Source organism: Zingiber officinale, chromosome 10B (genome assembly GCF_018446385.1).
Source record: "Zingiber officinale cultivar Zhangliang chromosome 10B, Zo_v1.1, whole genome shotgun sequence".
NCBI lineage: Eukaryota > Viridiplantae > Streptophyta > Magnoliopsida > Zingiberales > Zingiberaceae > Zingiber > Zingiber officinale.
This window is the reverse complement of record NC_056005.1, coordinates 58,764,959-58,837,047: the sequence shown is the minus strand read 5'-3', so window position 1 is coordinate 58,837,047 and position 72,089 is coordinate 58,764,959.

The window sequence follows — 72,089 nt, the reverse complement described above, 5'->3', positions numbered from 1 at the left end:
GACATTTGACCAATGTAATTCTCATTTCAAAATAAATGTTTATACAAAAAGCTAGGCTTTTAGTATACATTCTAATAATCTCCCACTTATACTAAAAGACTATGATACCATAAATGATGTCATACATCTGATCCTCATCCCCTCAACATGCTCATCAAAAGCTCTCGCCGGAAGGGCCTTAGTGAAAGGATCTGCCAGGTTATCTGTAACGCCCGCCCTCCCTGCTACTAAAGGGACGGGGCTACTTACTTACTTAACTATTCCAGGATACACATGCATATTTAAAATTTCATTCTAGTAACATAAAGCAGCGGAAATGTCATAAAGTTATACTGGAATGTATCATAATACACTTGGTTCATGTCAGACATAACAAAAATAACATAGCAGGTCTTTATTTGTCTTAGCCGAGCCACTGCCACACACATCTCCTTGCCTCTCCTGCAGCTTCCTTAGGTCATCCATTCCTTGCCTCTATCTGTGGTACAAGGAAAGTAAGCTATGAGCACACAGGCTTAGTAAGATCCTTTTCCTACTCACAAAAACCGTATCTCATAGCATAGTCATATAAGCATATAATCAATGGAGACATAATCATCTAACATTATATCATGTGAACATACCCTCCTATCATATCATATTATTAAGAAACATCATACTCTAACATATCATAAATAAAGGAATCATGTGATGTGAATCATAGGAGCATAACATATCATCAGGTCATATGAATCATAAACGAAACATCTCATAACATCATGTCCTATAAGTCATAAGAGTATGACATAACATTATGTCATATAATTCAAAAAAAAAAACCTATCATATCATGAATGGGTGCATCATGCAGAATGTCTTTTAAAACATATGCCATGTCAAGTGCAAGATGTCTTTAAACATATCTTTTGATACTTAAACATAATATCATCATCATGAGGGTCCGGCTTGTACCACATACATATATAAATGCGCGCAATCCCTAGGACAGGGTAGCTAGCCCCAAACCTACTAGGGATCTTGTAACGCTCGGAAATTTTCAAAATTATTTTAGAAATATTCTATGATTTTTCTGGAATTTTAGGATATTTTTATAGAATTTTTAGAGCAGCGGAAGTAGCAAAAATAAATAGGACCGTAAAATAGCCTACGCGGGAATCGAACCCGAGACCTATTGGGTCCTATGACTTATGGTGAACCATGGTAACCAAGTGAACCCAGTAGGGCTGTGCTGAAAGGAAAGGGAGACAATAATATTTATGTTAGATTTGGGCGGAAATTACCACTTAATATAAATAGGAAATAATTAAGTGAAGGGTTATTTGGATCGTGATTTTTTCCTCTCCTCAAACCCTCACCGCCGAACCTTCCTTCTCCCTCATCTCTCGGCGCCAACCACAAGCAGGGCTAGGGTTCCCCTCCTAGGGCTTCAAGGGCACTTTCCGGCGATGACTTCGAAACGAGGACGCTCCCCTCCGCGAGAGGAACGCGTAGACGCGAGAAGATCGTCAAAAGGATCGTCTCCTCCGGAAATATAGCGATTAGAATCGTAAGAAAATCCGAACAGGAGGTAAGAAACCCCTCACCTGCAGTATAAGTAGCTTTCGTGTGAATGTCATGTCATAGCTTAGTAATACGTATACCTTTGACACAAAGGATGTGAATTAGCGCATACCAAGTGTTCGATTAAATAGTTAGCACAGAAAAATACAACTTAGGCATTTTAGTAACTTAGATAAATGCAATAGAAGCATTTTATAGCTTATTTAGTCTTGCTCCAGCTTTTACAGGACTAGATGCCCAATGGGTGGGCTCCCACAGTCGCCTCTAGGTTTAGATAACCTAGTTCTGGGTTTAGACAACCTAGTAAAAGCAAGACAAGAATTTATTAGCTTATGTTCAGTATTTTACTTTCTCAGTGGCACTGTACTGGATTAGATATCCATTGGGTTCGACTTCCACAGTCGTCCCTAGGTTCAGATAACCTAGTAGCCCTACTAAATTCGGGACTTGCAAACCCGGGTCTAGTTAGGGATGCACGCATAGCACGTACAGTTGCCGAGCCCATTAGCAGCATGATTATATATTTTCATCTATTATATGTATAGTTTTTAAACTCTCATGAATCAATTGTGTATACAGTTTAAATTCAGTATTAGCTTAGTTTAGTTTAGTTCAGTTCATGCTTCAGTTCAGCTCGCTCTTATAATTGTGTATGATCGCTCTATGTTCAATTCATGTTACACATGCCTTAGATGATAGTATGCCATGACTATCTTTTGATTTCTATGTATCGTATGATAGCATGCCATGTTTTAGTTCAATCAGTACATGTTTTAAATAGCATTTTTATAAGCATATTGCATCGAATGCATGTTTTTGTGAGGTAGATGGTTTCTTACTAAGCGAAAGCTTACAGATACTTTTTCCTTATACTGCAGATAAAGGTAAAGGAAAGATGGACTAGCGGAGGCTGGAGGGCAATGCGATGAAGATGTGTGTGGATGGAACTTGGAATAAAGATCTTAGAGAATTACAGCAAGCTTGTTTAAGCATTAGAACTTTTTAGCGTTTTGGTTATTTTGCACCTTAGTAAGTTAAATGTTATGAACTAGTTAATCATGCATTCTATCATGTTAGTACACTATTTTACGATGTTAGAATGTTTTGAATATGGTTAAGAATAGTTATAAGTAACTTTGGCACGAACAAGTGCTGAAATCAGGCCTTTAGCACGAAATCAGAAACTCGAATCGATCAGCTGATCGATTCGAGAGTTTCCAATCGATCGAAGGATCGACTGGGCAATTGGACTCGCGAATAGTACACCTCTGGATCGATCAGCTGATCGATCCAGCAAGTTCTGTTGCGAACAGAAGGCTCTGGGATCGATCACTGGATCGATTGGCCAGTCTGGATCGATCAACCGATCGATCCAGAATATTGCCCCGAGCACAGTAGCGTGCTGGATCGATCACTGGATCGATCCAACCCACGTCCCGGATATAGTAGTCCTCTGAATCGATCTCCGGATCGATTCGACCATTCCAATCGATCCATGGATCGATTGGGAGGCCTAATATTAGCTAGAAACCCTTAGTTAAGTTCCTCGACCGTAAGGGGAGGTAATAATGACATGAATAGCTTAGATTACACCCCTTAGCACATCTAGAACCAAGAAATAATAATAGTTTAGTAAAAATTTTTATTAGTACATCTTCCGCAATTAGACTTAATGATGGTCATGGATTAGTTAGCACAGCATAATGTGACGATCAGCCTTACAGCTTAGTTAGTAGAAGGCGGGTCGTTACAGATCTAGACCCGTTCGTAGTCCATCGGCCTAGGGGCGTACTAAGGAGCCCATCCCTTCTTACTAGACCCGTTCATAGTCCGTCGGCCTAGGGGCGCTTATGGAGCCCACCCTTGGTACAAGCCATACAAAGTAAAATACATGTCATGCATATCATACCATCATAACTGTCATATCATATCAACATAAATGTCATGCTCTTGTCTTAACATGAAGAGTGCTCTTAATCCCAACTTAAGGGAAGCAACTCTTAGCCATTTTCTTATCATATCATAAGGCATGCATACTTGGGCACATATCCATCATAAAAATCATTTTCATGCCTAGTTCATAAGCTTACATAAATGAGCATGCAACATATTTGAAATCATACATACTTGGGTACATAGCCATCATAAGAATCATTTCATGCATGGTTCATAAGCATACATAAATAGGCATGTTACTTGTATTATCATAAAGCATGCATACTTAAGCATAAAACACATCATAAAAGTCATCATCATGCATAGTTCATAAGCATACTTAAATGAGCATATAACGCATCATAGAAACATAATCATACATGCAAAAACATTTACTAGCATCTCCTAATTCATATCCTAGTATGTGAGACACCTAGCAAACATCATAATTGGGTCTCTAACCCTAATTCCATATGGTGGCCGAAAGTCACCATGCTTGGTTCTAGATTACAACATCATATAAGCTTGTGAACCTTAGATAAATTTAAGATCATAAACTACAAAATATCATGAGCATAAGAAGTTTAGGTTCTAAGCTTCCTCGGCCTTTATATTTAGTTGTGGCCGAACCCTTTAAGAGTATGAAACTAAGTTCTATACAAGCATAAAAATACCAAACTAACTCCATATCATATCATAAGGGGATCCATGAGCTTTCTAAGTTTAAATTTAAACTTCCTTGAACACTAGAATATAGTCATGGCCGAAAGTTCATGAAAGGGAAAAGTAAGCTCTAACAACATACAAGCATGAATATTGAATTGCATTCATATCATATCATGAGAAGATTCATGTGCATGCTAGGCTTTTAAAGTTAAACTTCTTGGAATCCTAAAATCTATCATGGCCGAAACTTCAAGAAAAAGAAATAAACTTCTAAGCAACATACAAACATGAATACCTAGCCAAGTGCATATCATATCATGAAGAAGTCTATGAGCATGTTACATTAGGTTTTAAGCATCTTGAAACCCTAAAATCTATCATGGCCGAAACTTCAAGGAAAGGAAAGTAAATTCCAAGCACATACCAACATGAATACCTAGCCAAGTTCTTATCATATCATAAGGGAGTCTATAAGCATGTTAGGTTAGGTTTTAAGCTTCTTGAAACCCTATACCCTATCATGGCCGAAACTTCAAGGAAAGGAAATTAAATCCAAGCAACATACAAACATGAATACCTAGCCAAGTTCTTATCATATCATAAAGGAATCTATAAGCAAGTTAAATTAGATTTTTAGCTTCTTGAAACCCTAGATCCATCATGGCCGAACCTTTACAATAAAGGAAATAAAACTTCCAAGAAACATACAAACATGAATACTTAGTCAAGTTCATATCTTATCATAAAGGAGTCTATAAGCAAGTTAAATTAGGTTTTGAGCTTCTTGAAACCCTAGATCCATCATAGCTGAACCTTTACATTAAAGGAAATAAAACTTCCAAGCAACATACATGTAACACCCACAAAATTATAGGATAAGTATATGGGTATTATTTTCTTTAGAGCATAGAAATAAAAAGAATAAGAGAAAAGGGAAAATAGAAACCAAAATAGAATAAGAAGAGGTGAAGTCAAGAATTGAACCTTGAACCTCCCACAAATAATGGAGATAAATTGATGTATGATAACCACTAGAATGATGAATAATATTTGGATAGAAAGGAGTGAAAATTTAGTTAAAGATGAGAAGAAAACAAAAGAAAACTAAGCAAGAGAAAACCAAGTGGCTTACCTCCTCTTCCTCTTGGTTAAGAGAAGAAACAAGAAAAAGGTAAATTGCCTACCTCCCTCCCTCTCTCTATCTTTTCATGGGAATTAAAGGAGTGGGGGAAAAGAGGAGTTGAGGGAATGAATGAAGACATGTTTCATTGGAAAAGGAATAAATAGATTGGGAGAAGAAAAACAATAGATTAAATCTTTTCTTCCTCCTTCCTTCTTCTTCTTCATTCCTCACCGAAACCAAGAGCCCTTCCCTCTCCTTATTCCAAAAGCTAAGCTAAGTTCCTCTCCAAGAAAACTAAATTTCGAGAAGAAGCCTTCAAGATCCATCCCTTCCAAGAAAGAGAAGCAAAAAGAGGTACAAGAAGAAGAAGCTTTCTCCTTCCTTGGAACTTAGGACACCTTCTTCCTTATGAAAAACCACAAGCGAAAGGATGTAAGTTTCCCTCACCTGTGGTACAATAGCTTTTGTGTTTTCTATGAGTTTTGGTTGCCTAAAAACCTAGGATACCTTCATGGAATTTTCGGCCAAGACAAGACTAAAAAGAAGGACCTAGGAAATGTAAACACCTAAATTTTGACATGCTCAATATGCTTCTTGTAATATGTATCTTATGGTAGGGATTTATCTAAAGTTCATATACTATAATTTTTGGTTAGAACTTAGAATCATATCCCTAGACTCTCGGCCAAACATGAATAAAGGAAATAGGTAAGTTGAGACTCAAACCAAGCATGCTCCTTTTTGTTTTATGATATGTATTTCATGATGAGAAAGTTGTTAGCATGATTTGCTCATGTCTATATGATGATTGAACTTTATACCATGCTCCTAAGTATTTGGCCATGATAGGATTAGGGGCCTAGAAAATTGTTAAACCTAAACTAATCATGCCATGATCCTCCTTAAGACATAACATGAAAATTAATATGACATGCTCATGTTGTAGTGTGGTTAGAACTTGTTTTCATGCCCATGAACATTCAGCCACAACAAGTTTAAGGGCCTAGGAAACTTGGAACCCAACCTAATTATGCTTATGTTGTTCCTTGTAATGATTTCTATGAAATTTGTTTAAGGTTTCCATGCTTTCATGACACTTGTAACCTAGTTTCCAAGCCTTAATGTTTCGGCCACATCAAGTTTAAGGGCCAAGAAAACTTGGAACCTAACCTAAATTATGCTCATGTGGTTCCTTGTAATAATTGCTATGAAATTTGGTTAGGGATTCCATGCTTTTATGACACTTGAAACCTAGTTCCAAGATTTAAGGGTTTCGGCCACAACAAGTTTAAAGGCCTAGGAAACTTGGAACCCAACTATGATATTGGTATAGGGTTTCCATGCTTTTATGACACTTGAAACCTAGTTCCAAGCCTTAAGGGTTTCGGCCACAACAAGTTTAAAGGCCTAGGAAACTTGGAATCCAACCTAGTTATGCTTATGTTGTTCCTTGTAATAAATGCTATGATATTGGTCTAGGGTTTCCATGCTTTTATGACACTTGAAACCTAGTTCCAAGCCTTAAGGGTTTCGACGACAACAAGTTTACAGGCTTAGAAAATTTGGAACCTAACTCATTTATGCTCATGATGTTCCTTGAGATATTTTCTATGAAATTGGTTTAGGGTTCACATGCTTGAATGTTGATTTTTAACCCGATGTAATGCTTGATAAGATTCGGCCATGATAGGTTTATAAGCTTAAGAAACCTAGAACCCTACCTAAACATGCTCATGATGTTTCCCTATGGTATATGATATGATATTGGTTTAGGGTTCACATGCTTGTATGTAGTTTTTTTACCTAAATCCCAACTATATAATTCGGCCACTATATGACAATTGGGTTAGAAAGCTAAATATGATTCCCATGTATCTCACATGAAATGTTTTATGATGTGGTAAGAGCTTGCTATGCTTCTATGTTTAATTATGTACACTTATGATCTATGTATGATGGTAACCCTTATGCTATGCTGTGTGTTATGATGATGTGCTGTGTGCCCAAATTATGCATGCTATTTATGATGAGTTGTGTGCCCAAATTATGCATGCTATTTATGATGAGCTGTGTACCCAAACTATGCATGTATTTATGATGTGCTGTGTGCCCAAATTTTACAAGCCATTATGATGAGCAGTGTGCCCAAATTCTGTATGGTATGATATGATAAGAAATACGATGTGCATGAAATATTAAGAACCATGATATGTATGACATGCTACTTTACTTTATATGGCTTGTACCAAGGGTGGGCTCCATAAGCGCACCGGGGTCGATGGACTAAGAAACGGGCCTCGTTAGGGATGGGCTCCTAAGTGCCCCTAGGTTGATGGACTAAGAAACGGGCCTAGTATGTATGCCTTATAGGGTTCAAGACTTGCTACCTTGGATCTACATTGGATGCGCGCATTTATGTATGTGGTACAAGCCGGAGCCCTAATCATGTTATGTTTATGTTTAAGTATGTATGTATAAGTTTTCAAAAGGACATGTTGCATATATTATTGTATGAATCATGTTTTTGAAAGTCATCTCGCATAACACTTTATGATTATGTTACGATATATCATGATGCTTATGATTATGACATGTTATGTAGGATGAACTTTATGATTATGTTATGATATGCCATGATTATGATTATGATATGCTAGGATGTACTTTATGATTATATCATGATATGCTATAATGCTTATGATTATGTTATGTTATGTTAGGATGAACTTTCTAATTATGTTATGATATGTCATGATCATGATTATGATATGCTAGGATGTACACTATGATTATATCATGATATGCTATAATGCTTATGACTATGTTATGTTATGCTAGGACGCATGCTATGATAGGCCATGATACCTTACGATTATGTTATGATATGATGCTTCTATACATGATATGATGAGTTGACTTTATGCTTTATGCCTTGGAGATTTAGTTATGCTATACGTTTTTTTTTGTGAGTAGGAAAGGATCTTACTGAGCCTTGTGTGCTCACAGCTTACTTTCCTTGTACCACAGATAAGGGCAAAGAATGGATGCACTAAGGGAGTAGTAGGAGGGGGCAAGAAGAACGTGTGTAGTAGTGACTCGGCTAAGGAGAAAGACCTGCTTCTAGTTAATAAGAATTATGTTTTTGTCGGGCTTTTATGACCCCATGACATTTCATCATGCTCTTTGGTATTATGGTTTGAATTTATGTTAAGCATGTTATGTGACTCATATGATAGGTAGTTAGTGATGATGATTTGAAAAGTAAAGAAAAAGTTTTTTTAAAAAAATTATACTATAGATAAGACTTCTGCTGTTTTAAGAAGAAAAGATAAGTAACCCCCGTCAGCTTAAGCAGGAAGGGGCGGGGCATTACAGTTTGGTATCAGAGCCAGGTTTAGCCTTTTCACTACCCACATGTCATGCCTCCATTCTGTCGCTCCAAGTAAGAATCTATATACTGAAATTAATTCTTCTATGATGCTTTAATGTTATGCATGTTTACTTATTTTTCTTTTATGTTGATAAGTCACAGTTCTAGTTTAGGTATGAATGATGGTTGGATAAGAATAATAACGATCTTATGTTAGCCTGGATAGAAATAACGATAATCTATTGTCATTTAATGAAGATAAGCATGGCTAGGAGACGTACTACCCGAGCAGACGAGACAGCAACTCCACCAGATCTGACTCATGTAGTTACCGACCTCTAGCGTCAGATCACGGAACAACAACAGCTGATCACGACTTTGATGGGTCAGCAAGGAAATCCTGCTACCCCACCAGTAAATCAGAATGCTGCGCCCATCATCCCAATAGTTGCACCAGTACCACCGATAGCCCCTGTCCCAGTGGTCCGACAGGAGACTTACTTGATACAGTGGCTAAGGCTGAAGCCAGAAAACTTCTCAGGTACTTGCGAGCCATGGGACGCTCAGGCCTGGTTCAAGACATTGGAAAGCATATGGAATTACTGGACTGGCCCGTATCGGAAAAGATCAAATGCGTATCATTCTATTTTTCCGGACACGCAAGAATGTGGTGGGAAAGAGTGAAGGCAAAGAGACAGATTAATCTGATGAACTGGACGGACTACAAGACAGAGTTCTTCGAAGAGTTCTTCCATATGCAAGTAACGAACCGACATTACGACGAGTTCACCGAGTTTCAGCAAAGTGACCTATCAGTGAACGAAGCAGTAAAACGCTTCAACCGTCTGGCACGCCTATGTCCAGAGTTAGTTCGCACAAAAAGAGAAAGAGTCAGACTGATGTTGAAGATGCTTTGACCCGAGATAGCACTGAATGTGGCCAGCGAAATTAATAGACCACAGACTACAGAGGAATTGATCAGCAGTGCCCTGACTACGGAACATTATCAGAAAGCGATGAACGAGAATAAGAATCAGTCCCGAACAGAAGGACAGAGACCTTCAGGTACCAAAACAAGCTGGAAAGGGACCCCTACGGGAAAAAGGAAACAATGGGAAAATGCTAAAGGTGGCTCAGTGAATGAGCAACCGAAATACCCCCAGTGCACTATTTGCGGAAAGCTACATTTCGGAGTATGTCACAAGGGTACAAGAAGATGCTATAATTGTGGAGGGGAAGGACATCTGGCCAGAGATTGCATTAACCGGGTTCAGGCACCACCCCAGCAGAACAACCAGAACAAGGGTACCCTCTCACAACTACATCAGATGCAAGCTACTATTGAAGGAACACCGATTAGCCAAGGGAGATTGGAAGCCCCACCAACTACAACGAACGCCAAGGTTTTCTCGATTACTAAAGAAGATGTGGATAGCGCCTCTACTGTCGTTACAGGTCAGCTGCCTATTTTTGGTCAGTATGCTTTAGTATTATTTGATACTGGGGTGACACACTCGTTCGTCTCAGCACCATTTACGAAGAAATTAGACATGCCACCTCAAACACTAAATGGCACGTTCTTGATAACCCTACCATCTGGGGAAGTTATGCCATCGGATCATATGTTGTGGGTCGTACCTATCCGAATTGCAGAAAGGGAACTCTACTGCAATTTGATAGTACTCGACATGCGGGATTATGACATTATACTGGGCATGGACTTCCTGATCAAGTACGGCGCCTCAATCGAGTGTCATAAGAGAAAGGTAGTCTTCCGACCTGAAGCTGAACCGATGTTTGAATTTATTGAGGAATCTGGGAAAGAAACTGAAAGATTCTTATCAGCTGTAAAGGCCCAGAGGATGTTAGACAAAGGATGTACTGGATTTCTAGCGAACGTGGTTGATACGAGTCAAACCGGGGGCCAGAAGCTAGAAGAGGACAGGGTGGCATGCAACTATCCAGAAGTATTTCCTGGTGAACTACCGGGATTAGCCCCTGATAGAGAAATAGAATTTACGATTGAATTAGTTCCTGGTACTAAACCAATCTCTAAAGCACCTTACCGGATGGCGCCGACTGAGCTGAAGGAACTTCAAGAACAGCTACGGGAGTTACTCGACAAGGGACTTATTCGCCCTAGTCACTCTCCATGGGGAGCTCCGGTACTGTTTGTAAAAAAGAAGGATGGGTCTATGCGAATGTGTATAGACTATCGGGCGCTGAACAACGCGACGATCAAGAACAGATACCCTTTTCCACAGATCGACGATCTGTTCGATCAATTGAAGGGAGCAACTGTCTTCTCGAAGATTGACCTAAGGTCCGACTATCATCAAGTGAAAGTGAAACCAGATGATATACCAAAGACAGCCTTTCGGACAAGATACGGACACTATGAGTTCATAGTTATGCCCTTCGGAGTGACAAATGGCCCTGCTGTGTTCATGGATTTGATGAATCAGGTATTTGTGGCATATCTCGATATATGTGTGATCGTGTTCATTGACGATATTCTTATCTACTCAAGAACCCAGGAAAAACATGCCGAACATCTGAATATTGTACTGCAGATCCTCCGAGAAAAACAACTATATGCAAAGTTCTCCAAATACGAGTTCTGGCTAGACCGAGTAATATTTTTGGGTCATGTCATCTCCAAGGATGGAGTCATGGTAGATCCAAGCAAGATTGAAGCCGTAAGTAACTGGAACAGGCCAAAGAATGCCAGCGAAATCAGAAGTTTTCCGGGCTAGCAGGCTATTTCTCCAAAATTACGCCCCCTATGATGAATCTCACCAAGAAAAACAAAAAGTATGAATGGACGGATGACTGCTAGAAGAGTTTTACGGAACTGAAACGGAGACTGACCAGTGCTCCGATCCTTACTCTTCCGGAAAGTAACAAAGGCTTTGATATGTATAGCGATGCTTCCTTACTAGGACTTGGAGCTGTACTGATGCAAGACGGCAAAGTCATCGTCGATGCCTCTAGACAACTCAAAGAGCATGAAAGAAATTACCCCATTCATGACTTAGAACTAGCAGCGGTGGTCTTCGCTCTAAAAACATGGAGGCATTACTTATATGGAGCCCAATGCAGGATTTATACAAACCACCAGATTCTGAAATATTTCTTCACGCAGAAAGACCTAAATATGAGACAACGTAGATGGCTCGAGCTAGTCAAGGATTATGATTGCGAAATCTTTTATCATCCCGGGAAAGCGAACAAGGTGGCCGATGCACTCAGCCGGAAGTCCGGTACCACCTGACATCGTTATTCTAAGTTCGAGGACGAACGTTCTATGAGGAATGGGGTACTGTAACACCCACGAAATAATAGGATAAGTATATGGGTATTATTTTCTTTAGAGCAAAGAAATAAAAAGAATAAGAGAAAAGGGAAAATGGAAACCAAAATAGAATAAGAAGAGGTGAGGTCAAGAATTGAACCTTGAACCTCCCACAAATAATGGAGATAAATTGATGTATGATAACCACTAGAATGTTGAATAATATTTGGATAGAAAGGAGTGAATATTTAGTTAAAGATGAGAAGAAAATAAAAGAAAACTAAGCAAGAGAAAACCAAGTGGCTTACCTCCTCTTCCTCTTGGTTAAGAGAAGAAACAAGAAAAAGGTAAATTGCCTACCTCCCTCCCTCTCTCTATTTTTTCATGGGAATTAAAGGAGTGGGGGAAAAGAGGAGTTGAGGGAATGAATGAAGACATGTTTCATTGGCAAAGGAATAAATAGATTGGGAGAAGAAAAACAATAGATTAAATCTTTTCTTCCTCCTTCCTTCTTCTTCTTCATTCCTCACCGAAACCAAGAGCCCTTCCCTCCATTTATTCCAAAAGCTAAGCTAAGTTCCTCTCCAAGAAAACTAAATTTCGAGAAGAAGCCTTCAAGATCCATCCCTTCCAAGCAAGAGAAGCAAAAAGAGGTACAAGAAGAAGAAGCTTTCTCCTTCCTTGGAACTTAGGACACCTTCTTCCTTAAGAAAAACCACAAGCGAAAGGATGTAAGTTTCCCTCACCTGTGGTACAATAGCTTGTGTGTTTTCTATGAGTTTTGGTTGCCTAAAAACCTAGGATACCTTCATGGAATTTTCGGCCAAGACAAGACTAAAAAGAAGGACCTAGGAAATGTAAAGACCTAAATTTTGACATGCTCAATATGCTTCTTGTAATATGTATCTTATGGTAGGGATTTATCTAAAGTTCATATACAAGAATTTTTGGTTAGAACTTAGAATCATATCCCTAGACTCTCGGCAAAACATGAATAAAGGAAATAGGTAAGTTGAGACTCAAACCAAGCATGCTCCTTTTTGTTTTATGATATGTATTTCATGATTAGAAAGTTGTTAGCATGATTTGCTCATGTCTATATGATGATTGAACTTTATACCATGCTCGTAAGTATTCGGCCATGATAGGATTAGGGGCCTAGAAAATTGTTAAACCTAAACAAATCATGCCATGATCCTCCTTAAGACAAGACATGAAAATTAATATGACATGCTTATGTTGTAGTGTGGTTAGAACTTGTTTTCATGCCCATGAACATTCGGCCACAACAAGTTTAAGGGCCTAGGAAACTTGGAACCCAACCTAATTATGCTTATGTTGTTCCTTGTAATGTTTTCTATGAAATTTGTTTAAGGTTTCCATTCTTTCATGACACTTGTAACCTAGTTTCCAAGCCTTAATGTTTCGGCCACAAAAAGTTTAAGGGCCTAGGAAACTTGGAACCTAACCTAAATTATGCTCATGTGGTTCCTCGTAATAATTGCTATGAAATTTGGTTAGGGATTCCATGCTTTTATGACACTTGAAACCTAGTTCCAAGATTTAAGGGTTTCAGCCACAACAAGTTTAAAGGCATAGGAAACTTGGAACCCAACTATGATATTGGTATAGGGTTTCCATGCTTTTATGACACTTGAAACCTAGTTCCAAGCCTTAAGGGTTTCGGCCACAACAAGTTTAAAGGCCTAGGAAACTTGGAATCCAACCTAGTTATGCTTATGTTGTTCCTTGTAATAAATGCTATGATATTGGTCTAGGATTTCCATGCTTTTATGACACTTGAAACCTAGTTCCAAGCCTTAAGGGTTTCGGCCACAACAAGTTTACAGGCTTAGGAAATTTGGAACCTAACTCATTTATGCTCATGATGTTCCTTGAGATATTTTCTATTAAATTGGTTTAGGGTTCACATGCTAGAATGTTGATTTTTAACCCAATGTAATGCTTGATAAGATTTGGCCATGATAAGTTTATAAGCTTAAGAAACCTAGAACCCTACCTAAACATGCTCATGATGTTTCCTTATGGTATATGATATGATATTGGTTTAGGGTTCACATGCTTGTATGTAGTTTTTTTACCTAAATCCCAACTATATGTTTCGGCCACTATATGACAATAGGGTTAGAAATCTAAATATGATTCCCATGTATCTCACAAGAAATGTTTTATGATGTGGTAAGAGCTTGCTATGCTTCTATGTTTAATTATGTACACTTATGATCTATGTATGATGGTAACCCTTATGCTATGCTGTGTGTTATGATGATGTGCTGTGTGCCTAAATTATGCATGCTATTTATGATGAGCTGCGTACCCAAATTATGCATGCTATTTATGATGAGCTGTGTGCCCAAACTATGTATGTATTTATGATGTACTGTGTGCCCAAATTTTACATGCCATTATGATGAGCTGTGTGCCCAAATTCTATATGGTATGATATGATAAGAAATACGATGTGCATGAAATATTAAGAATCATGATATGTATGACATGCTACTTTACTTTATATGGCTTGTACCAAGGGTGGGCTCCATAAGCGCCTCGGGGTCGATGGACTCAGAAACGGGCCTCGTTAGGGATGGGCTCCTAAGTGCCACTAGGTCGATGGACTAAGAAATGGGCCTAGTATGTATGCCTTGTAGGGTTCAAGACTTGCTACCTTGGATCTACATAGGACGCGCGCATTTATGTATGTGGTACAAGGCGGGGCCCTGATCATGTTATGTTTATGTTTAAGTATGTATGTATAAGTTTTCAAAAGGACATGTTGCATATATTATTGCATGAATCATGTTTTTGAAAGTCATCTCGCATAACACTTTATGATTATGTTACGATATATCATGATGCTTATGATAATGACATGTTATGTAGGATGAACTTTATGATTATGTTATGATATGCCATGATTATGATTATGATATGCTAGGATGTACTTTATGATTATGTTATGATATGCCATGATTATGATTATGATATGCTAGGATGTACTTTATGATTATATCATCATATGCTATAATGCTTATGATTATGTTATGTTATGTTAGGATGAACTTTATAATTATGTTATGATATGCCATGATCATGATTATGATATGCTAGGATGTACACTATGATTATATCATGATATGCTATAATGCTTATGACTATGTTATGTTATGCTAGGACGCATGTTATGATAGGCCATGATACCTTACGATTATGTTATGATATGATGCTTCTATACATGATATGATGAGTTGACTTTATGCTTTATGCCTTGGAGATTTAGTTATGCTATACGATTTTTTTTGTGAGTAGGAAAGGATCTTATTGAGCCTTGTGTGCTCACAGCTTACTTTACTTGTACCATAGATAAGGGCAAAGAATGGATGCACTAATGGAGCAGCAGGAGGGGGCAAGAAGGACGTGTGTAGTAGTGACTCGGCTAAGGAGAAAGACCTACTTCTAGTTAATAAGAATTATGTTTATGTCGTGCTTTTATGACCCCATGACATTTCATCTTGCTCTTTGGTATTATGGTTTGAATTTATGTTAAGCATGTTATGTGACTCATATGATAGGTAGTTAGTGATGATGATTTGAAAAGTAAAGAAAAAGTTTTTTAAAAAAAATTATACTATAGATAAGACTTCCGCTGTTTTAAGAAGAAAAGATAAGTAACCCCCGTCAGCTTAAGCAGGAAGGGGAGGGGCGTTACAATACAAACATGAATACTTAGTCAAGTTTATATCTTATCATAAAGGATTCTATAAGCAATTTAAATTAGGTTTTGAGCTTCTTGAAACCCTAGTTCCATCATGGGCGAACCTTTACATTAAAGGAAATAGAATTTCCAAGCAACATACAAACATGAATACTTAGTCAAGTTCATATCTTATAATAAAGGAGTCTATAAGCATGTTAAATTAGATTTTACGCTTCTTAACGCCCTAGAATATTCATGGCCGAAACATCTAAAGAAGAAGATCAAGCTTTAAACAACATCCAACATAAATCTTTAACTAAGTTCATATCATAACATAATGAGATCCATGAGCATGGGTTTTTTTTCTTTTATTCTTATTTTTAGGCATTCTAACCTTACGGAAATTTCGTAAACGACTTGTACCATAGGTGAGGGGATACTTACATTCTTGTGTTTGATTTCCTCAGGGAAGTAATCTTGATTGTGGTGCCTTCCTAAAGATGAGTCCTCCTTTGTTTGGGTTTCGGCAATGGAGGTGGGGAGAAGGCTTGGTCACGATGAAGAGAAGGAGGGAGGAGGAAGAGAGAAAAATGGAATCTCTTCTTTAATTTCCCCTTTTATTCTACATGAGAGGAGGAAGGAAAAATGGGTTTTTCCTTCTCTTTTCCTTTACTTCTCCTTTAATGAAAAGAGAAAGCAAGAATCCTCTTTTCTTTTGAGAGGAAAAAGGCAACTCTAACTTCTCCTTCTAAATGAAAGAAGTTCTTTTCTTACTCTTAACTATATTGTCACTTCTCTCTCTAACAATATCTTCTCTTGGTCTATTGGTTAACACATACATGTATCTAGTAAGAGATCCAAGGTTCAAACCTTGGTCATCTCTTTTTGGTTCTATTTTTATTATTTTTGCAAATTTACACATAAGGCCTATTTTTATTCATGATAAAAAAATATCTAAAATCTTGCTAAGTACCCTATGGGTGTTACAGTCCCCCATACCTCATAAAAGTTCGTCCTCGAACTTAAAATAGTTCCGGGTGCTATGGTGGCCTATGACTTCCTGCTCAGTGCATCAGCCACTTTGTTCGCTTTTCCGGGATGATAAAAGATCTCGCAGTCATAGTCCTTGACTAGCTTAAGCCATCTTCGTTGTCTCATGTTCAGGTCCTTCTGTGTGAAGAAGTATTTCAGACTCTGGTGATCTGTATAAATCTTACACTGTGCTCCATATAGATAATGTCTCCATATCTTAAGAGCAAAGACCACGGCTGCTAGCTGTAAATCGTGTGTGGGATAATTTTTCTCGTGTTCCTTGAGTTGCCTGGAGGCATAGGCAATGACTTTGCCATTCTGCATGAGTACAACTCTGAGTCCTGATTTAGAAGCATCGCTGTACATATCAAATCCTTCGTTGCCTTCCGGAAGAGTAAGAATTGGAGCACTGGTCAGTCTCCTTTTCAGTTCTGTGAAACTCTTCTCGCAGTCATCTGTCCATTCGTACTTCTTATTTATCCGAGTGAGAGTTATCATCGGTGCTGCGATTCTGGAGAAACCCTCTATAAACTTCCGATAATAGCCTGCTAGTCCGAGGAAACTCCTGATTTCGCTGGCATTCTTGGGCCTATTCCAGTTACTGACAGCTTCAATCTTGATTGGGTCTACCATTACCCCATCCCCAGAGATAACATGACCTAAAAATGATACTTGGTCAAGCCAAAATTCGCATTTGGAAAATTTCGCATACAATTGCTTTTCCCAAAGAATTTGTAATACTATTTCCAGGTGTTCGACATGCTCTTCCTGGGTTCTCGAATAAATGAGAATATCATCGATAAAAACTATCACAAATTTGTCGAGATATGTTGAGAACACCCGGTTCATCAGGTTCATGAATAGAGCAGGAGCATTTGTCACTCCGAAGGGCATTACAATGAACTCATAATGTCCGTATCTTGTCCGGAAAGCCGTTTTCGGTATATCATCTTGTTTCACCTTTACTTGATGATAACCAGATCTCAAATCAATCATAGAGAAAATGGTGGCCCCCTTCAACTGGTCGAACAGATCGTCAATCCGTGGTAAGGGATATATGTTCTTGATTGTAACTTTATTTAGAGCTCGATAGTCTATGCACATTCGCATAGACCCATCTTTCTTTTTAACAAACAGTATCGGAGCTCCCCATGGTGTGTGACTAGGGTGGATAAGTCCCTTGTCGAGTAACTCCCGTAGCTATTTTTGAAGTTCCTCCAATTCAGTCGGCGCCATACTGTAAGGTGCTTTAGAGATCGGCTTTGTACCAGGAATTAATTTGATCTCAAACTCGATTTCCCGGTTAGGTGCTAATCCTAGTAATTCTTCAGGAAATACCTCCGGGTAATTGCATACAATTCTGACATCTTCCGGCTTCAGTTTTTCTGTCTGGCTTGTATCAACCACATGAGCTAGAAACTCGGTGCATCCGTCGTTTAACATCTTCTGTGCCTTTAAAACTGATAGAAACTTTTTAACTTCTTTCTTGGTTTCCCCAATAAATTCGAAGGTCGGTTCTGCTTCAGGACGGAAAATTACTTTTCTTTTTCGGCACTCTATTGAAGCCCCGTACTTACTCAGGAAGTCCATGCCCAATATAATAACATAATCCTACATGTCAAACACTATCAGATTACAGTAGAGCTCTCTGTCTGCGATTCTGACCGGTGCGGCTCGCAGTATATGGGTGGATGGCATCACATCTCCCGAAGGTAAAGTCGTTAAGAATTTGCAATCCAAGGCTTGGGGTGGCATGTCTATCTTTCCAGTGAAAGGGGTAGAAATAAACGAGTGTGTTGCCCCAGTGTCAAATAGTACAGTAGCATACTGATTGAAAACAAATATCTGACCTGTGACGACCGTAGAAGCATTGGCCACATCCTCCTTGGTGATGGAGAAAATTATGGAATTCATCGCTACTGGTGGAGCTTCCAGTCTCCCTTGGCTTATCTACGGGCCTTCTATCGCAGCTTGCATCAGGTGTAGCTGTGGGGGAGTACCTCTGTTCTGAACCTGCTGAGGGGTAGGTGTCTATATCTGTGTAGGACAGTTTCTGGCCATATGTCCTTCCATTCCACAGCTGTAGCATCTATTTGTACCTATACGGCATATTCCCGGATGTTTCTTTCCGCAGGTGGTACACTGAGGAAATGTGAGCTGCTTGCTTTGCTGGACCACTCTTGGAATCATTCCATTGCTTCCTCTTGCCACTGTGATTTCCTTTCCAGCTGGTTCAGGTACTTTGAGATTTCTGTCCTCCCGACTGAGTTTGATTTTTGCCCTCATTCATCGCCTTTTGATAGTGTTATGTGATCAGAGCACTGCTGATTAATTCTTCGGCAATCTGTGGTCTATTAACTCCGCCGGCCACGTTCAGGGCTATCTCAGGTCTGAGCATCTTCAGCATAAATCTAACCCTTTCTCTCTCCGTGCTGACTAACTCTGGGCACAGACGTGCTAGGCGGTTGAATTGCTTAACAGCTTCATTGACTGATAGTTCACCTTGCCGGAACTCGGTGAACTCATCATAGTGTTTATTTGTGACTCGCATATGGAAAAATTCTTCGAAAAATTCGGTCTCGAAGTCTGTCCATGTCATTTGATTTATTTGTCTTTTTGCTTTCACTCTGTCCCACCACATCCTGGCATCTCCGGTAAGGCAGAATGATGCGCATTTGACCTTTTCGTGTTCAGGCCAGTCCAATAGCTCAACTATGCTCTCCACAATCTTGAGTCATGCTTGGGCATCCCATGGTTCACAATTTCCAGAGAAAGCCTCCGGTTTCAATCTTTGCCACTGAATTAGATATGCCTCTTGATGAATTCCTGGAGTTGGCCCTACTGGTGGTACCAGTACTGGTGGTACTGGTGTAGCTACCGGCATGACTGGTATCGCGTTCTGATTTCCAGGTGGGGTAGCAGTATTCCCCTGTTGATTCATTAGAGCAGCGATTATCTGTTGTTGTTCCGTAACCTGACGCTGGAGCTCAGTGACTACATGCATCAGATCGGGTGGAGGTACTATCTCCTCTTCTCTGGTATTACGTCTTCTAGCCATGCTTATCTTCATGAATGACAACAAGGCTAGCATAAGTTATCTTTAATTCTATCCAGACTAAAATAAGTTTATTATTACTCTTAACTAAAAACCTGGTATGAGTTATTGTCGTTCCTATCCTACCAACAGGCATCCTTACACTAAGCCCTGAATTATAACAAAAGATAAAATAACAAGCATACTTAAATTAAGGCATTACTTTTCATGCAAAAAAAAAACAAAAACAAATATAAGCATAGAATTTCTTACTTGGAGCGGCAGAAAGAGACTTGATGTGTGTGCAGTGGGAAGGCTAACTTCGCTCTGATACCAAACTGTATCGCCCGCCCTCCCTGCTACTAAAGGGATGGGGCTACTTACTTATTTAACTATTCCAGGATACACATGCATATTTAAAATTTCTTTCTAGTAACATAAAGCAGCGGAAATGTCATAAAGTTATACTGGAATGTAACATAATACACTTGGTTCATGTTAGACATAACAAAAATAACATAGCAGGTCTTTATTTGTCTTAGCTGAGCCACTGCCACACACATCTCCTTGCCTCTCCTGCAGCTTCCTTAGGTCATCCATTCCTTGCCTCTATCTGTGGTACAAGAAAAGTAAGCTATGAGCACACAGGCTCAGTAAGATCCTTTTCCTACTCACAAAAACCGTATCTCATAGCATAGTCATATAAGCATATAATCAATGGAGACATAATCATCTAACATTATATCATGTGAACATAGCCTCCTATCATATCATATTATTAAGAAACATCATACTCTAACATATCATAAATAAAGGAATCATGTGATGTGAATCATAGGAGCATAACATATCATCAGGTCATATGAATCATAAACGAAACATCTCATAACATCATGTCCTATAAGTCATAAGAGTATGGCATAACATCATGTCATATAATTCAAAAATAAAAAACCTATCATATCATGAATGGGTGCATCATGAAGAATGTCTTTTTAAAACATATGCCATATCAAGTGCAAGATGTCTTTAAACATATCTTTTGATACTTAAACATAATATCATCATCATGAGGGCCCGGCTTGTACCACATACATACATAAATGCGCGCAATCCCTAGGACAGGGTAGCTAGACCCAAACCTACTAGGGATCTAGACCCGTTCGTAGTCCGTCGGCCTAGGGGCGTACTAAGGAGTCCATCCCTTTTTACTAGACCCGTTCATAGTCCGTCGGCCTAGGGGCGCTTATGGAGCCCACCCTTGGTACAAGCCATACAAAGTAAAATACAGGTCATGCATATCATACCATCATAACTGTCATATCATATCAACATAAATGTCATGCTCTTGTCTTAACATGAAGAGTGCTCTTAATCCCAACTTAAGGGAAACAACTCTTAGCCATTTTCTTATCATATCATAAGGCATGCATACTTAGGCACATATCCATCATAAAAATCATTTTCATGCCTGGTTCATAAGCTTACATAAATGAGCATGCAACATATTTGAAATCATACATACTTGGGTACATAGCCATCATAAGAATCATTTCATGCATGGTTCATAAGCATACATAAATAGGCATGTTACTTGTCTTATCATAAAGCATGCATACTTAAGCATAAAACACATCATAAAAGTCATCATCATGCATAGTTCATAAGCATACTTAAATGAGCATATAACGCATCATAAAAACATAATCATACATGGAAAAACATTTACTAGCATCTCCTAATTCATATCCTAGTATGTGAGACATCTAGCAAAAATCATAATTGGGTCTCTAACCCTAATTCCATATCGTGGCCGAAAGTCACCATGCTTGGTTCTAGATTACAACATCATATAAGCTTCTGAACCTTAGATAAATTTCAGATCATAAACTACAAAATATCATGAGCATAAGAAGTTTAGGTTCTAAGCTTCCTAGGCCTTTTAATTTAGTTGTGGCCGAACCCTTTAAGAGTATGAAACTAAGTTCTATACAAGCATAAGAATACCAAACTAACTCCATATCATATCATAAGGGAATCCATGAGCTTTCTAAGTTTAAATTTAAACTTCCTTGAACCCTAGAATATAGTCATGGACGAAAGTTCATGAAAGGGAAAAGTAAGCTCTAACAACATACAAGCATGAATATTGAATTGCATTCATATCATATCATGAGAAGATTCATGTGCATGCTAGGCTTTTAAAGTTAAACTTCTTGGAATCCTAAAATCTATCATGGCCGAAACTTCAAGAAAAAGAAATAAACTTCTAAGCAACATACAAACATGAATACCTAGCCAAGTGCATATCATATCATGAAGAAGTCTATGAGCATGTTACATTAGGTTTTAAGCTTCTTGAAACCCTAAAATCTGTCATGGCCGAAACTTCAAGGAAAGGAAAGTAAATTCCAAGCACATACCAACATGAATACCTAGCCAAGTTCTTATCATATCATAAGGGAGTCTATAAGCATGTTAGGTTAGGTTTTAAGCTTCTTGAAACCCTATACCCTATCATGGCCGAAACTTCAAGGAAAGGAAATTAAATTCCAAGCAACATACAAAAATGAATACCTAGCCAAGTTCTTATCATAACATAAAGGAATCTATAAGCAAGTTAAATTAGATTTTGAGCTTCTTAAAACCCTAGATCCATCATGGCCGAACCTTTACAATAAAGGAAATAAAACTTCCAAACAACATACAAACATGAATACTTAGTCAAGTTCATATCCTATCATAAAGGAGTCTATAAGCAAGTTAAATTAGGTTTTGAGCTTCTTGAAACCCTAGATCCATCATAGCCAAACCTTTACATTAAAGGAAATAAAACTTCCAAGCAACATACAAACATGAATACTTAGTCAAGTTCATATCTTATCATAAAGGAGTCTATAAGCAAGTTAAATTAGGTTTTGAGCTTCTTGAAACCCTAGTTCAATCATGGCCGAACCTTTACATTAAAGGAAATAGAATTTCCAAGCAACATTTAAACATGAATACTTAGTCAAGTTCATATCTTATCATAAAGGAGTCTATAAGCATGTTAAATTAGATTTTACGCTTCTTAAAGCCCTAGAATATTCATGGCCGAAACATCTAAAGAAGAAGATCAAGCTTTAAACAACATCCAACATAAATCTTTAACTAAGTTCATATCATAACATAATGAGATCCATGATCATGGGTTTCTTTTCTTTTATTCTTATTTTTAGGCATTCTAACCTTACGGAAATTTCGTAAACGACTTGTACCACAGGTGAGGGGATACTTATATCCTTGTGTTTGATTTCCTTAGGGAAGTAGTCTTGATTGTGGTGCCTTCCTAAAGATGTGCCCTCCTTTGTTTGGGTTTCGGCAATGGAGGTGGGGAGAAGGCTTCGTCACGGTGAAGAGAAGGAGGGAGGAGGAAGAGAGAAAAATGGAATCTCTTCTTTAATTTCCCCTTTTATTCTACATGAGAGGAGGAAGGAAAAATGGGTTTTTCCTTCTCTTTTCCTTTACTTCTCCTTTAATGAAAAGAGGAAGCAAGAATCCTCTTTTCTTTTGAGAGGAAGAAGGCAACTCTAACTTCTCCTTCTAATGAAAGAAGCTCTTTTCTTACTCTTAACTATATTGTCACTTCTCTCTCTAACAATATCTTCTCTTGGTCTATTGGTTAACACATACATGTATCTAGTAAGAGATCCAAGGTTCAAACCTTGGTCATCTCTTTTTGGTTCTATTTTTATTATTTTTGCAAATTTACACATATGGCCTATTTTTATTCATGATAAAAAAATATCTAAAATCTTGCTAAGTACCCTATGGGTGTTACATTATCTTCTGATGCAATCTTAGCGACAGCAACTTCTCCTTGCTTTACGATGTCTTGTATCCGGTGGTACTTGCTCTCAATGTATTTACTTGCCTTTTGGGCTCGTGGTTCCTTCGAGTTTGCTACTGCACCATTATTATCACAATAAATTATGATAATTTTGGGCAAACCAGGAATCACATCTAAGTCCATCAAGAAGTTTCTAAGCCATACAGCTTCTTTGGCTGCCTCAGAGGCTGCCACATACTCAGCTTCCATGGTGGAGTCTGAAACGCATTTCTGCTTAACACTCCATGCTATGGCTCCACCTCCCAAAGTAAACACATACCCTGAGGTTGACTTACTATTATCCCTATCTGATTGGAAGTCCAAATCCATGTAACCCACAGGGAGCAAATCATCTACCTGGTAAACTAGCATATAATCTCTAGTCCTTTTCAGGTACTTTAATATATATTTTACGGTAGTCCAATGACCTTATCCTGGGTTACTTTGATATCTTCTAACCATGCCAACGGTAAAACAGATATCCAGTCTTGTACATAGCATCGCATACATTAGGCTTCCTACAATCGAAGCATAAAGAACTGTCTTTATGTCCTCTATTTCCTTTGATGTTTTAGGAGACATTTATTTAGATAATGGTACTCCATGTCGAAAAGGTAGAAAACCTTTCTTGGAGTTTTGCATGCTAAAATGAGCTAGAATAGTATCTATGTATGAAGCTTGGGATAAGCACAACATTCTTTTCTTGCGATCCCTTATTACTTTGATCCCAAGAATATGTCCACATTCTCCCAAATCCTTCATATCAAACTTCTTAGGCAACCATATCCTTACGTCTGACAACACTTTGACATTGTTGCAAATGAGTAAAATGTCATTTATGTATAGTACAAGAAATACCACCACGTTTTCATCACACTTCTTGTATACACAAGATTCATCCGGACACTGAATAAATCCATAAGACTGGATCACTTCATTAAACCGGATGTTCCAAGATCTCGAAGCTTGCTTCAGTCCATAGATAGACCGATTGAACTTACATACAAGATGCTCTTTTCCCTTCGCAATGAATCCCTCTGGTTGCTTCATATGGATATTTTGTTCAAGACTTCCATTAAGGAAAGTTGTCTTGACATCCATTTGTCAAATCTCATAATCCATATGAGCGGCAAAGATAAAAGAATTCGGATAGACTTAAGCATGGCTACCAGCGAAAAGGTTTTCTCATAATCGATTCCCTCTTTCTGAGTATACCCTTTTGCAACAAGCCTTGCTTTAAAGGTTTCCACCTTCCCGTCTGTCTCTCTTTTTCTTTTATTGACCCATTTATATCCAATGGCTTTTACACCATTTGGTGGTTCTTCAAGCTCCTAGACCTGATTAGAGTACATAGATTCTATTTCAGAGTTCATTGCACTTTGCCAAGATGCTGCATCTTTATCTTGGAGTGCTTTATCATATGTCCAGGGATCAGGTTCATATTCACCAGGGATCAAGTCTGAAGATTCACCAAAAAAAATGAATTTATCAGGTTGCCTAACAACCCTCCCACTACGACGAGGCACTACTTGTAATTGTGCATCATTTGTGACACATGTTGCAGTTTTTTGTGGTATCTCATCTTATACCGTTGGTACTAAAGTAGATGTGTCTCCTCTTATTTCCTCAAGACCAATTTTACTCATGGGCTTGTGGTTCATTACATAGTTTTCTTTTAAAAATCGGGCATTGGTGCTAAGTCTACCAATGACCTTCCGATCTTTAGGACTATAAAATAAACCACCTTTCGTTCCTTTAAGATAACCCACAAAGAAGTGAACTTTTGTACGTGATTTCAACTTATCAGTGTCTCCCTTCCGTACATGTGCTGGACTACCCCAAATCTGAATATGTTTTAGACTAGGCTTATGTCCATTCCACAATTCTGTGGGAGTAGAGATTACTGACTTAGAAGGTACCAAGTTCAGAATGTACACCGTCGTTTCTAGAGCATATCCCCAAAATGAATTTTGTAATTCTGAATAACTCATGATTGATCTAACCATTTCTATAAGAGTCCTATTCTTTCATTCTGTCACACCATTCTGTTGGGGTTAGGTGCAGACAGTTGAGATTGAATCCTGGCCTTTGATAAGTAACTCCTAAACTCTCCTAAGAGGTACTCGCCACCACGATCAGACCGTAGTGTCTTGATACCTTTACCATGACGTTTCTCCATATCAGCCTTGTATTCTTTGAACTTATCAAAGCACTCAGACTTGCGGCGCATCAAGTAAATGTACCCGTATCTCGAATAGTCGTCTATAAAAGAGATAAAATATTTGAAACCACCTCTTTCCTGGATAGTCATAGGTCCGCACAAATCAGAATGAACCAATTCCAACACATCTTTGGCTTTATACCCCTTGGCCTTAAAAGGTCTCTTGGTCATTTTTCCTTCAAAGCAAGATTCACAGGTTGAAAAATTTTCCACCACTAATGAACCCAAAGGTCCTGGCTATTAGCTTTTGAATGCTACTCAAGTTAATATGACCAATCCTTAGATGCCAAAGATATGTTTGGTTTATTTTCGAAGATTGGTTTATCTTATTAGAATTAGAAGATGTGTAATTTCCATTTGTTGTATCATGGGAGTTATTGGATTTAGAGTATACAAATTGCCAACCAACGTACCAGAACAGATAACTACCCTATTTTTCTTGACAACTACTTTGTCATCCAAAGAAACAGAATATCCATCCATAAATAGTTTAGAAACTGAAATCAAGTTCTTTCTAAAATATGGTACATAAAGATAATTTCTCAAAATCAATATTTTATTTCAATCAAAAGATAAATAAACATCTCCTACTGCTGTTAGAGTGTATACTGAAAGCCTAAGCTTTTGTAAACATTTATTTTAAATAAAGAATCACATTTGGTCAAATTATCTACATTTAGTTGTAGTTGTTCAATTAATTTATATTGTAGATAACATAGTATGTGGTGCCACATACAGAAGATGATGTTATCAGTACCTTATAAATTATAAACTGTAGCTCACGACCAAAATGGAAAGGAACAAACCATTGTAAGGTCGTAGTGTAATTAGAAATTAGTTTATCTTAACTATATAATTACACTAGTACACTTAGAGTGTATTGAGTAGGACCGTTTGAGGTTGTTTCTTTTATACTGACTTTATAAATCCTAATATAATAAAAAGCACATATATTTGATATTTATTTCTTTAATTTATCAATGGGTGAGATTTAGTTCGATGAATCAATAAGCCCGATAAGTTGGGAAATGATATCACTTATAGTGTGTGTTATTGATTATAGAAGGAAACTATGTCCTAGTAATCTAGGTTGATAATGTCCTCAAGATGAGCTCATAAAGATTTTCATGTTAAACCCTGCAGGTGGACTTAGTCCGATATGACGATAAGGTTGAGTGGTACTATTATTGGATTAAGATATTAATTAAATGAGTTGTCAGTAACTCACTTAATTAGTGGACATTCGACATCTTAAACACAGGGAGACTAATAAGAAGGAGCCAAAAAATGTAATTTGGGATTGGTGCGGTAGTTCAATAATAGTTCTCTAGTGGAATGAATTATTATTGATAAAATTAAGTTATGTGTTCGGGGCGAACACGAGATGCTTAATTTTATCGGGAGACCAAAACCAATTCCTCCTCTCGGTACCTATCGTAGCCTCTTATTTATAGAGTACTATACCCACCTATACCCACCTTCATACCCATGATAAGGGGGCCGGCCAAGCTAGCTTGTGGTTCAATCTAGGGTCGGCCAATCCTTGGTTCATGGGTGGCCAGCCCTAACTTGAACCCAAGCTTAGGTGGCCAACCCCCATTAAATTTAAAAGAATTTTAAATTTAAAATTTTCTTATGTGGAAGAGATAATTTATTGAAGAGAATTAAAATTAAAATATCTCTTTTACAAAAGATTAAGAAAAGAGATTAGATCTCTTTCCTTATTTGTAGATAGGAAAGATATTTTATTTTTTCTCTTTGAAAATTATTCTCATGTTGAAAGATTAAAATTATAGAAATTTATTTTTATCAACCATGAAGGGATTTTAAAAGAAAATTTTATTTTTTAAAATTTTCCAAAGACAAATAAGGAAATTTTAATTGTTGATTGAAATTGTCTTGTTTGATCTTGTTGATGTGGCCGACCATGATAAATTGATTATGAAATTTTATTTAATTTTTCTTAATTAATTATTGTCAAGGAAAATTAAGGAAATTTTATTGTAATTAAATTTCCTTATTTACCAAAGCTAAGGAATATAAAAGAGGGGGTTGGGGTGCCTTCATGAGACACAACCTCTATTATTCTCTCCCTCTTTTCCTTGGTGTTGTGGCCGGCCATCCTCTCTCCCTCTCTTCCTCTTTGTGGTGGCTGAAACCTTCTCTTGCTTGGAGCACTTGTGGTGGCCGGATACTACTTGGAGAAGAAGAAGAAGGAGAGAAAGCTTTCATTCCTTGGAGTTTGGTTGGTGTTTTTTCTTCATCCTTGGTAAAGCTTTTGATTTGGCCGAACCTAGCAAGGAAGAGAAGAAGGTGTTTTGGTGGTCCTCATCTTGGAAGATCGTTGCCCACACAACGTCCGAGGTTAGAAGAGGAATACGGTAGAAGATCAAGAGGTGTTTCTAGAAGGTATAAATAGTATTTTTCCTTTCCGCATCATACTAGTTATTTTTGAAAATAATACCAAGTATAAGAGGCATACAATTTTAGTGTTTCGAATTTGTTTTCGATGTAATGTTCTTTTGTTTTTCTTTTCCTTGTGATTTGATTGTTCTTTTCGGTTGACCTAAAGTTATTTTAGGAAATTAAATATTAGCTTTCCTTAAAAGGTTTTGTCTAGTCGGTGGTGGTTGCTCCCATATCCAAGAAGGCCATGTGCCTCGCCACGTCAGTACTGGGAACCAATTATGGAAATTAATATTTAATGTAATTAATAACCTAGGTGATTTGGATTGAACGTGTTAAGTTCCGCAGGAGATTCAAGTCAAAACCTAAAAGAACAAATAGATTAAATTTGGATCAAACGTGTTAAGTTCCGCAGGTGATCCAAGTTTAATTTAAAAGAACACATGGTAGTTAGGAAAAAGGTTCAGCCCTTTGTACAAAATTTTTGTACAGTGGAACCTTTAGGTTTTCCGAGTAGCAACCAACAATTGGTATCAGAGCTAGGGTTTTGCCTCTGTGTATTTTGGTATTAGTTTAATTATGCACATGACATACATAATTTAGGCAGGTTAATAGTAGGATGTGCTAACTTTGTGGATGCAGGATCCAATTATTATGGCTTATAGTTTTCTTTATGTGTGTGATTGGACCCTTGGGCATGTCAAGGGCAATTATATGTGTGTGCATGATTGTATTATAAAATACAGTAGGAGCTGTATTTAGGTTTTATTAGGATTTTATTTTTGATCTAGTTACATGTACATTCCTTTTATGGAATATAGGATCGATGGATGTAAATTTTTATTTTATGTTCGATCTACTTTACATGTACATTCCTTCGAGTAATATAGGATCAAAAATCTAAAATTCTATTTATGTCACGGATCGAATCTTGGAAGGTGTAGAACCTTTTGAGGACCAGAGGCGCAGCGGAACAAGGAGCAAGATGGATGCGACAGCAAGATCCGGTGGCGGTGGCCAAATAATGTTGGGTTTTTCGGGCCGCGAAAACCGTTTTTTCGCGTCGCGGAAACCCCGAATCACCCTATCGACGGATCTCGTGCGAAGAAAACTTTTCAAAAACGATACGAGTACGAGTCTACAACTTAGATCTACTCCTAGATCTACATGAAGAAGAATTATACCTTCGAAGCGCGCCCTACGCGAATCACACTCGTCCAAAATACCGGATCTCTAGACCGTCAAGCGTACGGTCCTCTAGAAGTATCCACACGGACAACTTAGGTGGAGAAGACCTAAACAAAGGTGTGCTAGCACCTTGATAGGTCACGGCAAGAGGAGAGGGAGAGAGCAAGAAGAACTCAAGGAGGAAGAAGAAGGAATGAATGAGAGAATAATTTCAAAATGAAAGTCATTCTTCTAATTCAAGTGGCCGGCCACCATCATGTGTGTAACTCTCCACATTAATCATTAAGTGTCATTAATGTGAAGCCATTAAAGAGAATGACTTTGTAACTTCCATGAGGTGGCACCGAATGATGATGTGGAGTAACATCATTAGTCCACATCAGTGCCAACTCACCAATGAGGTGGCATAAAGTCAAGTCAAACTTGACTTTTAATCTTCCTCTCAAGTCAAGTCAAACTTGACCAAATCTCTTCCATGGTTGATCGAATCCAACCATTTGATTCAAGCCAACTTAATATAATGAATCTAATTCATTTAATTAAATTGATTTAATGAGTCAAAATCTAAATTAGACTCATTGAACACATGAATCAACTTGAGTCGAACTCAAGTTAGCCCAATTAGGATTACTCTTAATCCAATTTGATTCATCAAATGAATCTAATCCTCTTGGTTCATCATATGAACCTAATCTCCATCTAATTGTCCTAAGTGTGTGACCCTATAGGTTCTTGTAACGTTGGCAATGCCCTAAACCCATTTAGGAGCATAAGTAATGAGCGGTATCTAGCAACACATCATTACTACCCAAGTTACAAGAATGTCGAGATCCGACATCACCTTGTGACTACTAATTGTGACTCCTCACAAAATATGACAAGTTTCCTTCTATCCTAGACATCTAGATTGATCAATATGAGGCATAGACCGTGTCATCCTCTAATCAATCTAAATCTTGAACTCCAAGTAGACACACTTAATCAAATGAGCTCAATATCCTATATTGACTCATTTGGGCATGGCCATGCACTTCGTGGTCTCACTCTATCAAGAATATCGATGTCACTCCCGTCATATAGGAGGGATAGATCCCATCTACATCATTCACATCCCTCCACATAATTTGTTACATACCCAGTAATCGCCTTTATAGTCCACCCAGTTACGGGTGACGTTTGACGAAACCAAAGTACATAACTCCTTATGTAGGGATCTATGGTGACTTCAGGTCTAACGACTAGTAGTCATACTAATAGCCACATGAGAAAGTATATGACACTCATATAACGATCCATGATACTTTCTCATGGCGGGTCATTCAGTATACATTCTCTAATGTATACCCATGTGTCAACTTGATATCTCTATATCCATGACTTGTGAGATCAAGTCATCGAGTTGACCTACAAGCTAGTCTTATTGCATTAACATTGTCCCTGAATGTTAATACTCGACTAGGAATGATTAAGAGTAGTGTTCCCTATATCATCTCACTATCGGTTCAACTAACCAATTGATATAGGTGAGAACCGTCTACTCAAGGACATTATTATATTTAGTTTATTTGGCACCAATACAAGTATAATAACCAAAATCAAAATGTCTTTATTTATATAGAATATGATACAATAAGACCAAAATACAATCATCAAATGATTGGCTCTAGGGCAATAGCTAACAATCTCCCACTAGCACTAGTGTCAATCAGTGTAGGCTCTAAGCCCAAATGACCTAGTGTGACCATCATGCTTCTTCTGTGCCAAAGTCTTGGTCAAGGGATCTGCGATGTTAGCCTCTGTAGGTACTCTGCAAATCTTCACATCTCCTCTCTCGATGATCTCTCGAATGAGATGGAAGCGCCGTAGTATGTGTTTGGTCCGTTGGTGTGAGCGAGGTTCCTTCGACTGTGCTATAGCTCCATTATTGTCACAATAGAGCTCAATGGGGTCAGCAATGCTAGGAACCACCCCAAGTTCAGTGATGAACTTGCGGATCCAAACTGCCTCCTTTGTTGCCTCTGATGCAGCAATGTACTTGGCTTCTGTTGTAGAATCAGCTACTGTATCCTGCTTCGAACTCTTCCAGCTGACAGCACCACCATTAATGCAAAATACGAACCCCGACTGTGATCTATAGTCATCCTGGTCGGTCTGGAAGATAACATCACTGTAACCCTTTACAGCTAGCTCATCATTGCCTCCATATATCAAGAAATATTCTTTAGTCCTTTTTAAGTACTTAAGAATATTCTTGACCGCTATCCAGTGACTTTCACCTGGATCTGACTGGTATCTGCTCGTCATGCTCAAAGCATACAAGACATCAGGTCGAGTACATAGCATGACGTACATGATCGATCCTATGGCTGAGGTATAAGGGATCTGATCCATGCAGTCTCTCTCCTCTCTAGAAGAGGGACCTTGAGTCTTCGAAAGACTCACGCCATGTGGCATCGGCAGAAATCCCTTCTTGGAGTTCTGCATGACAAACCGAAGGAGTACCTTGTCAATGTATGTACTCTGACTTAGGCCAAGCAATCTCTTAGATCTGTCTCTATAGATCTGTATCCCTAGAATGCGGGATGCCTCACCTAAGTCCTTCATTGAGAAGCAACTCCCTAGCCAAGTCTTGACAGACTGAAGCATAGGGATGTCCATCCCAATGAGTAGTATGTCATCCACATACAATATGAGGAAGACAACTATGTCCCCAACAACCTTCTTGTAGACACAAGGCTCATCTTCGTTCTTGATGAAACCAAACTGTTTGATTGCATCATCGAATCGAAGATTCCAGCTCCGAGAAGCTTGCTTTAGTCCATAAATGGACCTATGCAGCTTGCATACTCTGCTAGTATACTGTGGATCTACAAAACCCTCAGGTTGTGTCATGTACACATCCTCGAGCAGGTGTCCATTCAGAAACACGGTTTTGACATCCATCTGCCATATCTCATAGTCATGGTAGGCTGCAATAGCAAGCATGATCCGAATGGACCTAAACATCGCAACTGGAGAAAAGGTCTCATCATAGTCAATACCATGAATCTGCTTGAAACCTTTAGCTACCAAGCGGCCCTTATAGATAAGTTCATCCATGTCAGTCTTTCTCTTAAAGACCCACTTACACCCAATGGGTTTTACCCCTTCAGGTGGATCAACCAATATCCATACTTGGTTGGTGTAGATGGATTCCATTTCGGATCTCATGGCTTCTAGCCATTTCTCGGAATCTAGTCTCATCACAGCTTCCTGATAGGTGGTAGGCTCATCCTCTATGATCACAACGTCATCATGGTCAGACAAGAGAAATGAGTATCTCTCAGGTTGACGACGTACCCTATCAGACCTGCGAAGAGGAATGTCTACTTGAACTGGTTGTTGTTCCTCAACTCCTTGTGGAACAACATCATCCACAACACTTTGTGGTTCCAGTTCAATTTCCATCGAGGCATCAGTGCTATTGTTCGCATCTTGAACTTCTTCAAGATCGAACGCACTCCCACTAGTCTTTCTAGAAACAAAGTCCCTTTCTAGAAAGACCCCAGTCTTTGCCACAACTACCTTGTGCTGACTGGGAATGTAGAAGTAATATCCCTTAGTTTCCTTCGGATATCCAATGAAATAGCACTTGTCAGATTTGGGTCCTAATTTGTCTGAGACTTGACGTCGTACGTAAGCCTCACAACCCCAAATCCTCATGAAAGACACCTGGGTATCTCTCCCAGTCCATATCCTATATGGTGTCTTAATCACGGCCTTGGATGGAACTCGGTTGAGTATAAAAGCTGCCGTGTCTAGAGCATAGCCCCAAAGGTATGTCGGAAGATCAGTGTGACTCATCATAGATCGTACCATATCTAATAGGGTACGATTCCTCCTTTCGGATACACCATTCCACTGTGGTGTTCCAGGAGGAGTGAGTTGGGATAGAATCCCACACTCAGCTAGGTAGTCACGAAACTCATGGCTAAGGTATTCTCCACCTCGATCTGATCGAAGTATCTTAATACTCTTGCCAAGCTGGTTCTGTACTTCATTCTTGAATTCTTTGAACTTTTCAAAGGATTCAGACTTATGTGTCATTAAGTACACATAACCATATCTACTAAAATCATCAGTAAATGTAATGAAGTACCTATAACCACCTCTAGCAGCAACATTGAAAGGGCCACATACATCACTATGTATGAGTCCTAACAAATCAGTTGCTCTCTCGCTGTGCCCACTAAAGGGAGTCTTGGTCATCATGCCTCGTAGGCATGACTCGCATATCTCATATGATTCAAAATCAAATGAGTCCAACAAATCATCCTTATGGAGTTGGGATAAGCGCTTGTCATTTATATGACCTAAGCGACAGTGCCAAAGGTAAGTTTGGTTCATGTCATTTGACTTGAACCTCTTGGTATTTACGTTATAGATAGGGCTCTCAAGGTCTAGAATATAGAGTCCGTTTAACAGAGGTGCACTACAATAGAACATATCGTTTAAATAAACGGAACAACATTTGTTCTTTATAGTAAACGAGAAACCTTTCTTGTCCAAACAAGAAACTGAAATAATGTTCTTAGTTAATGTAGGCACATAACAACAATCGTCTAGCTCTAGTACAAGCCCAGAGGGCAGAGATAAAAAGTAAGTCCCTACAGCAACAGCAGCAACCCGTGCTCCATTGCCTACTCGTAGGTCCACCTCGCCCTTTGTCAATGCCCTACTATTTCTCAGTGCCTGCACATCAGTACAAATGTGAGAAGCACATCCAGTATCTAATACCCATGATGTAGAAATAGATAGATTGACTTCTATAACATATATACTTGAAGTGGAAGTTTCACTTCGCTTCTTCTTAAGATCCTTCAAGTATACCTTGCAGTTCCTCTTCCAGTGCCCGGTCTGACTGCAGTGGAAGCAGGTAGCATCCTTGGCGACCCCTCCTTTCAGCTTCAGTGCCTTGCCTTTGCCCTTGGCTTGGGACTTTCCCTTGCCTTTGGGCTTGCCCTTGCCCTTATGTTTCTGAACCATCAGAACAGTGTTGGGCTTAGCCTTCTTAAGGTTTAGCTCAGCTGTTCTTAACATGCTGAGCAGCTCGGGCAGTGGCTTGTCTATCTCATTCATATTGTAGTTTAGAACGAATTGACTGTACCTATCCGACAAGGATTGCAAGATCAGGTCAGTGGCCAGCTCTTGGCCAAGAGGGAACCCCAACCTTTGTAGGTTCTCTATGTACCCAATCATTTTGAGTACATATGGGCCTACTGGAGCCCCGTCTGACATCTTGCACTGAAACAGTGCCCTTGAGATCTCAAATCTCTCATGCCTCGCTTGACCTTGATACAGTTGACGAAGATGTTCAACCATATTGTAAGCGCCTATTAACTCGTGTTGCTTCTAAAGCTCAGAGTTCATGGTCGCGAGCATTAGACAGGACACATCTAATGCGTCATCTTGATGCTTCTTGAAAGAATCTCGGTCAGCTCGCGAGGCAATGGCAGGAGGAGCCTCCGGAATGGGCTGCTTCAGAACGTACAGTTTACGTTCCTGAGTGAGAACTATTCTCAGGTTCCTGTACCAGTCCAGGAAGTTTGCTCCGTTGAGCTTGTCCTTCTCAAGGACATATCGCAGGGAGAAGGTGTTCGTATTTGACATCATGGTTATCTACAACAGAATAAAAGCAGAAATAAATATCATATTCTTAATCATTTAATTAGGCCTTTAACTAAATGATGCTCCCACTGAATTCTATAATTCATGTGGGACAAGATCCACATCATACTAACCCTTGAGTTAGCTTTGGCTAATACGCCCAAGACTTAGTATGATCGGTAGGTAACGATTACCAATTACATCTCTATGCAACTCTTGTTTATAGGATGAAATCCGCATTTATATTAAAACTCGAGTTAGCTTTGGCTAATACGCCCGAGAATTAATATAAACGTGATTTTGTCCTACCTTTCCAACCATTGGAAGAATGCCTATAGTTGTACTCGATCCAACCGAGTAAACTAGGAATACTCAATCTAATTGAGTTTGAACTCGCCCATGCGTTGATAGGCGGGACCAAGATTGTCCCTCCGTACCCTACCAAGATAGTATGTGTTGCTCTGCTTTGGCAACATCATGCGATCGAGGTAGTGGTAGGTATCACGGCATGGTAGGCATTTTGAGTTGTCGTGATTTAGATCTAATCTAAATGATGTTGTATCATATACACGAAATAGATCTAATCTAATCGATAGAGTGCATCTTGTACACGATGTAGATCTAATCTAATCGTAAGGGTGCATCTTGTGCACGATTTAGATCTAATCTTAATCGCTAGGCACTAATTAATTACTTAATTGAACATGCATCATATACACAAGTAATTAACTAAGTTTTGTGATTAATCATGGCCCTACTACGATCTTCTCAAGACAATGAGAAGACCGGATGGTCAACCTAAGTTCAACTTCTCAAGCGCCTTCCTTTTGACCACCTTGTGTTGCTCGCGCCTTCCTCGTAACTCCGTTTCGAGTGGACCTTCCACAGCTCCAATTTTTGTACATTACAATTTTTAAAACTCGAGTTACATTCGAGTCTAAATCTAATTTACAACCAGAATAAAAGAAAGGCACGACGCGCAGGTCGCGAAAAATAAAATAAAAATAAAATACAAGCACGCACATCACATAACGGCACGCAGGCCATATTATGAATTACAACACAATTGTCCAATCGAATTGGGTCTTTGGGTCATGACTATCACAAAATTAATATATAATTCAAAATTATATATTTCTGTAATTTTTCTGTAATATTTCATAATTTTACAGATTTTATGAGTAAATTTATCCCGGCGGTCCCGATTAGCGATTTTCAGCAAATCTCCCCATGGGTTAGGCAATACCCCTACCCAATCTAACCATCATGAAGTTGCTCCTAAGCGATCCAAGAGCACCTTATCCCGCTGTCCCAAAAAGATTTGGTCAACGATGTCGTTTTGGGAAATTTCTCTGTCAGCACAAGTGTATAAACACTGGGCTTCGCTTCACGAAATATTACTCTTAAAACTATAAAATTATAAATTTACAGAAATGTATAGTAGCTTTAATTTTTCATAAAATCAAATTAAACTCGTACAAGCCATGTGGCTCGATACCATCGTTTTTTTCGGGCGACGCGGCCAGCCCTCGAAACCCGAATCACCCTATCGACGGATCTCGAAGAAAACTTTTCAAAAGCGATACGAGTATGAGTTTACAACTTAGATCTACTCCTAGATCTACATGAAGAAGAATTATACCTTCTGCGAATCCCGCTCGTCCAAAATGCCGGATCTCTAGACCGTCAGCGGCGGTCCTCTAGAAGTATCCACACGGACAACTTAGGTGGAGAAGACCTAAACAAAGGTGTGCTAGCACCTTGATAGGTCACGGCAAGAAGAGGAGAGGGAGAGAGCAAGAAGAACTCAAGGAGGAAGAAGAAGGAATGAATGAGAGAATAATTTCAAAATGAAAGTCATTCTTCTCATTCAAGTGGCCGGCCACCATCATGTGTGTAACTCTCCACATTAATGCATTAAGTGTCATTAATGTGAAGCCATTAAAGAGAATGACTTTGTAACTTCCATGAGGTGGCACCCAATGATGATGTGGAGTAACATCAGTAGTCCACATCAATGCCAACTCACCAATGAGGTGGCATAAAGTCAAGTCAAACTTGACTTTTAATCTTCCTCTCAAATCAAGTCAAACTTGACCAAATCTCTTCCATGGTTGATCGAATCCAACCATTTGATTCAAGTCAACTTAATATAATAAATCTAATTCATTTAATTAAATTGATTCAATGAGTCAAAATCTAAATTAGACTCATTGAACACATGAATCAACTTGAGTCGAACTCAAGTTAGCCCAATTAGGATTACTCTTAATCCAATTTGATTCATCAAATGAATCTAATCCTCTTGGTTCATCATATGAACCTAATCTCCATCTAATTATCCTAAGTGTGTGACCCTATAGGTTCTTGTAACGTTGGCAATGCCCTAAACCCATTTAGGAGCATAAGTAATGAGCGGTATCTAGCAACACATCATTACTACCCAAGTTACAAGAATGTCGAGATGCGACATCACCTTGTGACTACTAATTGTGACTCCTCACAAAATATGACAATTGTCCTTCTATCCTAGACATCTAGATTGATGAATATGAGGCATAGACCGTGTCATCCTCTAATCAATCTAAATCTTGAACTCCAAGTAGACACACTAAATCAAATGAGCTCAATATCCTATATTGACTCATTTGGGCATGGTCATGCACTTCGTGGTCTCACTCTATCAAGAATACCGATGTCACTCCCATCATATAGGAGGGATAGATCCCATCTACATCACTCACATCCCTCCGCATAATTTGTTACATACCCAGTAATCACCTTTATAGTCAGTGACGTCTGACGAAACCAAAGTACATAACTCCTTATGTAGGGATCTATGGTGACTTCAGGTCTAAGGACTAGTAGTCATACTAATAGCCACATGAGAAAGTATATGACACTCATATAACGATCCATGATACTTTCTCATGGCGGGTCATTCAGTATACATTCTCTAATGTATACCCATGTGTCAACTTGATATCTCTATATCCATGACTTGTGAGATCAAGTCATGGAGTTGACCTATATGCTAGTCTTATTGCATTAACATTGTCCCTGAATGTTAATACTCGACTAGGAATGATTAAGAGTAGTGTTCCCCATATCATCTCACTATCGGTTCAACTAACCGATTGATATAGGTGAGAACCGTCTACTCAAGGACATTATTATGCTTAGTTTATTTGGCACCAATACAAGTAAGTATAATAACCAAAATCAAAATGCCTTTATTTATATAGAATATGATACAATAAGTCCAAAATACAATCATCAAATGATTGGCTCTAGGGCTCTAGCTAACAAATAAGGCAACAGTTGTTAGGTTTTTCAGGCCGCGAAAACCGCTTTTTCGCGTCGCGGAAAACCCTAATCACCCTAGCCAACGTATCTCGTGCGAAGAAAAGATTTCAAAACAAAAATTACGAGTACGTGTTTCTACTTAGATCTACTCCTAGATCTACATGAAACGAGTTATACCTTTGAAGCGAAGCCCTTCGCGTTCCTGCTCGTCCAAACGGTGTCGGATCTCAAGAGTATCAAGATAGATACTCCTCTAGAAGTATCCACACGAACACGTAGGTGGAGAAAACCAAACAAAAAGGTGTGCTAGCACCTATGTGTGGTTCGGCCAAGTTGAGGAGGAGAGGGAGAGGGAGAGAGCTCCAAGAGGAAGAAGAAGGAATAATGCACTTGAATGAGGAAAATCAATTTCATCCCCTTTCAAACGTGGCCGGCCATATTCAAAGTGTAACTCCCAAAAATTGCATTAAGTGCAATTAATGTGAAGCTATTAAAGAAAATGGCTTTGTAACTTCCATGAGGTGGCACCCATGATGATGTTGAGTAACATCATTAGTCCACATCAATGCCAACTCACAAATGAGATGGCATAAAGTCAAGTCAAACTTGACTTTTAATCTTCCTCTCAAGTCAAGTCAAACTTGACCAAATCTCTTCCATGGTTGATCTAATCTAACCATTTGATTCAAGCTAACTTAATATAATGAATCTAATTCATTAAATTAAGTTAATTTAATGAGTCAAAATCTAAATTAGACTCATTGAATACATGAATCCACTTGAGTCCAACTCAAGTTAGCCCAATTAGGATTACTCTTAATCCAATATGATTCATCAAATGAATCTAATCCTCTTGGTTCATCATTTGAACCTAATCTCCATCTAATTGTCCTTAGTGTGTGACCCTATAGGTTCTTGTAACGTTGGCAATGCCATAAACCCATTTAGGAGCATAAGTAATGAGCGGTATCTAGCAACACATCATTACTACCCAAGTTACAAGAATGTTGAGATCCAACATCACCTTGTGACTACTAATTGTGACTTCTCACAATATATGATAAGTGGCCTTCTATCCTAGACATCTAGATTGGTCAATGTGAGGCATAGACTGTGTCATCCTCTGACCAATCTAAAACTTGAACTCCAAGTAGACTCACTAAATCAAATGAGCTCAATATCCTATATTGACTCATTTGGGCATGGCCATGCACTTCGTGGTCTCACTCTATCAAGAATACCGATGTCTCTCCCGTCATATAGGAGGGATAGATCTCATCTACATCACTCACATCCCTCTGCATAATTTGTTATATACCCAAGATTCGCTTTTATAGTCCACCCAGCCACGGGTGCTTGGACTAAACCAAAGTACATAACTCCTTATGTAGGGATCTATGGTGACTTCAGTTCTAAGGACTAGTAGTCATACTAATAGCCACATGAGAAAGTATATGACACTCATAACGATCCATGATACTTTCTCATGGCGGGTCATAGATACATTCTCTAATGTATACCCATGTGTCAACTTGATATCTCTATATCCATGACTTGTGATCAAGTCATCGAGTTGACTACATGTTAGTCTTATTACACATTGTCCCCGAATGTTAATACCGACTAGGAATGATTAAGAGTAGTGTTCCTATATCATCTCACTATCGATTCAACCAATCGATTGATATAGGTAAGAATTATACTTAGTTTATTTGGCACCAATACAAGTAAGTATAATAACCAAACAAATGCCTTTATTAATATAAAAATATACAATAAGTCCATAATACAATCATCAAATGATTGGCTCTAGGGCTCTAGCTAACAATCTCCCACTAGCACTAGTGCCAATTAGTGTAGGCTAAGCCCAAATGACCTAGTGTGACCATCATGCTTCCTTGGTCAAGGGATCTGCGATGTTAGCCTCGGTACTCTGCGAATCTTCACATCTCTCTCGATGATCTCTCGAATGAGATGGGCGTCGTAGTATGTGTTTGGTCCATTGGTGTGAGCGAGGTTCCTTCGCCTGTAGCTCCATTGTTGTCACAATAGATCTCAATGGGGTCAAGCATGCTAGGAACCACCCCAAGTTCAAGATGAACTTGATGATCCACGCTCCTCTTCGCCGATGCAAGTAGCACCGGTCGATAAATCACCCATCGATCCTACTGAACTCATCCATAACAACACCACCATTAATGCAAAATACCACCGATCTGCGATCTATAGTCATCATGACTAGTGTCCGAAGCTACCATGCCCTTTACGCCTAGCTCATCATCGCCTTATATCAAGAAATATTCTTTAATCCATTAAGTACTTAAGAATATTCTATCGAGCTATCCGGACTTTCACGATCTGATCATATGCTCGCCATGCTCAAAGCATACGAGACATCGTGTCCGAGTACATAGCATGGCGTACATATGATCGAACCTATTGCCGAGGCATAGATCGATACATGTCTCTCTCCTCTCTAGAAGAGGGACCTTGAGTCTTCGAAGACTCACGCCATGACAGACCTTCTTGGAGTTCTGTGCAAACAAACCCAAGAGTACCTTGTCAATGTGTGTGTCCTGACTTAGGCCAAGCAATCTTAGATCTATCTCTATAGATCCTATCCCTAGAATGGGATGCCTCACCTAAGTCCTTCATTGAGAAGCAACTCCCAGCCAAGTCTTGACAGATCAAGCATAGGGATGTCCATCCCAATGAGTAGTATGTCATCCACATACAATAAGGAAGACAACTATGTTCCCAACAACCTTCTTGTAGACACTCTTCGTTCTTGATGAAACCAAACTGTTTGATTGCATCATCAAATCGCTTCGAGAAGCTTGCTTTAGTCCATAAATGGACCTGCAAATTTTGTACTACGCTAGTATCGTGGATCTACAAACCCTCGTGTGTGTCATGTACATATCCTCAGCGGTGTTTCATTCGTAAACGCTGCTTTGACATCCATCCGCCATATCTCATAGTCATGGTAGGCTGCAATAGCAAGCATGAACCGAATGGACTTAAACATCGCCATGGAGAAAAGGTCTCATCATAGTCAATACCATGAATCCCTACCAAGCGGCCCTTATAGATAAGTCCATCCATGTCACTTTCTCTTAAAGACCCACTTACACCCAATGGGTTTACCTTTAGGTGGATCAACCAAAGTCCATACTTGGTTGGTGTAGATGGATTCAATTTCGGATATCTCAAGCCATTTCTGAATAGTCTCATCACAGCCTTCTTGATAGGTGGTAGGCTCATCCTCTATGAGCACAACGTCATCATGGTCGACAAGAGAAATGAGTATCTCTCGTGACGAGCATGCACGCATGATCCCGAAGAGGAATGTCTACTGAGGTTGTTGTTCCTCAACCTCTGGAACAACATCATCCACAACACTTTGTGGTTCATTTCCATTAAGGCATCATATTGTTCGATCTTGAACTTCAAGATCGAACGCTGCCCACTAGTCTTTCTAGAAACAAAGTCCCTTTCTAGAAAGCCATCGCCTTATCACAACTACCTTGTCTGATCGAGAATGTAGTAATATCCTCTTTTGGGATATCCTATAAAGTAGCACTTGTCGGATTTGGGTCCTAACTTGTCTGAGACTTGACGTCCGTAAGCCTCACAACCCCAAATTCTCATGAAAGACACCTGGCATCTCCCGGTCCATATCCTATATGGTGTCTTTATCACGGCCTTGGATGGAACTTGGTTGAGTATAAAAGTTGTGTCTAGAGCATAACCCCAAAGGTATGTCGAAGATCTGGTGACTCATCAAAGATCGCACCATATCTAATATGGTACGATTCCTCCTTTCACGTGGTGTTCCAGGAGGAGTGAGTTGGGATAGGATCCCACACTCTGCTAGATAGTCATGAAACTCATGGCTAAGGTATTCTCCACCGATCGGATTGAAGTATCTTTAACTCTTGTCAATTTCGGTTACGTTCATTCTTGTATTCTTGAACTTTCAGATTTCGATGTCATCAAGTACATAACCATATCCCAAGTCAATGAATGTGATGAAGTATCTATAACCGCCTCTAGCAACAGATTTAAAGCATACATCACTATGTATGAGTCCTAACAAATCGTCGCTCTCTCGTTGTGCCCACTAAAGGAGTCTTGGTCATCTTGCCTCGTAGGCATGACTCACATATCTCATATGATTCAAAATCAAATGAGTCCAACAAACCATCCTTATGGAGCTGTCATTTAAGCGATAATGCCAGAGGTAGGTTTGGTTCATTTCATTTGACTTGAACCTCTTGGTATTTACGTTATAGATAGGGCTCTCAAGGTCTAGAATATAGAGCCCGTTTATCAGAGGTGCACTACAATAGAACATATCGTTTAAATAGACGGAACAACATTTGTTCTTTATAGTAAGAAACCTTTCTTGTCCACATAAGAAACCGATATAATGTTCTTAGTTAATGCCACATAACAACAATCGACTAACTCTAGTACAAGCCTAGAGGGCAAAGATAGACAAGAAGTCCTTATAGCAACAAAGAAGCAACGTGCTCCATTGCCTACCGTGGTCCACCTCCTTTGTCAATGCCCGCTATTTCTCCTACCACATCAAGACAAATGTGAGAAGCACATCCAGATCTAATACCCATGATGTAGAAATAGATAGACTATAACATATATACTCTCACTATCTCTTCTTAAGACCCTCCAAGTATACCGCTCCTCTTCCAAGGCCCAACCAAGAAGCGGTAGCGGCGGTAGCCCCTCGCGCCCTCCTATAGGCTGCTCGCTTTGCCCTTTTGGGACTTTCCCTTGCCTTTGGGCTTCCCTGCCATGTTTCGAACCATCGTAAGGTTGGGCTTAGCTTCTTAGGTTTAGCCGTTTCCACATGCCGAGCAGCCAGGAAAGGGCTTGTCTATCTCATTCATATTGTAGTTTAGAACGAATTGTATACCTATCCGACAAGGATTGCAAGATCAGGTCGGGCTCTTGGCCAAGAGGGAACCCCAACCTTTGTAGGTTGCACCCAATCATTTTGAGTACATATGGACCTTCGGAGCCCTGTCGACATCTTGTTCGAGATCTCTAATCTCATGTCTGCTTGTCCTTGACTTGATATAACGAAGATCAACCATATCATACTCGTGTTGTCTCCAAGCTCAGTTCATGGTCGAGCATTAGAGACACATCTAATCGCATTTTGATGCTTGTAAGCATCTTTATCTCACGTCATCGCGTGGTGCGGAGGAGCCTCCGAATGGGCCGCAAACATACAACAAGTGAGACTATTCTCCGTTCAACCACCCGAGTTTGCTCCGGTTCAGCTTGTCCTTGCACAGAAGGTGTTTCGTCGTCGGCAATTCTACAATGAAATAAATGCAATAAGTATCATATTCTTAATCATTTAATTAGGCCTTTAACTAAATGATGCTTCATATGGGACAAGATCCACATCATACTAACCCTTGAGTTAGGCTAATATGCCCAAGACTTAGTATGACTGGTAGGTAACGCACCATTACATCTCTGCAACTCTTTATAGGATCAAACCATTTATTAAACGAGTTAGCTTTGCCTGGCAGATATATGTGATTTTGACCTAACTTTTCAACCGTTGGAAGAATGCCTATAGTTATACTCGATCCAACCGAGTTAACTAGGAATACTCAATCTAATTGAGTTGTACTCACCCATGCGCTTGATAGGCGGACCAAGATTGTCCCTCCGCATCTACCAAGATAGTATGTGTTGCTCTGCTTGGCGATTCAACAACTACATGCGATCGAGGTAGTAGTACTAACGGTAGGCATTAGAGTTGACGTGATTTAGATCTAATCTAAATGATGATGCATCAAATACTTGATTTAGATCTAATCTAATCGTAGTGCATCATGACTTACTTCTTATCTAATCGTTAGGCACTAATTAACTACTTAATTAAACATGCATCACATACATATAAGTAATTAATTAAATTATTTTGTGATTGTGTCATGGCCCTACTACGATCTTCTCGAGCCAATGAGAAGATCGGATGGTCAACCTAGGTCAATGCTTCTTCCTTGACCACCTTGTGTTGCTCGCGCCCTCCTCGTAACTCCGCTCGTGTGGACCTTCCACCGCTCAAAATTACATTACAATTTTGAAACTCGAGTTACATTCGAGTCTAAATCTAATTTACAACCAGAATAAAAGGAAGGCACGACGCAGTCGCAAAAAATAAAATAAATAAAAGATAACAACGACATCACATAATAACACGCAGTCAGTACATGAATTACAACATTTCCAAATCAATTTGGGTCATTTAATATGACTATCACAAAATTATTATATAATTCAAAATTATATATTTTCATAATTTTATGTAATTTTTATAATTTTACAGATTTTATGAGTAAATTTTTCCCGATGATCCGATTAGCGATTTGCTCAATCATGGAGCAAATCCTTCATGGGTTAGGCAAGTACCCTCGCGATCTAACCATCGCGAGTTGCTCCTAAGCGATCCAAGAGTGCCTTAGCCCGCTGTCCCAAAAGATTTTGGGTCGAAACATTACGGTTTTGAAAAATTTTTCTCGAGTCTGGGTTGTCAAACACACCATGTGGCTTTCATTTCGAAAAATACCCATAAAATCATAAAAATTAGGAAATTCACAGAATGTTACAGTATGCATATTTTTCACAAAAATACTAATTTAAACTCGTACTCGCTTCGCACGTGGCTCTGATACCACTGTTGGGTTTTTCGGGCCGCGAAAACCGCTTTTTCGCGTCGCGGAAACCCCGAATCACCCTAGCCAACGGATCTCGTATGAAGAAAAGATTTCAAAACAAAATTACGAGTACGTACTCCTAGATCTACATGAAACGAGTTATACCTTTGAAGCGAAGCCCTTTGCGTTCCCGCTCGTCCAAACGGTGTCGGATCTCAAGAGTATCAAGATAGATACTCCTCTAGAAGTATCCACACGAACACGTAGGTGGAGAAAACCACACAAAAAGGTGTGCTAGCACCTATGTGTGGTTCGGCCAAGTTGAGGAGGAGAGGGAGAGGGAGAGAGCTCCAAGAGAAAGAAGAAGGAATAATGCACTTGAATGAGGAAAATCAATTTCATCCCCATTCAAAAGTGGCCGGCCATATTCAAAGTGTAACTCCCAAAAATTTAATTAAGTGCAATTAATGTGAAGCTATTAAAGAAAATGGCTTTGTAACTTCCATGAGGTGGCACCCATGATGATGTTGAGTAACATCATTGGTCCACATCAATGTCAACTCACAAATGAGATGGCATAAAGTCAAGTCAAACTTGAATTTTAATCTTCCTCTCAAGTCAAGTCAAACTTGACCAAATCTCTTCCATGATTGATCTAATATAGCCATTTGATTCAAGCCAACTTAATATAATGAATCCAATTCATTAAATTAAGTTAATTTAATGAGTCATAATCTAAATTAGGCTCATTGAATACATGAATCCACTTGAGTCCAACTCAAGTGAGCCCAATTAGGATTACTCTTAATCCAATTTGATTCATCAAATGAATCTAATCCTTTTGGTTCATCATATGAACCTAATCTCCATCTAATTGTCCTTAGTGTGTGACCTTATAGGTTCTTGTAACGTTGGCAATGCCCTAAACCCATTTAGGAGCATAAGTAATGAGCGGTATCTAGCAACACATCATTACTACCCAAGTTACAAGAATGTTGAGATCCAACATCACCTTGTGACTACTAATTGTGACTCCTCACAATATATGATAAGTGTCCTTCTATCCTAGACATCTAGATTGGTCAATGTGAGGCATAGACCGTGTCATCCTCTGACCAATCTAAATCTTGAACTCCAAGTAGACTCACTAAATCAAATGAGCTCAATATCCTATATTGACTCATGGCATGGCCACACCGTGGTCTCACTCTATCAAGAATACCGATGTCTCTCCCGTCATAGGAGGGATAAATCCCATCTACATCACTCACATCCCTCCATAATTTGTTATATACCCAATACTTTATAGTCCACCCGCCGATGTGACGCTTTGACGAAAACCAAAGTACATAACTCCTTATGTAGGGATCTATGGTGACTTCAGGTCTAAGGACTAGTAGTCATACTAATAGCCACATGAGAAAGTATATGACACTCATATAACGATCCATGATACTTTCTCATGGCGGGTCATTCAGTATACATATCTAATGTATACCCATGTGTCAACTTGATATCTCTATATCCATGACTTGTGAGATCAAGTCATCGAGTTGACCTACATGCTAGTCTTATTGTATTAACATTGTCCCTGAATGTTAATACTAGACTATGAATGATTAAAAGTAGTGTTCCCTATATCATCTCACTATCGATTCAACCAATCGATTGATATAGGTAAGAACCTTCTACTCAAGGACATTATTATACTTAGTTTATTTGACACCAATACAAGTAAGTATAATAACCAAACAAATACCTTTATTAATTTAAAAATATGATACAATAAGTCCATAATACAATCATCAAATGATTGGCTCTAGAGCTCTAGCAAATAAAGGGTTTTAGGTTAACACTACTGAGGACAATAGATAAAAGCCATAATAGTTGAAAATTAGTTTTCATTTATTGCTTTTATATTGTCGCTGCATGTTAGTATACTTGTCTAGTAGGCTAGCATAGTTAAAATTCCTCATTTATAAATAACTGGGAGAGGGATTTTAGATAAATTCCACGGTCTCCATTATGGTTTGTAAGTGATGCAAACAAGCTTGCGTGTGCCTTCCTCCATATCGGATGAGCTTGTTTGTGGATCACTAGAACAAACTTCCATTTTGGATGACTATAGGAAGTTAATTAAGAGCGTGTGATCTTCCCCATCGGAAGGGGCACAATCTTATTAATGGACTTAGTGTCAAGTAGTGGTATACACTTAGGCACGTCTAATAATATCCTCCCCATCGGAGTCACTGCTATTATTCGTGTGACCAAAGGATACCAACTATTAATTTTATTTGTCAAAAAGTTAGGTTGACAAGATAATAAAATTAATGGTTAAACCCTTCTTTTTACAAATGCTGAATTTGTATACGTCCACACTATCGTGGCATACAATATTCACGGTGTTTTAAGGTGTTGGTTAATTTAAAATAGTATTATTTGAGGAATCAATATTATTCTAAATTTAGCGTTCTGACCAAAAGTTATTTGTGATTCTTAGGATGACTTTCAACCCACTGTCCATCATACTACAACAGAATAGACTTACTCAATATTATTCTAAATTTAGAGTTCTGACCAAAAGTTATTTGTGATTCTTAGGATGACTTTCAACCCACTGTCCATCATACTACAACAGAATAGACTTACTGGTCCTAACTACATAGATTGGAAATGAACCCGATATTGTTCTTCACCGAAAGCTATAAGTAAGTTTGTAATCGACCGAGCCTTGTCCGATGCACCCACCTAATCTCCCAGAGGAGATTGAATATCATAGGAAATGGGTAAAGCGTGAGATGGCGGTGTTGTTACATTTTGGCTTCAAATGTATTGCAACATCAACATCAAGATTTACCTATGATATTATGAACAATCTCAAGGAACTCTTTGGTCATTAGGATCAGACAACAAGCAAGCGAGAAAGATAATGACAGCTACCATGCAGGTACCGTGAGGGATCATATCCTAAAGATGATGGCTTATCTAACCAAATACTTCTTGAGGAGAAATTGATGGGAAACCTCGATCGATATGATCCTCCAAACCCTAGAAGTTTTGAGAAATTGCATGAATTACAATATGAACAAAAGGGTATATTCATTGAACTAACCCGCTGTAACTTCAGGCCAGGTTTGTTTCACACAATTTCATATTCACTATGTTGAAAATAGTTCTACTTCTAAACCGAAAGGAAAGAAGAAGAAGAAACAAGTTGGTTCAGCAAAGAAAGTGAATAAATCTCATAGTACAGGACCTAAAGTTGGAATGAAGAAGTCAAGGGCAAGTGCTTCATTTGCAAGCAGTCAAGGCATTGAAGGCGGACTTTTCTCATAGGAATCGTAACAACAAAGGTATATCTCATGCTCTAGTTGTTGAAACATGTTTAGGGTGTTATCTACCCACCGTGTGTAGATACGGAGCCACCGATCATGTCTCGCAATTGCTAGGGTTCCAAAACCCGACGACTAACTGATGGAGAGATTACCGTCTACGTGGGCAATGCTACTAAGGTGGCGGCTGTTGCAGTGGGAGACGTCTACTTATCTTTTAATAGAAATAGAAATTTGGTTTTAAGAAATTGTCTTTATGTACCCAGTTTTAGAAAGAATTTAATTTCAGTTTCTAAACTATTTTTAGATGGATATTCAGTTTCCTTTAGTAACGATGTAGTTATTAAGAGAAATAAAGTGATTATCTGTTCTGGTGCATTAGTTGGCAATTTGTATACTTTAAATCCAATTTCTCCCACAAAACAAAACAAGGAAATTTATAACTCATCTTCTAACTCTAATAAGAGAAAAGAACCTTCGGAAATGAATCAAGCATATCTTTGGCATCTAAGGCTTGGTCATATTAACTTAAGTAGGATTCAGAGGCTTACAGCCGATGGACTTTTGGGTTCATTAGAGTTGGAAAATTTTCCAACTTGTGAATCTTGCCTGGAAGGTAAAATGACCAAGAGGCCTTTTAAGGCCAAGGGGTATAGAGCCAAAGAAGTGTTAGAATTGGTTCATTCTGATTTGTGTGGTCCTATGTCTGTCCAGGCAAGAGGTGATTTTGAATATTTTGTTTCTTTTATAGACGATTATTCAAGATACGGATACATTTACCTAATGCGCCGCAAGTCCGAGTGCTTTGATAAGTTCAAAGAGTACAAGGCTGATGTAGAGAAATGACTAGGTAAAAGTATCAAGACACTACGGTCTGATCGTGGTGGCGAATACCTCTTAGGAGAGTTTAGGAATTACTTATCAGAGGCCGGGATTCAATCCCAACTGTCTGCACCTGGTACACCCCAACAGAATGGAGTGGCAGAACGAAGGAATAGGACTCTAATGGAAATGGTTAGATCGATTATGAGTTATTCAGAATTACCAAATTCGTTTTGGGGATACGCTCTGGAAACAACAGTGTACATTCTGAACTTAGTACCTTCTAAATCAGTTTCTTCTAACCCCACAGAATTGTGGAATGGGCGAAAGACCAGTCTAAGACATATTCGGATTTGGGGTAGTCCAGCACATCTGCTGAAACCAGATGCTGATAAGTTAGAATCTCGTAAAGAAGTTCGCGTGTTTGTGGGGTATCCCAAAGGAACGAAAGGTGGTTTATTTTATAGTCTTAAAGACCAGAAGGTCATTGTTAGCACCAATGCCCAGTTTTTAGAAGAAGACTATATAATGGATCACAAGCCCAGTAGCAAAGTTGTTTTAGAATAACTTAGAGAGGATACGTCTACTTCAGTACCAACAGTACAAGATGAAGTACCACAAGATACTGCAACACGTGTCACACATGATACACAACCACAAACAGTGCCTCGTCGTAGTGGGAGGGTTATAAGGCAGCCAGAAAGTTTCATGGTTTTGGGAGAGTCTTCAGACTTGATCCTGGGTAAACATAAACCTGATCCCCGAACATATGACGAAGCACTCCAAGATATAGATGCAACATCTTGGCAAAAGGAAATGAATTCTGAAATAGAGTCTATGTACTCTAATAAGGTCTGGAAGCTTGTAGAACCACCTGATGGTGTAAAAGACATTAGATGCAAGTGGATCTACAAAAGGAAAAGAGAGACAGACGGGAAGGTAGAAACCTTCAAAGCTAGGCTTGTTGCGAAAGGGTACACTCAGAAAGAGGGAATCGATTATGAGGAGACCTTTTCACCGGTAGCCATGCTTAAGTCTATCCGGATACTCTTGTCCATTGCTGCTCATATGGATTATGAGATTTGGCAAATGGATGTCAAGACATCTTTCCTCAATGGAAGTCTTGAAGAGAACATCCAAATGAAGCAACCAGAAGGGTTCATTGAAAAAGGCAAAGAGCATCTAGTGTGCAAGCTCAATCGGTCCATTTATGGACTGAAGCAAGCTTCAAGGTCTTGGAACATTCGGTTTAATGAAGTAATCCAGTCATATAGATTTATTCAGTGTCCGGATGAGTCTTGTGTATACAAGAAGTGTAACGGAAACATGGTGGTATTTCTTATACTATACATAGATGATATTTTGTTAATTGGCAACAATGTCAAGGTATTATCGGACGTAAGGGTATGGTTGTCCAAACAATTTGATATGAAGGACTTAGAAGATTGTGCACACATTCTTGGGATCAAAGTTATAAGGGATCGCAAGAAAAGAATGTTGTGTCTGTCCCAAGCTTCATATATAGATACAATCCATGTTCGTTTTAGCATGTAGGATTCCAAGAAAGGTTTCTTACCTTTCAGGCATGGAGTAGCTCTATCTAAAGAAATGTCTCCGAAGATATCAAAGGAGATAGAGGACATGAAAGCAGTTCCTTATGCTTCGGCTATAGGAAGCCTAATGTATGCAATGCTATGTACGAGACCTAATATCTGTTTTGTCGTGGGCATGGTTAGCAGATATCAGAGTAACCCTGGACAAGGACATTGGACTGCGGTAAAGCATATATTAAAGTACCTGAGAAGGACTAGAGATTATATGCTAGTTTACCAAGCAGACGATTTGCTCCATGTGGGATACACGGATTCCGAATTCCAATCAGATAGGGACAACAGTAAGTCTACATTAGGCTATGTGTTTACTTTAGGAGGTGGAGCCATTGCATGGAGGAGTGTTAAGCAGAAATGCGTTTCGGACTCAACCATTGAAGCTGAGTATGTAGCAGCCTCTGAGGCGGCTAAAGAAGTAGTATGGCTCAGGAACTTTCTAATAGACTTAGATGTGATTCCTGGTTTGCCCAAAATCATCATAATTTATTGTGATAATAGAGGTACAGTTGCAAACTCGAAGGAACCACGAGCCCATAAGGCAAGTAAACATATAGAGCGCAAGTACCACCTGATACGAGATATCGTAAAGCGAGGAGAAGTTGTCATCGCCAAGATTGCATCAGCAGATAACCTGGCAGATCCTTTCACTAAGGCCCTTCCAGCAAAAGTTTTCGATCGGCATGTGGAGGGAATGGGAATCAGATGTGTGGCAGAAGATATGGCAGCATAGTCGTTAGTATAAGTGGGAGATTGTTAGAGTGTATACTGAAAGCCTAAGCTTTTGTAAATATTTATTTTAAATAAAGAATCGCATTTGGTCAAATTGTCTACATTTAGTTGTAGTTGTTCAATTAATTTATATTGTAGATAACATAGTATGTGGTGCCACATATAGAAGATAATGTTATTAGTACCTTATAAATTATAAACTGTAGCTCACGACCAAAATGGAAAGGAACAAACCATTGGAAGGTCGTAGTGTAATTAGGAATTAGTTTATCTTAACTATATAATTACACTAGTACACTTAGAGTGTATTGAGTAGGACCATTTGAGGTTGTTTCTTTTATACTGACTTTATAAAGTAACAAATACCTCAGTTATTATGGAAGTGTGTACTCTTAATCCTAATATAATAACAAGCACATATATTTGATATTTATTTCTTTAATTTATCAATGGGTGAGATTTAGTTCGATGAATCAATAAGCCCGATAAGTTGGGAAATGATATCACTTATAGTGTGAGCTGTTGATTATAGAAGGAAACTGTGTCCTAGTAATCTAGGTTGATAATGTCCTCAAGATGAGCTCATAAAGATTGTCATGTTAAACCCTGCAGGTGGACTTAGTCCGACATGACGATAAGGTTGAGTGGTACTATTATTGGATTAAGATATTAATTAAATGAGTTGTCAGTAACTCACTTAATTAGTGGACATTCGACATCTTAAAAACAGGGAGATTAACACACTCATAATAAGAAGGAGCCCAAAAATGTAATTTGGGATTGGTGCAGTAGTTCAATAATAGTTCTCTAGTGGAATGAATTATTATTAATAAAATTAAGTTGTGTGTTCGGGGCGAACACGGGATGCTTAATTTTATCGGGAGACCAAAACCAATTCCTCCTCTCGGTCCCTATCGTAGCCTCTTATTTATAGAGTACTATACCCACCTATACCCACCTTCATACCTATGATAAGGGGGCTGGCCAAGCTAGCTTGTGGTTCAAGCTAGGGCCGGCCAAGCCTTGGTTCATGGGTGGCCGGCCCAGCTTGAACCCAAGCTTAGGTGGTCGGCCCCCATTAAATTTAAAAGAATTTTAATTTTAAAATTTTCTTATGTGGAAGAGATAATTTATTGAAGAGAATTAAAATTAAAATATCTCTTTTACAAAAGATTAAGAAAAGAGATTAGATCTCTTTCCTTATTTATAGATAGGAAAGATATTTTATTTTTTCCCTTTGAAAATTATTCACATGTTGAAAGATTAAAATTATAGAAATTTCTTTTTATCAACCATGAAGGGATTTTAAAAGGAAATTTTATTTTTTAAAAATTTCCAAAGACAAATAAGGAAATTTTAATTGTTGATTGAAATTGTCTTGTTTGATCTTATTGATGTGGCCGGCCATGATAAATTGATTAGAAAATTTTATTTAATTTTTCTTAATTAATTATTGTCAAGGAAAATTAAGGAAATTTTATTGTAATTAAATTTCCTTATTTACCAAAGCTAAGGAATATAAAAGAGGGGGTTGGGGTGCCTTCATGAGACACAACCTCTATTATTCTCTCCCTCTTTTCCTTGGTGTTGTGGCCGGCCATCCTCTCTCCCTCTCTTCCTCTTTGTGGTGGTCGAAACCTTCTCTTGCTTGGAGCTCTTGTGGTGGCCGGATACTACTTGGAGAAGAAGAAGAAGAAGGAGAGAAAGCTTTTATCCCTTGGAGTTTGGTTGGTGTTTTTTCTTCATCCTTGGTAAAGCTTTTGATTTGGCCGAACCTAGCAAGGAGGAGAAGAAGTTGTTTTGGTGGTCCTCATCTTGGAAGATCATTGCCAACACAACGTCCAAGGTTAGAAGAGGAATACGGTAGAAGATCAAGAGGTCTTTCTAGAAGGTATAACTAGTATTTTTCCTTTCCGCATCATACTAGTTATTTTTGGAAATAATACGAAATACACGAGGCATATGATTTTAGCGTTTCGAATTTGTTTTCGATGTAATGTTCTTTTGTTTTTCTTTTCCTTGTGATTTGATTGTTCTTTTCGGTTGACCTAAAGTTATTTTAGGAAATTAAATATTATCTTTCCTTAAAAGGTTTTGTCTAGTCGGTGGTGGTTGCTCCCATATCCAAGAAGGCCATGTGCCTCGCCACGTCAGTACTGGGAACCAATTATGGAAATTAATATTTAATGGAATTAATAACCTAAGTGATTTGGATTGAACGTGTTAAGTTCCGCAGGAGATCCAAGTCAAAACCTAAAAGAACAAATAGATTAAATTTGGATCAAACGTGTTAAGTTCCGCAGGCGATCCAAGTTTAATTTAAAAGAACACATGGTAGCTAGGAAAAAGGTTCAGACCTTTGTACAAAATTTTTGTACAGTGGAACCTTTAGGTTTTCCGAGTAGAAACAACAACTACAACAGCCGCCACTTTTGTAGCATTGCCCATGTAGATAGTAATCTCCCCTTCATGTAGTCGTTGAGTTTCCTGGACCCCTGCAATGAATTGCAAACATGATCAGTGCCACCCATATCTACACACCAGGTACCGATAGATAACACCACTAAACATGTTTCAACCACTAGAGAATAAGATATACCTTTATTGTTCTCCTTTCTACGAGGACAGACCACTTTCCAATGTCCAAACTGCTTGCATGTGAAGCACTTGCCCTTCGGCTTCTTCACACCTGCATGCGGCCTAGTCTCTAGAGATCGATTCACTTTCTTTACTAAACCAACTTGTTTCTTTTTCTTCTTTCTTCCTTTCGACTTAGAAGCAGAAACATTTTCAGCAATGTGAATTTGAGAACTTTGACGAAATAGCTCTTTTACTGCTTGAAGTTCTGTCAGAAGTTTTGCCAATGAATAAACTCTTTTGTTCATGTTGTAGTTCAGGCGAAACTGCTCAAAACTTTTAGGCAACGTTTGGAGAATGATATCGACCTGGGTTTCCCCATTGATTTCTGATCCAAGGACTTCCATCCCATTCAAAAGAGCCATCATTTTGAGGATATAATCCCTTACGGGTGTCCCCTCAATCATGGTGGTCGTCATGAAGTTTCTCATAGCCTCCTATCTAGCAGCCTGATTCTAGTGTCCGAAGAGTTCCTTGAGATTGCACATCATGTCATAAGCGGTAGGCATGACCTGATGTTGATGTTGCAGCATATTTGACATAGAAGACAAAATGTAACACCGCGTCATCTCTTCTGCCCTAACCCATTTCTTATGATACTCAATCTCCTCTTCACTAGAATCGCTATTAGGCAGGCTTGGACAAATCTCAAAAAGTATGAACTTGTAACCTTCAACAGTTAAGATAATATCCAAGTTTCATTTCAATCAATGTAATTAGGACCAGTAAGTTTGTTTTCTTTCAATATAACAGCAAGAGGATTTAAAGCCATTTGAAATCCTAAGAATCACAAAATATTTGGTCAAAACTTTAGAATTTAAAATAATATTGATTCCTCAAATAATATCATTTAAATTCACCAACATCTCAGAACACCGTGAATTTTGTATGCCACGATAGTATGGACGTATACAAATTCAAAAATTTGTAAGAGGGGATTTTACCCATTAATTTTATTATCTTGTCAACCTAAATTTATGACAAATAAAATTAATAGTTGATTTTTCTTCAGTCACACAAATAATAGCAGTGACTCCGATAGGGATGATACTATTAAATGCGCCTAAGTATCTCCATTACTTGATACTTAGTCCATTAAATAGGATTGTGCCCTTCAAATGGAGAAGATCACACAAACCTAAATAATTTCCTATAATCATCCATAAAGGGAGTTTGATATAGAGATCCGCAAACAAACTCATCTGATATGGAGGAATGCACTCAAAGCCAACGCGCAAGTTTGAATGCATCACTTTACAAACCAGTAATGGAGACCACGGAATTTAAATAATTCCTCTCCCACTTACTTTTCTGCTGCTCCTCTGGTCCTCAAATAGCACCACGCCTCGCGAGGATACGATCCACAACAAAAATAAAATTTTACATTTATCGATCCTATATTCCACAAGGGAATGTATATGTAATCTAGATCGAACAGAATGTAAAATCCTAAAAGTAATACAGCTCCTACTGTATTTAATAATTACAATCATGCACACACATAAAATGCCCTCGACATGCCCGAGGGTCCAAATCACACACAAACACAATAGGGTCATAATAGTTGGAACTAGGATGCCTGCAACCACATAGTTAATCTATTTTCACATCCTACTATTATCCTGCCTAAATTTATGTATGAAAAGTGCATAATTTAACTGAAAACCAAACACACAAAGGCAGAAAACTAGCTCTGATATCAATTGTTGGTGCTACTCGAAATTCCATTCTGTTTCCCCTGTACAATAATTTATACAAGCACAGAACTTTTCCTAGCAACCCATGTGCTTTTTAGAAGTTAAACTTGGATTGCAAATGAAACATAACATTATTAATCCAAGTTCAAACCATGTGTTCATCAGAAGTTAAATTATATTACATAAGTTGATTAAATATCTATTTCAAAGATTGGCTTCCAGGTTATTGGCGAGGCACTCAGCCTTCTTGGGTAAGGGATCATTCACCACTTCCTAGTCAAAGCCTTTCAAAGAAATTGAATATTTAATATCCTTACAGTAAATCTTAGGTTAAACTACAAATACCTCAATCTAAGAACAAGATCGCTAGCCTCTTGTGTTGGTACTTCAGAATCCATACAAAAGAAAAATAAACTAGTACACAACGGAAACAATTAACTAGTTATACCTTTCTTTGTAGCTTAAAGACCTCTTGATCTTCTACTGTATTCCTCTCCTCCTCTTGGATGTCGTGTGGGTGATGATCTACCAAGACGCAAAAACCACCCAAGTCATTTCTCCCAAGACTTTCGGACACCAAGGGATCAAAGCTAGGAACACCACCTCTTATTCTTCTTTCTTCCTTGCAACCCGCCAGCCACAAGATGGTTAAAGCCTCTTGATGTCGTCAGCCTTAGGTGAGAAAGCAAGGGGAGAATAAGAATATGAGGGGGTCGGCCACAAGGAGAATAGAAGAGGAATAGAAATTGTGTAGATGATTATCTCCTCTAAGGCACCATCTATCCTCGTTTATAATCCTTGGTAATGGCTAAAAGAAAAGATTTTAGTAACAATTAAAATCTCTCTTTTAAATTTCTTATTATGGATGTCTACAAAAGGAAAGTTTTTAAATTAAAAATCCCTCTTTTAAACATTGTAGATGGCTACAAAAAGGAAAAATTTTTAAAATTAAAACCTCTATTTTAAATTATGGTTACAAAAAAGGAAAGTTTTAATAAAATCTCTCTTTTAAACCATTGTAGATGGCTACAAAAGAAAAGATTTTTTAAATTTAAAACTCTCTTTTAAAACCATGTGGATGACTTCATAAAAGGAAAGTTTTTAAAATTTAAAATATCTCTTTTAAAACATTGTAGATGGCTAAAAAAGAAAGATTTAAAAAACTAAAAACTCACTTTTTAAACCCATCTTGGTCGGCCCCTTGCTTGGGCACCAAGTAAGGGGTGGTCGACCCCTTGCTTGGGCACCAAGCAAGGATGTGGTTGGCCATTAGGATGACTTGGTTGGATGCGAGGATTTATACATAGAGGCTACAACAGGGACCTAGAGGAGGAATTGGTTTTGGCCTCTTGATAAGCTTGAGCTTCCTGGGTTCGACCCGAACACCCAACTCAAGTTCATCAATAATAACTCATACCACTAAAGAGTTATTATTGAACTACTGAACCAATCCCATATTACATTATGGGTTCCTTCTTATCATGAGTGCGTTAATCTCCCTATGTTTAAGATATCGAATGCCCATTAATTAAATGAGTTACTGACAACTCACTCAATTAACATCTAGCTCCAATAGTAGTACCACTCAACTTTATTGTCATGTCGAAACTAAGTCCACATGCAGGGTTTACATGACAATCCTTTTGAGCTCCTCAAGGGGACATCATCATCCTAATAAATAGGACACAGTTTCCTTCTATAATCAACAACGCACCATATAAATAATATTATTTCCCAACTTATCGGGTCTATTGATTTAACGAATAAATCTCACCCTTTGATAAATTAATGAAATAAATACTAAGTACATGTGCTTGTTATTATATCGGGATTAAGAGTATGCACATCCATAATAACAGAGGTTCTATTCTTTTATGAAGTTAGTATAAAAGGAACAACCTCAAATGGTCTTGCTCTATACACACATAGTGTACTAGTGTAATTTTATAGTCAAGATAAATTAGTACCAAATTACACTACAACCATTCCAATGGTTTGTCCCATTCCATCTTGGTTGTGAGCTTCTATTTATAATAAGGAACTGATAACATGATCTTTTGTGTGACACCACACACGATGTTATCTACAATATAAATTAAATGGACAACTGCATTTAACTAAATGCAGATATTTGACCAATGTGATTCTCATTTCAAAATAATTGTTTATACAAAAAGCTAGGATTTTAGTATACATTCTAACACAAACAAGATTCCTTAAACTATTATTGTAGGTTGTGCTCACATCATCTCTTAACAAACTCTAACAAATTGGGGTCCACCTCATGACTGCGGAGGTTATATGAGGTGGTATAAAAAAGGGAATCCTCACCGGTGGCTAGGTACGAGGAACATCATCACTCAAACCCTAGTTTAACTTCAGTTAGACTGTCCTTTTTCCTTTTCCTTCTTCCAACAAGATAATTAACTTGAGTGTCGGAGGGCCTAGCCACGGATTCCCACCCCGGTCTTAGGTCACTAACGCTTTGTTGGTTGATCTCATAGTGTGCAAAAGGATAGATCATCCAGGAGAGCATTGATCCACGGTCTTCTTCGTCAAGGGCACTTTTCATCAGAGTTTTTTTCTGGATCTGCTTTGGTTTTCTCAGATCCATCATTATTCATCTTCCTCGGAGTCATCACCCACCCTGCCCAACGCTTCATCTCGTCAAGCTTTTAGACAGTATCAAATTTGGCACCGTCTGTGGAAACATTCACCTAAATCTGAGACTATGCGATGGAGGACGCTGTAAAACTCAATACTATCACCTTAACTCAAGAAGATCTTGAGTTGCTCATCAGTGCGAGAGTACAGAAGGCATTACAACAACAACAACAAGTGAATACTGGAGGTACCTTGCCAGTAGCAGCAAATCTAGCCATCTCAACTACTGATCACTGGACATAGAGAGGAATGGAAGTAGATGATCATGCTTACATAACTCCCGCTCCCGTTTCTCCTACTCAACATCCCCGAGCATTTTTTTCATACTCCTATGGAGCAAGGAGGATAAAGACCGGTGCTTCAAGAATCTTCTGGTGAAGCACCAGCAAGAGAAAAATGCAAAGGAAAGATGGTGGCAAGTGATAGCTCCCCTGAGAGAATCGTTACACCTTTCTCTCAGAAGGTACTTGATGATCCACTGCCAAAACACTATCAGAACTTAAATATTAGAGAATATTCTGGAACTACTGATCCATAAGATCATCTTCTTAAGTTTCAAAATGTAGCTCTATTACAGCAGTTTATAGATGGTGTTAAGTGTCATATGTTCCTCACCACCTTCGGAGGAGCGGCTCAGCAGTGGTTTAAGAAGTTACCAGAAAATTCCATCCGACGTTTCAAGGATTTTCGTAAGGTATTTCTGCATCACTTCTCTAGTAATCGAAGGTATCATAAGACTCCTTGGAGTCTCTTTTCTATTAAACAGAGACCTAAAGAGGCCATTAGAGTCTTATATTAAAAGGTTTAATCAAGTGGCTATTGATGTTCCTAGTGCTACTACTGAAATTTTGGTGAGTGCTTTCTCTCAAGAACTTAATGATAATTATTTCTTCAAAGACCTAGTGCGAAACCCTCCGATTAATTTTGATTTATTAATTGAATGAGCTACTGAGTTTATTAATGTTGAAGAAGCTCAAGCTGCTCGTAAGAAGGAAAATGTCGTACCTGTTATGGCTCCGACTAATGAACGATCCCTAGTTCCTATTCATCTACCCAGGGGACCTCATCTGGCTCTTCCTCATTGGCAACCTAAACCTAGACCACAAGCAATACAACATGTAGAGATGCCACAAGAAATCCCAAAAAGATGGTGTACGTATCATGTAATAACTCTAATATACTTTAAATCAAAACGTCTTTTCCCCTTTAGTATATCTCTTTTTTTTATTTATTTATTTTCTAATAATAAAAGCATACATGAATATCCCAACAAGGCCGACCAAGTCATAAACAACTAGTACTTCTTAGAGAAAATTTCTTGGACAAAATCTTTTATTACATCATTTCAATTAAAAGCAGAAACATAAACTAGGGGAGGTCCATGGGTTGTGCTGCCGTCATTCTGTGCTTGCTTGATTGTCAAAGTCTCTTGTCTCATTGGTCCCGCCTCCTGTATTAAACAATCTAATGAGTCAAAGACCCAGTACATGCAAACCATAATAGCCAATAATCAAATCCAATAATTTAGGTTAGACAAGGAAAGAGATGTAGGTCGAAAGCTTGCATGCCGTAAACATAAGGGAAAATATTTTAATAACAAAATTATCTTAAATGCTTTCATGACATAAATGTAACAGTTCTAGTAGAGCTTAGATCAATGAAAGTGGCCTCGTAACATAATTGTTTGATCAAACCTTTACCATAGCCCTATGTTGGTAGGGATCCAAACCTCAGAACGAAAACCCCTACCCATACTATTGGGTTTTTCGGGCCACGAAAACCGCGTTTTCGCGTCGCAGAAACCCCGAAAGCCCCAAAGCCAATGGATCCGTGCAAAGAAAAATTTTGAAAACTACGAATACAAGTTTCTACCGAGATCTACTCCTAGATCTACATGAAAAAGGGTTATACCTTTGAAGCGAAGCCCTTCACGTTCCCGCTCATCCAAACAGTGCCGGATCTCAAGAGTATCAAAATAGATACTCCTCTAGAAGTATCCACATGAACTAATTAGGTGGAGAAAGACCTAAACGAAGGTGTGCTAGCACCTTGATAGGTCACGTCAAGAGAGGAGAAGAGGGAGAGGGAGAGCTTGAGAGGAAGAAGAGAGAGTGAATGCACACATGAACGAAAAATTCATTCCACACCACACCATAGTGGCCGGCCACATTCAAAAGAATGTAACTCCCATTTTGCATTAAGTGCAATTAATGTGTAGCCATTAAAGTGAAGATTTGTAACCTCCATGAGGTGGCATCTCACTTAATTAATCATGATGATATGGAGCATCATCATTGGTTCACATCTTGCCAACTCCCTAATGATGTGGCAAAAAGTCAAGTCAAACTTGACTTAATCTCTCTCATGGTTGATCTAATCCAACCATTTAATTCAAGCCAATTTAATATAATGAATCTAATTCATTTAATTAAATTGATTCAATGAGTCATAATCTAAATTAGACTCATTGAACACTTGAATCAACTCGAGTCCAACTCAAGTTAGCCCAATTAGGATTACTCTTAATCTAATTTGATTCATCAAATGAATCAAATCCTCTTGGTTTATCATATGAACCTAATCTCCATCTAATTATCCTTAGTGTGTGACCCTATAGGTTCTTGTAATGTTGGCAATGCCCCTAAACCTATTTAGGAGCATAAGTAATGAGCGGTATCTAGCAACACATCATTACTACCCAAGTTACAAGAATGTTGAAATCCAACATCACCTTGTGACTACTAATTACGACTCCACACAAAATATGACAAGTGTCCTTCTATCCTAGACATCTAAATTGATCAATGTGGGGCATAGACCGTGTCATCCTCTGACCAATCTAAATCTTGAAATCCAAGTAGACTCACTCAATCAAATGAGCTCAATATCTCATATTGACTCATTTGAGAATGGCCATGCACTTCCTGGTCTCACTCTATCTAGAATATCGATGTCACTCCCGTCATATAGGAGGGATAGATCCCATCTACATCACTCACATCCCTCTGCAAAATTCGTTACATACCCAGTAATCGCCTTTATAGTCCACCCAGTTACGGGTGACGTTTGACGAAACCTAAGTACATAACTCCTTATGTAGGGATCCATGGTGACTTCACGTCTAAGGACTAGTAGTCATACTAATAGCCACATGAGAAAGTATATGACACTCATATAACGATCCATGATACTTTCTCATGGCGGGTCATTCAGTATACATTCTCTAATGTATGCCCATGTGTCAACTTGATATCTCTATATCCATGACTTGTGAGATCAACTCATCGAGTTGACCTACATGCTAGTCTTATTGCATTAACATTGTCCCTGAATGTTAATACTCGACTAGGAATGACTAAGAGTAGTGTTCCCTATATTATCTCACTATCGATTCAACCAATCGATTGATATAGGTAAGAACCTTCTACTCAAGGACGTTATTATACTTAGTTTATTTGGCACCAATATAAGTAAGTATAATAACCAAAAACCAAATGCCTTTATTTATATAGAATATGATACAACAAGTTCAAAAATACAATCATCAAATGATTGGCTCTAGGGCTCTAGCTAACAATCTCCCACTAGCACTAGTGTCAATCAGTGTAGGCTCTAAGCCCCAATGACCTAGTGTGACCTTCATGCTTCCTCTGTGCCAAAGCCTTGGTCAAGGGATCTGCGATGTTAGCCTCTGTAAGTACTCTGCAAATTTTCACATCTCCTCTCTCGATGATCTCTCGAATGAGATGGAAGCGCCGTAGTATGTGTTTGGTCCGCTGGTGCGAGCGAGGTTCCTTTGCCTGTGCTATAGCTCCATTATTGTCACAATAGAGCTCAATGGGGTCAGCAATGCTAGGAACCACCCCAAGTTCAGTGATGAACTAGCGGATCCAAACTGCCTCCTTTGCTGCCACTGATGCAGCAATGTACTCGGCCTCTATTGTAGAATCAGCTACTGTATCCTGCTTCAAACTCTTCCAGCTGACAGCACCACCATTAATGCAAAATATGAACCCTAACTGCGATCGGTAATCATCCTGAACGGTTTGGAAGCTGGCATCACTGTAACCCTTTACAGCTAGCTCATCATTGCCTCCATATATCAAGAAATATTCTTTAGTCCTTCTAAAGTACTTAAGAATATTCTTGACTGCTATCCAGTGACTTTCACCTGGATCTGACTGGTATCTGCTCGTCATGCTCAAAGCATACGAGACATCAGGTCGAGTACATAGCATGGCGTACATGATAGATCCTATGGCTGAAGCATAAGGGATCTAATCCATGCGGTCTCTCTCCTCTCTAGAAGAGGGACCTGGAGTTTTCGAAAGACTCACGCTATATGACATCGGCAGAAATCCCTTCTTGGAGTTCTGCTTGGCAAACCGTATGAGTACCTTGTCAATGTATGTACTCTGACTTAGGCCAAGCAATATCTTAGATCTATCTCTATAGATCTGTATCCCTAGAATGCGGGATGCTTCACCTAAGTCCTTTATTGAGAAACAAGTCCCTAGCCAAGTCTTGACAGACTAAAGCAAAGGGATGTCCTTCCCAATGAGTAGTATGTCATCCACATACAATATGAGGAAGACTACTATATCCCCTACAACCTTCTTGTAGACACAAGGCTCATCTTCGTTCTTGATAAAACAAAACTGTTTGATTGTATCATCGAATCAAAGATTCCAGCTCCGAAAAGCTTGCTTTAGTCCATAAATGGACCTATGCAGTTTACATACTCTGCTAGTATGTTGTGGATCTACAAAACCCTCACGTTGTGTCATGTACACATCCTCGAGTAGGTTTCCATTCAGAAACGCGGTTTTGACATCCATCTGCCATAACTCATAGTCATGGTAGGCTGCAATAGCAAGCATAATCCGAATGGACTTAAACATCGCTACTGGAGAAAAGGTTTCATCATAGTCAATACCATGAATCTGCCTGAAACCTTTAGCTACCAAGCGACCCTTATAGATAAGTCCATCCATGTCAGTCTTTCTCTTAAAGACCCACTTACAGCCAATGGGTTTTACCCCTTCAGGTGGATCAACCAAAGTCCATACTTGGTTGGTGTACATGGATTCCATCTCGGATCTCATAGCTTCTAGCCATTTCTCGGAATCTGGTCTCATCACAGCTTCCTGATAGGTGGTAGGCTCATCCTCTATGGGCACAACATCATCATGGTCAGACAAGAGAAATGAGTATCTCTCAGGTTGACGACGTACCCTATCAGACCTGCGAAGAGATATGTCTACTTGAACTGGTTGTTGTTCCTCAACTCTTTGTGGAACAACATCATCCACAATATTTTATGGTTCCAGTTCAACTTCCATCGAGGTTTCAGTGTTATTGTTCGTATCTTGAACTTCTTCAAGATCGAACGCGCTCCCACTAGTCTTTCTAGAAACAAAATCCCTTTCTAGAAAGACCCCAATCTTTGCAACAACTACCTTGTGCTGACTGGGAATGTAGAAGTAATATCCCTTAGTTTCCTTGGGATATCCAATAAAGTAGCACTTGTCAGATTTGGGTCCTAACTTGTCTGAGACTTGACGTCGAACATAAGCCTCACAACCCCAAATCCTCATAAAAGACACCTGGGCATCTCTCCCAGTCCATATCCTATATGGTGTCTTTATCACGGCCTTGGATGGAACTCGGTTGAGTATAAAAGCTGCCATGTCTAGAGCATAGCCCCAAAGGTATGTCGGAAGATCTGTGTGACTCATTATAGATCGTACCATATCTAATAGGGTACGATTCCTCCTTTCGGATACACCGTTCCACTGTGGTGTTCCAGGAGGAGTGAGTTGGGATAGAATCCCACACTCAGCTAGGTAGTCACGAAACTCATGGCTAAGGTATTCTCCACCTCGATCTGATCGAAGCATCTTAATACTCTTGCCAAGCTGGTTCTGTACTTCATTCTTGAATTCTTTGAACTTTTCAAAGGATTCAGACTTATATGCCATCAAGTACACATAACCATATCTACTGAAGTCATCAATAAATGTGATGAAGTATCTATAACCGCCTCTAGCAGCGACATTGAAAGGGCCACATACATCACTATGTATGAGTCCTAATAAATCAGTCGCTCTTTCACTGTGCCCACTAAAGGGAGTCTTGGTCATCTTGCCTCGTAGGCATGACTCACATATCTCATATGATTCAAAATCAAATGAGTCCAGCAGACCATCCTTATGGAGCTGGGATAAGCGCTTGTCATTTATATGACCTAAGCGACAGTGCCAGAGGTAGGTTTGGTTCATGTCATTTGACTTGAGCCTCTTGGTATTTATGTTATAGGTAGGGCTCTCAAGGTCTAGAATATAGAGTCCATTTATCAGAGGTGCACTACAATAGAACATATCGTTTAAATAGATGGAACAACATTTGTTCTTTATTGTAAACGAGAAACTTTTCTTGTCCAAACAAGAAACTGATGTAATGTTCTTAGTTAATGCAGGCACATAACAACAATCGACTAACTCTAGTACAAGCCCAGAGGGCAGAGATAGAAAGTAAGACCCTACAGCAACAGCAGCAACCCGTGCTACATTGCCTACTCGTAGGTCCACCTTGCCCTTTGTCAATGCCCTACTATTTCTCAGCGCCTGCACATCAGTACAAATGTGAGAAGCACATCCAGTATCTAATACCCATGATGTAGAAATTGATAGATTGACTTCTATAACATATATACCTGAAGTGGAAGTCTCACTTCGCTTCTTCATAAGATCCTCCAAATATACCTTGCAGTTCCTCTTCTAGTGCCCGGTCTGACCGCAGTGGAAGCAGGTAGCATCCTTGGCGACCCCTCCTTTAGGCTTAAGTGCCTTGCCTTTGCCCTTGGCTTGGGACTTTCCCTTGCCTTTGGGCTTGCCCTTGCCCTTATGTTTCTGAACCATCAGAACAGTGTTGGGCTTAGCCTTCTTAAGGTTCAGCTTAGCAATTCACAACATACTAAGTAGCTCGGGTAGTGGCTTGTCAATCTCATTCATATTGTAGTTTAGAACGAATTGACTATAGCTATCCGGCAAGGATTGCAAGATCAGGTCAGTGGCCAGCTCTTGGCCAAGTGGGAACCCCAACCTTTGTAGGTTCTCTATGTAGCCAATCATTTTGAGTACATATGGGCCTACAGGAGCCCCGTCTGACATCTTGCACTGAAACAGTGCCCTTGAGATCTCAAATCTCACATGCCTCGCTTTTCCTTGATACAGTTGACAAAGATGTTCAACCATATCGTAAGCGGCCATTAACTCGTGTTGCTTCTGAAGCTCAGAGTTCATGGTCGTGAGCATTAGACAAGACACATCTAATGCATCATCTTGATGCTTCTTGAAAGCATCTCGGTTAGCTCACGGGGCAGTGGCAGGAGGAGCCTCCGGAATGGGCTGCTCTAGAACGTACAGTTTACGTTCTTGGGTGAGAACTATTCTTAGGTTCCTGTATCAGTCCAGGAAGTTTGCTCCGTTGAGCTTGTCTTTCTCGAGCACAGATCGCAGGGAGAAGGTGTTCGTATTCGATGTCATGGTAATCTACAATAGAAATAAATGCAGAAATAAGTATCATATTCTTAATCATTTAATTAGGCCTTTAACTAAATGATGCTCCCACTGAATTCTATAATTCATGTGGGACAAGATCCACATCATACTAACCCTTGAGTTAGCTTTGGCTAATACGCCCAAGACTTAGTATGATCGGTATGTAATGATTACCAATTACATCTCTATGCAACTCTTGTTTATAGGATCAAAATCTGTATTTATATTAAAACTCGAGTTAGCTTTGGCTAATACGCCGAAGAGTTAATATAAATGTGATTTTGACCTATCTACCAACCATTGGATAATGCCTATAGTTAAACTTGATCCAATTGAGTTAACTAGTTACTCAATCTAATTGAGTTGTACTCACCCATTCGTTGATAGGCGGGACCAAAATTGTCCCTCCGTACCCTACCAAGATAGTATGTGTTGCTCTGCTTTGGCAGATTCAACAACAACATGCGATCGAGGTAGTGGTAGGTATCACGGCATGGTAGGCATTATGAGTTGACGCGATTTAGATCTAATCTAAACGATGATGTGTATCATATACTCGATAGATCTAATCTAATCGAAGGGTGCATCATGTGCACGACTTAGATCTATTCTAATCATTAGGCACTAATTAATTACTTAATTAACTAGCATGCATCACATACACACAAAAGTAATTAATTAAATAATTTTGTGATTATGTCATGGCCCTACTACGATCTTCTCAAGCCAATGAGAAGATCGGATGGTCAATCTAAGGTCAACAGCTTCTCAAGCTCCTTCCTTTGACCACCTCGTGTTGCTCGCGCCCTCCTCGTTACTCCGTCTCGAGTGGACCTTCCACCGCCTCAAAATTTACATTACATTTTGAAACTAGAGTTACATTCGATTCTAAATCTAATTTACAACAAGAATAAAAGAGAAAGGCACGACGCGCAAGTCGCGAAAAATAAAATAAAATACAACACGGACAGCACATCACGGCACGTAGGCCGTATTATGAATTACAACACGAATTATCCAATCGAATTAGGTATTTGGGCCATGACTATCACAAAAATAATATATAATTCAAAATTATATATTTCTATAATTTTCTGTAATTTTTATATTATTTTTAAAATTTTTACGAGTACAATTTCCCGGCGGTTCCGTTTAGCGATTTTCGGGTGCAATCGCGGAACGAATCCCCTTGCGGGGCCAGGGGCAGCGCCCCTACCCGCGATCTAACCATCGCGAGGGTTCCATTGCGATCTAACAGCGCCTTAGCCCGCTGTCCCAAAAAGTTTTGGGGCGAAACTTGGTCGTTTTGGAAAATTCTTCTCGGTAGTCGAAGCCTGCAAGTATCGAAACACTTGTGCTTCGCTTCTACGAGAAAAATACCCATAAAAACTATAAAAAACATAATTTCACAGAATATTACAAAACTGAAAAGTTTTCATAAAACAGAAAATAAACTCGTATTCCTCTTTGCACGTGGCTCTGATACCACTGTTGGGTTTTTCGGTCCACGAAAATCGCGTTTTCGCGTTGCGGAAACCCCGAAAGCCCCAAAGCCAACGGATCCGTGCAAAGAAAAATTTCGAAAACTATGAATACAAGTTTCTACCGATATCTACTCCTAGATCTACATGAAAAAGGGTTATACCTTTGAAGCGAAGCCCTTCGCGTTCCTGCCCGTCCAAACGATGCCGGATCTCAAGAGTATCAAAATAGATACTCCTCTAGAAGTATCCACACGAACTAATTAGGTGGAGAAAGACCTAAACGTAGGTGTGCTAGCACCTTGATAGGTCACGGCAAGAGAGGAGAAGAGGGAGAGGGAGAGCTTGAGAGGAAGAAGAGAGAGTGAACGCACACATGAATGAAAAATTCATTCCCCACCACACCATAGTGGCCGGCCACATTCAAAAGAATGTAACTCCCATTTTGCATTAAGTGCAATTAATATGTAGCCATTAAAGTGAAGAATTATAACCTCCATGAGGTGGCATCTCACTTAATTAATCATGATGATGTGGAGCATCATCATTGGTTCACATCTTGCCAACTCACTAATGATGTGGCAAAAAGTCAAGTCAAACATGACTCTTTCTCTTCCTCTCAAGTCAAGTCAAACTTGACTTAATCTCTCTCATGGTTGATCTAATTCAACCATTTAATTCAAGCCAATTTAATATAATGAATCTAATTCATTTAATTAAATTGATTCAATGAGTCATAATCTAAATTAGACTCATTGAACACATGAATCAACTTGAGTCCAACTCAAGTTAGCCCAATTAGGATTACTCTTAATCCAATTTAATTCATCAAATGAATCTAATCCTCTTGGTTCATCATATGAACCTAATCTCCATCTAATTGTCCTTAGTGTGTGACCCTATAGGTTCTTGTAACGTTGGTAATGCCCCTAAACCTATTTAGGAGCATAAGTAATGAGCGGTATCTAGCAACACATCATTACTACCCAAGTTACAAGAATGTTGAGATCCAACATCACCTTGTGACTACTAATTGTGACTCCTCACAAAATATGACAAGTGTCCTTCTAACCTAGACATCTAAATTGATCAATGTGAGGCATAGACCGTGTCATCCTCTGACCAATCTAAATCTTGAACTCCAAGTAGACTCACTCAATCAAATGAGCTCAATATCTCATATTGACTCATTTGGGCATGACCATGTACTTCGTGATCTCACTCTATCAAGAATATCCAGGTTACTCCCGTTATATAGGAGGGATAGATCTCATCTACATCACTCACATCCCTCTGCATAATTCGTTACTTACCCAGTAATCGCCTTTATAGTCCACCCAATTACGGGTGACGTTTGACGAAACCTAAGTACATAACTCCTTATGTAGGGATCCATGGTGACTTCAGGTCTAAGGACTAGTAGTCATACTAATAGCCACATGAGAAAGTATATGACACTCATATAACGATCCATGATACTTTCTCATGGCGGGTCATTCAGTATACATTCTCTAATGTATACCCATGTGTCAACTTGATATCTCTATATCCATGACTTGTGAGATCAAGTCATCGAGTTGACCTACATGCTAGTCTTATTGCATTAACATTGTCCCTGAATGTTAATACTCGACTAGGAATGATTAAGAATAGTGTTCCCTATATCATCTCACTATCGATTCAACCAATCGATTGATATAGGTAAGAACCTTCTACTCAAGGACGTTATTATACTTAGTTTATTTGGCACCAATACAAGTTAGTATAATAACCAAAAACCAAATGCCTTTATTTATATAGAATATGATACAACAAGTCCAAAATTACAATCATCAAATGATTGGCTCTAGGGCTTTAGCTAACACATACATGATTCTTGGTTCATAACTCAATCCATACATAACTTTGTAATCTCCCCGGGCGTAGGTCCCCGGTTCATAACTCAATCCATGCATAATTTGGTAAGCTCCACAGGCGTAGATCCTCGATTCATAATTTAACCCATACATAATTATAGTTTGACCACAGTCAAATCACATTCCTCAGATAAATCTCTACCCTACATGATCATAAAAATATGGTTGAAACTCTAAAAATACTGATCAAGACCGTCAAGTACTTGAGCAACATAAAAGTTTAAGGCATTAACTTGCTTTTAACATGATATTTACATGTAATTAATTAAATATAAAATATCTGTGTAGTACTTGTTAAAGTCACATAGTCATTAGAAACATATGGCAACCGAATGCAGGATTATAAATTTCCAATTGCATGTGATGGCACTAGGTAGATAAACCTTTTTACATGTTGTATATATGCTACTAGTGGTAGAATGCATTCGTTATGTGTTGAAACATAGATTTCTTCATATACCTGTAAATTTCATCATATATTCCACATTGCCGTAAATACTAAAATGCATGTCAATTATTATTGTATTACTTAAAATAAATTAAAATATTTAATATTCTTTTCAATTGTAATATGTAAAATTTATGAAGTTACGATTTAGCTTACATTATTTTCAATAAACTTAATAAGAATTGAAGTTACTCATAATAAATAACGAATAAGAAAAATATTTATTTTTTTCTATTAATAAATTTTAACATATTTATTTACAACTTTCTAAGTGACAGTTTTGCTAATAATACAACAGCAAACGTTAACTATAATGACATATTTGCGAGATCAATTTGTAGGGATATAATATACAAACAAGATTCGTGGTAAATTACCAGAAAAATCAAATCATTGATATATTGTATAAATAATATGATGCTTGCTTCTATAGGGGTGTTCTGTGATGGAAAAGATAACCATAATGTCATACCAAAATAACTTCAGCATGCCCCTATAACTTCATAACGTTTTATGTATGTTACTAAATAAAACTACCAAAAGAAAGAAAATATAGAATGTGCATATAAATTTAGTCAACATACAATTTGATTAAGGTAAAAAACAATACAGCAATATTGAACGTGCTCTGACTAAGGCATAAACAACACAGAGGGAAAATAATATATTCGACATAATTCATAATATGTTTGGATCATCAAAAAAAAAAATTGATCAACCGCGGAGAAGAAACAAAACATAATTTTTCTTTTCAAACTAGTATTGAAACACCCTAACCTATATCTCCATCCGACAATCAATCAATCTAGAACTCTCTCTTTTGAACAACCTACTTTAATAGATTAATTGTTGAACTAAGTTGGTAAGAACGTACTCTTTTTTTTTTCTTTTGCGACTAAACTCCACGACACCCGGCGGCTTGTCTCACTCGACGGCGAATATCTCACCCTCTTCCTCTCTCAGGGTTCTTTCTTTTATAATTGTTGCATATGACTTAGTCCAACCACTAAATCATTTATTTCCAAATCAAATAATCCATTACCTTACTTATTAAATCTATTTATGACTCCAAATGCTCGTCCACAAATTAAATATACTTTTTATTTATCTCATGAATCACATATTCATTACCATATTTATTAAATCTATTTATGACTCAAAATGGTCATTCATGAATTAAATATTTTATTATCATATGTATAGTAATTCTAAACCATGCACCTCCTTAGACATGTCATATATATATATATATATAATTAAATTGATTGCACATGTATATATTAATTAAATTCTATTCATGAAATTAATTTGCAATGATATGGGTGTATTCAATTTATTTATTTTTTTACTAGCCTACCTTAATCGAATTATTAATCCCTTCCTTATCTATGTCATTAATTATTTTAACTTATTCAATACTTTCATTTATTTTAGTTATGAATAGTGAATGAATTTCAGGTGCTACATATCATATGTCGGGTACGCATTATACAGAAGATTGTTTCGATGTGAAGAACCAGCGGACCAATAATGCTCGGTATCGTCAGTGATCTCCTAACCGACAACCATATCCAAGGCAAAACAGTCCACTCAAACTGGAATATAGAATGACCGAACCACAACAGGGAGTATTATAGTTGTCGGTCGTGCCAGTCTAGGCGCCCGAGCGAGGACGGCCTGAGCCAACAACTGCTCAGCAAGAGGAGAATCGGAGCAATGTTGCCCGAGGTAACATCAACATGATAGCGGGCGGACCTACTGATGGTGATTCAAACCGAGCAAGGAAATCACATGCTTGGTGATTAGAGATCCATGCAGTATGATGTTACATGGAAAAGGCAGTAGGGCCGGAAGTTAGTTTTGGGCCAAAAGATCTGGAGGAAGTAGAGATACCTCATGATGATGCTTTAATAATCAAGGTTGTCATAGCCAATTACAGCATTTCTCGTACTTTTATTGATACTAGTAGTTCTGTTAAAATTATCTTCAAAAAAGCTTTCGATCAATTGCAGATATATCCAAGTGAGTTTCAGCCCACGATGACTCTTCTATATGGTTTCACGGGCAATGAAATACATCCACTCGGCCAAATAAAACTAGCTTTATCTTTAGGGAAGGAGCCACT